Consider the following 72,089-nt stretch of genomic DNA (forward strand, 5'->3'; position numbering starts at 1 on the left):
CGGCGTCTTCCGCATACAACTGCGGCTGCGCGAGTATCCAGACGGGATTCACATGCATCACATGGTCGACAGAGCGGTCATGTGATCAGTGATGCTCCTGTTGGTCACCTGACAGGTAACGCGCCTAAGCGTCTACTTGCTGTCATGGTAACCCCAGGTCCTGCAAAGATAGTATATTGTCCCGTTTGGTACTCTTTGTTTAATGCTATTTCAAATATGCGCAGCTAATATACAGACGCCGGTCCCCACGGACATAATGCCAGACAGGTGATATCAATTAAGAAAATGTGATTTTATTTATTTTATTTTATTAAGCAACGACGTAGGAACCAATCCCTTCAGGATGTCTAAAGAGACCCATATCAGAACTACGGTTCAGTATCCCACTGGGCATGCGTAAAGCGGAAATGTGTAACCCCACATACGAACACGAAGGAGACCCTTTCATAAAAACTCGGGGCTGTTCAAACAATGCGGCCCTATCAACCGATCGCTTTCAAGGGAATAGGTTCAAAATAGCATATAGGGTGAGATCCCGTGTACTTTACGTTATAAAGTGACCAAACCGTTACTCCCCATAAGTGAATACCCAGGGGATATATCGGCATGATATACCCAAGAATGATAGAGAGTAAATTGGACTGGGAATACTAAGGCCACAACCATCGCCCCCCTCTGTCAAAGAGAGACCACAGATGTCCGCCTTTGCCTGGTCTGGGTCCAACCGCTAAGTAAAAGACCCCTACCACGCCTATCCCCATTGTCTCCTGTAAATGTAACATAGTTTTATCATACTTTGTATGAGTATCACCCCATGCCAATGAACCTGAACAGAATCCGCATATATAGACCAGCTCCCCAGGTAAGTGATCAGGGATTAACACTTCTGCACGTCGCATATGTGGTCCACATCCGCCACGCATACCCAGTCAATGTAATCCAAACCTAACATACAATTAGTACGATAATGTAATAAACCTGCTGGATGGTTCCCAGGTCGCTGCTTCCAAAACACCTTGGTCCATCCTTTGCCCAAATCTCACATGGCAGCCTTATCTGTTAGTGATAAACAAAAAAAGAAAGTAAAATTTATTAATAATCTCGATACAATATCGGGTACTTCCACTTAATACATAAAAAAAAACTTATTTTCACATCCCCATTGGCGACTTAAAAGAGGGAGCCCACCTTGAACTCCCGATAGAGCCCCTTAGGCTCAATAGTGTCCAGTTCAAAGATCCATCTGAGTTCCAGTCGTTTTAATAGTCGTTCCCGATCACCACCTCTCTGTGGTGCGGGGACGCCATCAATGATCCTGAACCTCAGTTGCGCAACGCTGTGTTTACATCTATAAAAATGTTCCGGGACCGGGAGTTCACCTTCCAAATTTTCGGACGTATTCTCCATCCTGGTGAACAATTTCCGGATGGAGTACCTGTGCTGGTTAATCCTCAGCTTGCAGGCCTGTGTGGTCTCACCCACATAGATGAGACCACACGGGCACTGCAATGTATAGATCACATAATCAGAGGAACATGTGTAAAAACCCTTTATCTCGTATTTCTTTCCAGTATGTGGGTGAAAAAAAGTTTGTCCCTTCAATACATTATTGCAGTTGCAGCAACTGAGGCAAGGATAGCAACCTTTTCTGGAGATGCGCGATTTATCGGGCCTCTGCAGAAAAGAGTGTACCAACTGATCCCCCAGATTTTTTGACCTCCTGTAGGACATAGGCGGTGGTGTCTGGAACTCAACAATATCTGGGAAAGAGCGTGTCAGGATCTGCCAATTCCGTCTAAGCGTACCCGCTATTTGTTTGCTTAGAACCGAATGTGTGGACACAAAAGGTAATCTCCTATTTTCAATTTTTGTTCTGGTCATGGTCAACAGATGCGTCCGCGTCTGCTGCCTGACTTTGTCAAGATGTCTCTTGACCAATTTTTTGGGATATTGTCTGGCTGTAAACTTTGAGCTCATTACCTGCAATCTCTTATCTACATTTTCTTCCTCTGAAATGATACGTCTCACCCTAAGAAGTTGGCTGTATGGGAGAGAATTCAACATGTTTTTCGGATGGGCACTATCAAAGCGCAACATATTATTTCGATCCGTTGGTTTAACAAAGATGTCGGTTTGAAGACCTCTCTCAGTCACATAAACCAATGTGTCTAGAAATTGTATAGAGTGTGGCGAGTCCACTCTAGTAAACTTCAGTTGCGTGTGGACGCTATTGATATGGTCATGAAACTCCTGAAGGTCCACGTCCGTCCCTGTCCATATGAGGAAGATGTCGTCTATATACCTCATCCACCCGGACACAAATCGTAAAAGGGTGGATGGGTATATAGACGACTCCTCCACATATGTCATATAGATATTGGCATATGTCGGGGCCATATTAGACCCCATGGCGGTCCTACGCTTTTGGATGTAGAACCTGTCATCAAAACTGAAATAGTTACATGTCAATAAGATCTCCAACAGTGAACTAACAAATTCACATAGTTCCGCGGGATAGTCAGTGTGTCGTAAAGCCCACTGTACCGCCTCTAAGCCCCTTTCATGTTCGATGCAAGTGTATAGACTGGTGACGTCAAAGGACACCAGTCTATCACCCGCACCGAATTTTAGCTGTTGGACCCTATTGAGAAATTCAGTAGTGTCCCTCACATATGACTTTGCCCCTGTAGCGGAAGTCCTCAACAATTTGTCGATGAACACAGCTGCAGGGGCAAAGAACGAATCAATACCTGCCACTATGGGACGTCCAGGTGGATTACACAGGTCCTTATGTATCTTTGGCAAGACATACAGGGTGGGTGTAACCGGGTGTTTCTGTATCAGATAGCTATGGAGTTTTGAATCAATGATGTTATTGGCATAAGCATTATCTACCAGTATTTTTATCTTTTTCATCACTCCGAATTTCGGATCCCCATTGACCTTTCTATAGACTTCTGTGTCTTGTAGTTGTTTCTCTATTTCAGCAACATACTTAGTGGTATTCATCACTACAATTGCCCCTCCCTTGTCGGCTGCTTTGATCGTAAGCTCTTTTCGCCGACTAAGGGAGGTCAACGCAGCTTTTTCCTCCTTGGTCAGGTTGGATCTCACCCCATAATCAGTTTGTTGTCTCAATCTGGTGACATCCGCCCGGACCAAGGACATAAAGGTGTCTATTGCTTTATGATATACCGGGGGTTGAAAGTCACTCTTAATGTGTAACCCCAAATCAGTCAAGGTTAGGATACTGTGTTCAATATCATCAGAGACCTCTGGAGGTAATCCATCCCTAGGCCTCTGAATCTGACCATCGAAAAAAACTCTCAACTTAATTCGCCTAAAGAAATGTAACAAATCAATCTCATTTTGAAACCAGTCAACCATAGATGTAGGGCAAAAAGAAAGTCCCTTATTCAATACTCTTAGTTCCACATCAGTGAGATCATAAGAGGAAATATTTACCACCAATTGAGTCCCTGCAGCTGTGTTCATCGACAAATTGTTGAGGACTTCCGCTACAGGGGCAAAGTCATATGTGAGGGACACTACTGAATTTCTCAATAGGGTCCAACAGCTAAAATTCGGTGCGGGTGATAGACTGGTGTCCTTTGACGTCACCAGTCTATACACTTGCATCGAACATGAAAGGGGCTTAGAGGCGGTACAGTGGGCTTTACGACACACTGACTATCCCGCGGAACTATGTGAATTTGTTAGTTCACTGTTGGAGATCTTATTGACATGTAACTATTTCAGTTTTGATGACAGGTTCTACATCCAAAAGCGTAGGACCGCCATGGGGTCTAATATGGCCCCGACATATGCCAATATCTATATGACATATGTGGAGGAGTCGTCTATATACCCATCCACCCTTTTACGATTTGTGTCCGGGTGGATGAGGTATATAGACGACATCTTCCTCATATGGACAGGGACGGACGTGGACCTTCAGGAGTTTCATGACCATATCAATAGCGTCCACACGCAACTGAAGTTTACTAGAGTGGACTCGCCACACTCTATACAATTTCTAGACACATTGGTTTATGTGACTGAGAGAGGTCTTCAAACCGACATCTTTGTTAAACCAACGGATCGAAATAATATGTTGCGCTTTGATAGTGCCCATCCGAAAAACATGTTGAATTCTCTCCCATACAGCCAACTTCTTAGGGTGAGACGTATCATTTCAGAGGAAGAAAATGTAGATAAGAGATTGCAGGTAATGAGCTCAAAGTTTACAGCCAGACAATATCCCAAAAAATTGGTCAAGAGACATCTTGACAAAGTCAGGCAGCAGACGCGGACGCATCTGTTGACCATGACCAGAACAAAAATTGAAAATAGGAGATTACCTTTTGTGTCCACACATTCGGTTCTAAGCAAACAAATAGCGGGTACGCTTAGACGGAATTGGCAGATCCTGACACGCTCTTTCCCAGATATTGTTGAGTTCCAGACACCACCGCCTATGTCCTACAGGAGGTCAAAAAATCTGGGGGATCAGTTGGTACACTCTTTTCTGCAGAGGCCCGATAAATCGCGCATCTCCAGAAAAGGTTGCTATCCTTGCCTCAGTTGCTGCAACTGCAATAATGTATTGAAGGGACAAACTTTTTTTCACCCACATACTGGAAAGAAATACGAGATAAAGGGTTTTTACACATGTTCCTCTGATTATGTGATCTATACATTGCAGTGCCCGTGTGGTCTCATCTATGTGGGTGAGACCACACAGGCCTGCAAGCTGAGGATTAACCAGCACAGGTACTCCATCCGGAAATTGTTCACCAGGATGGAGAATACGTCCGAAAATTTGGAAGGTGAACTCCCGGTCCCGGAACATTTTTATAGATGTAAACACAGCGTTGCGCAACTGAGGTTCAGGATCATTGATGGCGTCCCCGCACCACAGAGAGGTGGTGATCGGGAACGACTATTAAAACGACTGGAACTCAGATGGATCTTTGAACTGGACACTATTGAGCCTAAGGGGCTCTATCGGGAGTTCAAGGTGGGCTCCCTCTTTTAAGTCGCCAATGGGGATGTGAAAATAAGTTTTTTTTATGTATTAAGTGGAAGTACCCGATATTGTATCGAGATTATTAATAAATTTTACTTTCTTTTTTTGTTTATCACTAACAGATAAGGCTGCCATGTGAGATTTGGGCAAAGGATGGACCAAGGTGTTTTGGAAGCAGCGACCTGGGAACCATCCAGCAGGTTTATTACATTATCGTACTAATTGTATGTTAGGTTTGGATTACATTGACTGGGTATGCGTGGCGGATGTGGACCACATATGCGACGTGCAGAAGTGTTAATCCCTGATCACTTACCTGGGGAGCTGGTCTATATATGCGGATTCTGTTCAGGTTCATTGGCATGGGGTGATACTCATACAAAGTATGATAAAACTATGTTACATTTACAGGAGACAATGGGGATAGGCGTGGTAGGGGTCTTTTACTTAGCGGTTGGACCCAGACCAGGCAAAGGCGGACATCTGTGGTCTCTCTTTGACAGAGGGGGGCGATGGTTGTGGCCTTAGTATTCCCAGTCCAATTTACTCTCTATCATTCTTGGGTATATCATGCCGATATATCCCCTGGGTATTCACTTATGGGGAGTAACGGTTTGGTCACTTTATAACGTAAAGTACACGGGATCTCACCCTATATGCTATTTTGAACCTATTCCCTTGAAAGCGATCGGTTGATAGGGCCGCATTGTTTGAACAGCCCCGAGTTTTTATGAAAGGGTCTCCTTCGTGTTCGTATGTGGGGTTACACATTTCCGCTTTACGCATGCCCAGTGGGATACTGAACCGTAGTTCTGATATGGGTCTCTTTAGACATCCTGAAGGGATTGGTTCCTACGTCGTTGCTTAATAAAATAAAATAAATAAAATCACATTTTCTTAATTGATATCACCTGTCTGGCATTATGTCCGTGGGGACCGGCGTCTGTATATTAGCTGCGCATATTTGAAATAGCATTAAACAAAGAGTACCAAACGGGACAATATACTATCTTTGCAGGACCTGGGGTTACCATGACAGCAAGTAGACGCTTAGGCGCGTTACCTGTCAGGTGACCAACAGGAGCATCACTGATCACATGACCGCTCTGTCGACCATGTGATGAATGTGAATCCCGTCTGGATACTCGCGCAGCCGCAGTTGTATGCGGAAGACGCCGAACACCATGGACACGCTACAGAATAGGAGCCTCCGCACTAACATCTGGTATGCCTTATATTATTATACACTGTGGTTGTTAATTTGAATTTGATTATGGATATTGGATTACATGATTGTCTATACCTGTGAGGGGACGGGCTTGTTGTTTGGAACACACCCACTAAGTAATTGATATGGATTTGTACCCTTATAAAATGTAGTGTGGGTCACTTGTAAACTTTTATGTAGCTTGATGAAGACTATATTGTCGAAACGTTGCTGCTGTATTTTTGGTGGAATAAAGAACACTGAATAAGGCCTCTTTCACACTTGCGTTGTTGGGATCCGGCATGCACTTCCGTTGCCGGAGGTGCCCTCCGGATCCGGAAAAACGCAAGTGTACTGAAAGCATTTGAAGACGGAACCATCTTCCAAATGCTTTCAGTGTTACTATGGCACTCAGGACGCTATTAAAGTCCTGGTTGCCATAGTAGGAGCGGGGAGCAGGGGAGCGGTATACTTACAGTCCGTGCGCGTCCCGGGGCGCTCCAGAATGACGTCAGAGCGCCCCATGCGCATGGATGACGTGATCCATGCGATCACATGATCCATGCGCTTGGGGCGCCCTGACGTCACTCTGGAGCGCCCGGGGAGCCGCACGGACGGTAAGTATGCTGCTCCCCAATACACTTTACCATGGCTGTCAGGACTTTAGCGTCCCGGCAGCCATGGTAACCACTCTGAAAAAGCTAAATGTCGGCTCCGGCAATGCGCCGAAACGACGTTTAGCTTAAGGCCGGATCCGGATCAATGCCTTCCAATGGGCATTAATTCCGGATCCGGCCTTGCGGCAAGTGTTCTGGATTTTTGGCCGGAGCAAAAAGCGCAGCATGCTGCGGTATTTTCTCCGGCCAACGAACGTTCCGTTCCGGAACTGAAGACATCCTGATGCATCCTGAACGGATTTCTCTCCATTCAGAATGCATTAGGATAAAACTGATCAGGATTCTTCCGGCATAGAGCCCCGACGACGGAACTCTATGCCGGAAGACAATAACGCAAGTGTGAAAGAGCCCTAAGGAAGCTTTTGGAGTGCCGTGACTATCTTCATTTCTACTTTTAACTTTGGGGGTCTCTGAGGCCGAGACCTGACGCCTTATAACATGGTTATAAGGGAAAATAATAGCATTCCTAATACAGAATGCATAGTACAATAGGGCTGGAGGGGTTAAAAAAAAATAAAATAATAATTTAACTCCCCTTAATCCACTTGCTCGCGCAGCCCGGCTTCTCTTCTGTCTTCTTTTTTGCTGTGTGCAGGAAAAGGACCTGTGGTGACGTCACTCCGGTCATCACATGGTCCGTCACATGATCTTTTACCATGGTGATGGATCATGTGATGACCGGAGTGACGTCACCACAGGTCCTTTTCCTGCACACAGCAAAAAAGAAGACAGAAGAGATGCCGGGCTGCGCGAGCAAGTGGATTAAGGTGAGTTTAATTATTTCTTCTTTTTTTTTTTTAACCCCTCCTGCCCTATTGTACTATGCATTCTGTATTCAGAATGCTATTATTTTCTCTTATAACCATGTTATAATTGAAAATAATCTAATCTATAGAACAGCGATCCCAAGCCCGAACTTCTGTGAAGAAGTTCGGGTTTGGGTACCAAACATGCGTGATTTTTCTTACGCGAGTGCAAAACGCATTACAATGTTTTGCACTCGCGTGGAAAAATCGCACATGTTCCCGCAACGCCCGTGTGCAAGAGGCCTAATTCATTACAATCTAGTTTCTTTACTTGTTTTATAATTGGTTCTAGATACTTTATTTTGTACCCTTTCTCAATGAATTTGCTGTTTAGCAGGTCAGTTTCTTCTTTAAAGTGTACGTCTCTGGTGCAATTTCTGCGAGCCCTGATGTACTGGCTGCAAGGAATATTAGTCAGCCAAGTTGATAAATGGCAACTGTCCAGGGGTATGAAGCTATTACTATCGGTGGGCTTATGATATGTCTTAGTTTGTAATTGGACGTTTTCAATAAAAATAGTGAGATCCCAAAAATTTATGTTTGCTCCAACAAGGTGTAAAATGCAGTAATTTTTATTTAAATCATTTAAAACTGGTTCAATAATGGTTCTCCTCCCTTCCAAATAAAAATATCATCGATAAAACGTTTCCAGAGGACCAGATTCGCACCAGTCTCACCATGTGGGTACACCGTAAGGTCCTCCCATCTACAGATTAGCGAAACTCGGTGCGAATCTGGTCCCCATCGCGGTCCCCCACGTCTGTAAATAAGTCATGTTCATATTTTAAATAATTATGTGTGAGGATAAAAGTGATGCAGTCCCCAATGAAATGTATCTGTTCCGCGGGCATGCATCCACCTTTTAAAAAAATAAAATTAAATTCCGTAGCCTCTCTACCTTTTGTGTTTTCAATTATAGTGTAAAGCGAGGTAACATCCAAAGTACCTAAAATATAGTCATCTTGCAATTCTCTTTTAAGAGTTGTAGAATGTGTTTGTTATCTTTTATATAAGCTGGTAGGTTTTCTACATGGTTTTGTGATAAAACCAACATATTTTGACAGATTAGAAGTTAAGCCATCTATCCCTGAAATGATGGGTCCACCGGGGGATTGATATTGCACTTATGGATTTTTGGTAGATAATAGAACATGGGTATCTTGGGGTTCTGGTTATTTATCTATAAAGCCTCATCTGTAGACAAGATTCCCTACGCTTTTCCTTTCTTTACTAATAGATTAAGTTTTTTTTTATATGATTCTGTGGGGTTGGTAAAGAGTTTTTTTTTATGTCTTATTATCATTAAGAAATCTTATTGATTCTTTATGGTATGCCTCCTGGTCCAAAATAACTATCCCCACCCCCCTCCTTTATCTGCTGGTCTAATCACAATGTCATGATTGACCTGCAGGGTTCTAATAGCTCTTTTCTCTCCATTTGACAAATTTATGTGTACCTTTCCTCTTATTAGGGTTAATTTTGCGTAGGTCCAGTATAACTAGGGTTTGGAAGGTTCTGAAAGAGTCCGAATATTCTCCAAAGGGGTTAAAGTGGGATTTCATTTTAAGCGTGGTATGATTAAGATTTTGCCCCTCTTTTTGTGTGGACATTATATTAATTACTTTATTTGGATGTTCTGTCTTAGTATCAGATAACCTTCCTTTTTTTGGCATTTTTGTAACAGCTTTCTTCATGAAGTATTTTTTAAGGGCTAGGTTGCGTAGGAATTTATTCATTCCTATAAAAGCATCAAAAGGGACAAAATTTGGATGTTGGGGCAAATTTTAAACCTTTTTTTTAATAAGTGAACCTCATCCTTTTTTAATATGTATTTACTGAGGTTGAAGATGCCCTGTCCCTTTATAATTTTACTCATGGTCTTTTTAGGGAGACCTTTTCCTCCTCTTCCTCAGTTTTTTTTCTTGTTGAGGGTTTTTGATGTGTATTTTTCTACTTCCCATTAATTACAATCAGTGCCGATTCTGCCCTAAGATAGGGCATGCTGCTTCTTTTTAACACATGGAAAAAAAGAGACAACTGCTGACTTCCACTGAAATGAATGAATGAATGAAAGATAGTTTACAGGCGTATTATGTATGAAAATACGCGCCAAAAAACTGAACTGACAGCTATATGGCAAAAAAACCTACAATGACTCCTCTAACCCGAGATGACAATATTTGTTTGAAAACCTTGATGCTGCTAGAACCAAGGTAATTACGTGGTAGCGATCTATCAGTGGCTTTAAAGAGCGTTTTCTTCCTTCTGGACGCTAGCCAGTTTGCATACTGTTTCCCAGGGAGCATTTTCTGTTATCCCTACCCTTTCCCGGGAGAAATGATAAAATCCCCCATCTGCCACTATATTATAATGAACCAGCTTGTACACTGAACGCATGTATACTTGCAGCTTAGCTGATCCTCACTAGTTTTGTGGCTACGTATGGCATATGCTATGGGAATTCTCCTGGTGCACAATCAGAACGAATTAATAGGCTGGCTGTTAGGGGTTGCTGAGAAGAAGATAGCTGCTTTCTTCCAAGAACAGTGCTATGTCCACAGGTAGACCCACGGTCAGTCTGGAACTCACAGCATCAATGGTCACAGTCACATTGACGTGTCTCATGGACCATTCAAGCTAATCAGAAACTGGTTTTAATAGAACTGAGCTGTAATACCAGAAACAGTCAGTGGCAGATTTTGCCCGGTTTGAGAAGAAGGCAGCCATGTTTTTCTAATTCTGTAATACAGATTAAAAAAACAAAACTGTAGTCAGGTATTCTTTTAACTACAGAAGCATCTGACAAAGAAACTTATACCCTCTTTAAATCTTTCTTTAACCACTTAAGTGGCTTAACTTTTTTCTCTAAGTTTTTCATTTTTGTTCCTTTTTTCTGGTGTTACATGGGGCTTTATTTTTGACATTTTTTATTTTAGCATTTTTTGTACGCTGAAAAAAAGTCTTTTCACTTTTTCTCCCCATCATATTTGGTAAAATTATATGCTCCCTTTTCTTAAGGCCTCTTTCACACAAAGGATACGGATTGGCTCAGGGTGCTTTCAGTGAAACGCGCACCATTTCGTAAGCAAGTTCAGTTTTGTCAGCATTTGCATTCAGTGTTTCAGTTTTTTCTGCATGGGTGCAATTAGTTGATGTGTTTTTCACGTGTGTGAAAAATTGAAGGTTTACAAACATCTCCTAGCAACCTTCAGTGAAAAACGCATTGCACTCGGACTGCATCCGGATTACAATGCGTTTTTCACTAAAGCCCCATTCACTTCTATCGGGCCAGTGCTGCGTCAAAAACGCAGAATATAGAACATGCTTTGATTCTCACGCAACGCAGAACTGATGCGTGAAAAAAAAAAAAACGCTCATGAACACAGACCCATTGAAATGAATGGGTCAGGATTCAGTGCGGGTGCTATGCGTTCACGCATCGCACCTGCGCGGAAAACTCGCTCATATGAAATGGGCCTGTCATTTTGATATAGTGGATGGGTTATGTTTGCCGGGGGAGGGGCTAGAAGCTGTGGCGTGGCTTATTTTTGTTTTAAATGTTATGCATTGTGTTCCCTCATAAGGCTGACATATTGGCCCCAGTTAAAGGGGGGCGAGGGGTTACAGCCCCAAGGCACATTGTACAGCATTGCTACAGAGCTGATCTGGGCCTGCTAAGTCCCAGCAGCTCATGGAGACATACAGGCCCCTGGGCGGTTGGCAAGAGGTTAACATGTGAGCCCATAAGCAATGTATGGAACTGTACAAGGCTTTGCCTTCAGGTGTAGGAGAGATTTTATGTTTACGCTGAATGTAAACCAGAAAAGCAATATGAATAAAACCAAATACTGTACATAATTCATATACATTTGAAACGAGCACCAACTAGGGCTGGGCGATTTTGCCAAGATAAAAAAAAAAAACCTGTAGTCTCTTCAGTTCCTGGTGCGGGCATCATGGACTGTAGAAACCCTGCACAGGGATTCTACAATCCATGATGCCCGCACCAGGAACTGAAGAGACTACACAGCCTGTGCGGATATAGCACTCCTGAAGGAAAAATTCTATGTGACAATTTAAAAAAAAAAATAGTCAGACACTAAAAGGGCAAATTAATTGAATTTGATTAATCACCCAGCCCCAACACCAACATAACCTGAGTCGGGGCAACAAGCCAAAATAGATACCATTCACTAGTATGAAAATATTTTATTTAAGGCAGTGACAGTTTCTTAATATTCCGTGCTACTGTTTCAGCAGTATTTGGGAGCATCTTCAGTCGTGACTGCTCATGAAGACAAATATTAAATAAATAGCAAGATGTCCTCTCTGGAGTCTCCGTCGCTCTGTTACAGGATCAGGTATAATATAGTTACTCAGAGATCATTTACTAAATAGTTTCTTGTATTTTCCATATACAGCACTAGTTATAATTACTAGCACGTCAGCTGATCCTTCTTCTGGTAAAACCTTCACTTCTTGTACTGAAGCTTCCTTGTACAGCCAGCTGTCGGACATATCAAGGACAGGTTAAAATGAAAGGTGGAATCTAATTGGTTTCAAAGGGCAACTAAGCCAGTTCTGCTTTACACCAGTTTGATAAATGACCCCAAAAGTTTTCCAGAGCGGTCTCAAGGTGTACAATAAAGCCACTATACATCCCGTGTATTCCATTTGTTTTTACATAATTATATCCAAGGCAGCGATGCTGATTTCTATTAAACTATTTGCTTCCTCACCGTATCACTAACACTTCCAATAATACATTGGGCATTGATCACCAATTACAAATTATGTTTTGCATTCTGCAAGGATATATTTAAATGCTATGGACACCTTTTCAAAATTAGGCAATTTTTTAAATAGTTGTCATAAAAAATTTCCTTCCATTTTACTTCGCCAGACTGTGTCCTTCACCTAGCTGCTGATTCGGACATAAATCTGTAACTGCTCTGCTTTCTGATATCTCCCTCTGGTTTCCCCCTTCCTCTCAGTATAAGGCCTGATGCACACGACAGTGTCCGTATTTTGGTGCAATCCCATTTTTCTCACTGCAACACTGGAAATGACTAGTCTGTGTGCTGTCCGTTTTTTTTTTTTTATGGACCCATAGAAATGAACGAGTCTGTGGCCTATCTGCAAAAATACAGATTGGGCATGGATGCATAATATTGTCATGTCGTGTGCATGAGGCACACTCTTACTAGGCCATGTGACATCACTTTCCTCCGTACCATTCAAGTGAATGGGGCAGAGCTGCAATATCAAGCACAGCTGCCATACAATGTACAGGGCTGATCCGCAGGGGTACCAGGAGTCAGACCCATGCCGAACAACAGAGAAACAGCAGAACACAGTCATAAAGATAGCTAATGCAGAATTGTGCATAAAGAATAAATGTAATTATTAAAACAGACATGTCAAGAAAGGTGACAAAGTCCTCTTTAAAGGGGTTCTCTGGGAATTAAGAAAATGAAAATACCTAAAATTACTTAATTATTAATATATTCCTAAATACCTTTCATTAGTGATAATAGCTCATTTTGTCTAGGGAGCAATCATTAGGAGAAATAAAATGGCTGTAGTCCTATTGGTACACACAAAGCCTGTCCTAATCCCACAGGAGGACAAGTTACTTCACTAAACCGAGTTTAAGAGCGGCCTCATCCACCTCTACTACTTGTCAGGGATTATAATCCTGAAAACAGTTTATAAAATCTTCAGCTTAATCTCTGTAGGAATGGAGTTCATGAGGAGACATGAAGTGCAGAGAGGATGGACATGACAGACTGTGGTAATGGAGACTGCATACAAGTGCTGCCACTTATTATCCACATCCCCACCTTCCTCTGTACGTTGTGTCTCCTCACGAACTCCATTCCTACAGAAATTTAGCTGAAGATTATATTAAACTGAATTATTAAAAACATTCAGGATCATAATCCCTGACAAGCAGAGCAGAGAGAAGGATGAGGCAGCTCTTTAGCTGAGCGTTGTGAAGTAACTTGTCCTCCTGTGTGATTAGGACAGATTTTGTGTGTACTAATAGGACGGCGGCCATTTTATTTCTCCTAATGAATGCTCCCTAGACAAAACAAGTCATTATGACTAATGAAGGGTATTTGGGAATATATTTATAATAAGGTAATATTTAAGTATTTTCAGTTATTTTAATAATTCCCAGAAAAACCCTTTAAGGCCCCATTCAAATATGACAGACAAGCTGTGGAAGCTTTAACGCTATATTTCTAACAAGCTTCTAATCTATAAAATGATGTGATAAACAATGCAGGGTTTGAAGAGCTAAAGTACAATAAAAAAAAAATAATAATGTGAATATGGTGCTAAATTATGTGACATGATTTAATAATGCTGTACCGGCAGTGACTGGGACTGTATAACATACCTTAACTGAGGACTTTCCAGGTTTACTCTAATTGTCATTATAATTCTCCCTGTATTTGTCATCACTGTGCTTTCTATGGATTGTTTCAGCTTGTCCAAGCCATAACCAAGAAGAGCAGACATATGTATAGCTGTATTATCGGAGTCAAATCTAATGCACACAAAAAGAGAAAATTTTTAAAACTTAGCTAAAACCATATACAATAAATTAAATAATTTGTGTGGGAAGTGGTAAAAGTCTCCGTACAGTATTAGAATTAGGGATGAGCAAATAGACTTCGCATGAAACATCCAAAGTCGATTCGCATAAAACTTTGTTCAAATACTGTACAGAGCAGTAAGTTATTTCTTCGTGAATTCTCACGAGACTTCGCGTAATAACTTCATAAATTAATTTGTACTTTAAAAAAACATTTCCCAAACTCTGGTTCGGTTCCAAGGTACCACTTAGAACCAAACCAGTGTTCGGGAAATGTTTTTTTAAAGTACAAATTAATTTATGAAGTTATTACGCGAAGTCTCGCGAGAATTCACAAAGTAGTAACTTCGGCTCATCGGAGCCAATACATTCTAATGGAACAAAATTTTATGCGAATTGACTTTGGATATTTAATCTGAAATCGATTCGCTAATCCCTAATTAGAATGTATGGGCTCTGATGAGCCGAAGTAAGTTATTCACGAACTCGCACGTGAGGTACTAGTCGGAACCGAAGCAGAGTTCGGTCTCGAGTTTTAAAGTGGTTTTCCACTTTAAAAAATCAACTACCAAAGTTATTCAACGAAGTCACGCACGACTTTGTGAATAATTTACTTCGGCTCATCGGAGCCCATACATACTAATACTGTACGGAGACAAATTATTCCGAAGGTTTGAACAAAGCGACCTCGGATTAAGCATCCGAAGCTCACTTCGCTGAATTCTATCAATTTTAATTTGACATACACTAAAACATTTTATAAAAAGAGAAAAAATAATTGCATATGATGTAGTGAGGAGCTGGAAAAAAATAATCCAAATCGAGTGGAATTGGGATAAAAACACAATTTTGCCACAGTTTTCAAAAAAAAAATTTTTATGCCATTCCATATGCGGTAAAATTGACCTGTTTCCTTCATTCCTCAGGTCAGTACGATTACAACGATACCACACTTGTATAGTTTTTCTTGTGTTTTAGTACTGAAAAAAACAGAACCTTGAATAAAATTTGTACTTATGTGTACGGAGCTGTGTGAGGGCTTTTTTTTACGGGGCGATCTTTTCAGTGACACCATGATCACTTTTTATAAAAAATAATTTTTTTTAGGGAGGGAAGTGACAAAAAATTGTAAATTGGCCATTTAGAACACCATTTGCCATATGGGATTAATATTGTTATATTGCTATAGTACGGTCATTTTCGGACACAGTAATGCCTATACTTTTTTTTTTGTTTGTTTATTTTGATTGGGTGAAGTGTGGTCTATTGAACTTTATATATTTTTATTTTTTATATCTTTAAAAACTTTTTAGTCACCCTAGGCGACTATAACTGCCAATCATTAGACTAACAGTTGTGTTTTGTGATGGGTATATCACACCACATTATACAGCATTTACTATACACATACAGTGCTGCCACCTGGTGGCCTGTATTGGTATATACCAGTGATGGGCATTGGAGCCTGTCTGAAGCTCTGAGACATCACAAGGATATTACAGCTTTCCTGGTCTCAGCCAAGGAATGATATTACAGGAGCGAATTGCATGCATTTGCCCCAGGTCTCTGCTGTTTAAAGCAGCAGAAACCCAGCGGCTATGGTGCCCGCTGCAAGGAGTTAATGTTCCCCCACCGATCCTGAGCAGGGAGGTTCCATGTTCCCATCCTGATAGAGCACCGTGGTGATCCATTTACTCTCTAAGGGACTGCTGCAAATAACTAAGAGCTGTACTCTGCCATTTTTAAAGTAGTTATTCTTTTTTTTTTTTTTTTTATAAACATTCAAGGTTAGAAAAAAATAACTATCCTGTGTGATCTTGGCATTACCATAAAAGGCAAATTCCAGACAGTCGTAGGGCTTTCAAACAGGTGATCTGCGGAGTGCTGGGTGCCAGACTTTCACGATTTGATACTGATGACTTATCACAAGAATTGGTCATCACTAATTCCTGGGCAACCCCTTTAATTTGTTTTCCTGATTTTTATTGTCAATTTATTTAGACAGTTCTTTTTTTATTTCTTCAATACCCATTTGCTAATCATCAACAACAGTTATTTACGCATGCTCTCAGATACAAGAACAGCTGTATATAAGCTCTATCCTTTAGATATGTCAACATCTAATCAGCGGGGGTCCGACACTTCTCGCTGCTTCCTGCGGCCCGGTGACGTCAAGACTATAGGTCACGCGGCCTGGGCGCAGCTCAGCCCCATTGAAGTAAATCACTAGCTTGTGGGAAGATGCGAGTGCCTCTGCCTTCTCAAACAGCTGATCGGCGGGGCTCCCGGCTGTCAGACTCCCACTGATCATCTATCCAAAAGGATAAATCATCAGTAAGAAAAAGGAGGAAAACCCCTTTAAGGATCACACCATCATGATGACCTCTATTTTTGAAGGAGCTATGGCAGGCAAGCCAGATCCCATTCAAAATGATCCCAACTCATCCCAATAGACTTATAATTAAGTCAGAGTGTAGGTGTTTTTTGTAACGCCAAGAGAAAAACTACAGACTACATACTTCTAGGTACCAGAAATACTGGAACCCCAGTGGAACAGAATGAAAAAGAATAATCTGAAAAGAGGCAACTTTTTTTGATACATAACAAAGAATTTTTTGATTTTTTATTTCATGTTCTTAGTGGCCAACAGTAAACTTACATTGGAACTAAATCAATTTTGTTATGCACCTCTATCATGGATTCCAGGAGCTTCTGAGGAACATTCAAGTTCTGCAGAACAGCAAGCACGCTTCTCTTCTGATTGTCAGCTTCTGGGTGGCTAATATCTCTTACATGAATTAATAAATCCTAATATGTAAAAAAACACAACACAGAAAAAGTTCTCATCTAAATGAAGGTTAAAGCGAACCTGTCGCATTGAATCCACATTGGTTATAGAGCAGGAGGAGCTGAGCAGACGGATATATAGTTTTATGGGAAAAGATTCTGTTAGCGATTGCTTTTCAATGGCTTCTGTTTCAAGATAACACAATGATTTAAGAAATTTGAGTTAGGCGTTTGAGTGCTAACCCTGCTACATCTGGTATGTATAACTTTTGTTTTATTCATCTAAACCTCTGGTCTTTCTATGCTTTGGAGTCAAGAAGGCTCTCTCTCTGTATGCATGTCAGCCACTGGACTAAACATAAAAAAGGAAAAATTACATTAAATTTGTTTCCCATGGAACTGTATATAATCAATCTACTCAGCTCTTTCTGTTCTACAACATGCACCACATGGTAGGTTCCCTTTAACATAGTCATTTATTAGAATTGTTAATAACTATTGTTAAAGTCTAAAGCTGGATTCCCTCCCCAAAAAAAAACAAAAAACAATATACTATAAAATTCAGATGTGTCTAGTTTTCATCAGGGGGAATTAATGAGCAAGGATTTTCACCAGGCTCTACAGTACAAGTCTATTGAAGCACCATTACATTTATCTTGTGTCCATTTGATGTCCATGGAAAAAACATCCATGTTTCATCAGTGAAGGATCAGTGTTTGGTCCATGTGTCACGGATACTGCTCAGCTGAAAATTAATTTCCAGAGAATCTCCTACCACTGGTCAGAGAAGAACAGACCAAACATGGATACCATCCATGTTGTGTCAGTGGTTTTTCACGAACCCATAGACTTGAATGGCCATGTTTGTACTGCATCATAGACCAAAGTAATTAGAGTCAGATTTTTTTCACTGAAAAACAACCGATATGTGAACAAACACATTAAAATCAATGAATACCTGTGCTGTCCGTGGAAAATACGCATAGGACACATCTGTGAAAAATTTAAATGTGAACACGGCCTTAAAGGGTTTATCCAACACTATAAAATGCCCCCTCATAGGCCGGGCACCTCACAATGAATATACTTTCCTGGCACACCTCTCCCTGCGCCGCTCCTGGTCCCCGCTACAGCTTCTCCCCATGTGCGGATGAAACCATCTGGGGGAGGGTGTACGGGAGCAGCCAATAGCAGGCGGGGACGAGCCTCCCTAGCATCGTGGGTGACACTAGGGAGGCCCGTCACCACCTGCCATTGGTTGCTCCTCCTCAACACCAGATGTTTTCATCCACGCACGGGAATCGGGGAGCCAGGTAAGTATACTCATTGTGAGGGGCCCGGCATATGGGGGAGCATTTTGTAGTCTTGGATAACCCCTTTAAGATGATAATACATAGAAGTATCGTCCAGAGTGTGGCCAATCATTTGTACAAACGATCCGACCAAGAACATGCCAGAAGAATCTGGCAGATCAAGGAAACAGCTTAAAAAATACAACTTTGTGGGCTTGCACAAAGTGGCAAATGAGCACACCAAACACTTACATTTTTTAGCCAAGGAATGGAAAAAATCTGACAACCTCACATATTTGTCAGACAGTAGTTTGCCATCCCCTATTGAGAACAATCATTGACCTATCATTTCAAAACATTTGTTGGCCAAAGTGGTCAAAATCGGTACTTTCTCAAGACCCTTCACATCCATGGTACTGGATGTACCTCAAACAGCTGATCGGTGGAGGTGCTAGGAGTCAGACCCTCACCGATCTGCTATTAATGACCTATCCTGACTATAGGTCATCAATACTGTACTCCTGGAAAACCCCCTTTAAAGGGTCTGTCCTCTTCATACATACCATTTTATTAAAAGGATCAATGATAAGGGGCAGCAAGTGGTCAGTAATCTGTGGGGAAATTCAGGAGCAAATGTACAATTCTCTTGCACCATCACCACAAAGAAAATGAAGCATATGCAGTTTCCACTGTAATGAGTTGATGTTTCGGATCTTTCCAGGGGAGAGACGCTTTTCGCAGCCTCTCTCCTCTGACTTATAGATTAGGACCCTGGGTGCTCCCACCTTAGTAACTCATAATAGTAATACTATAACATTCCAGGTGGCAGTAGTGCCCAACAATATCTAGAGTTACAAAGCATGCATGGTCTTGGAGAGCAACATGTAGCTCCTGAACTACTGGTTGTAGAACACGGGTCTGTGAGTATAAGACTTACTGAATGGACAACATCCTCCAGAGTGGCAGAGAAAGAGTCTATCAGATTGTGAGGAAGTTGAGAAAGAAATCCAATAGTGTCTACATAAATCACTGGCATACGACAGGGAAGTAGTCCACCGTGTGCGGTGACATCAAGCGTGGCAAAGAGCTGGTCACGTGGCTCTAAACTTGCATCTCCTGTAAGTGATTTTATCAGTGTTGTTTTTCCTGCACATAAAAAAAAAATTATATATATATATATATATCAATCAATCATCAAAGGATGAGGCAGCACTCCAAATAAAGTGAAAGAATGGTGGATATTTCTCGTGCATGGCATTGGGGGACACAGCACCATGGGTATATGCCCAGCTGCCACTAGGAGGCTGACACTAGAAACAAAAAAGTGTTGGCTCCGCCCAGGTGGGCTATACCCCTCTGCAAGAGCCGAGATACACCAGTCTAGTTCTAGTGTCCGTAGGAGGCAGACATGACCTGTTTTGCAGGTCATCCTGCTAATTTTATTTTTTATTTTATTCTATTTTTTTCTCCTTTTTTGTACAGGTTTCTTCCGGACGCAGGGGTGGCTCCATCATGTTCCACTTTAGTTGCCCCCCTGCGGGCGCGTACTCAGGTACCCGGCAGCCACCCAGTCCCCACTAATCTGCTTCCGCAGCGGAATTCCGGCGGACCCACGGCTCCCGTGTTGAGTCCGCCGAGGGGGTGGTTATTGCTGCGCCTGAAAACGTCGGAAGGTGAGTATGGCAGTATCCTGTAACTCACCCTCACCCCCACCCCCTCCACCCACCACAACCACCTCTTGTCCTGGCCCCCTTTTTAGTTTAGGGAGGCTGATGGCTCTTGGGGGCACTGCACGCTTGCCTGGGCATCCTTTTTGCGGGGGGAAAACTTCCTTGAGGCACCCTCGTTTCTAGGGCCTGGCCCTTTAAGACGGCCGATTCTGTTCTTTCGGCTCCTTCCCGTACCTGCGGGTTTCTTCCGGCTAACTCCTGGCCTTCGGGGCCCCCGCACTCCCAGAGAATCGGCGCTGCGTCCCCGCTTCTGCTGCTGCCTCCGGGCGTTACCGCGATCGCGGGCGTCCGTTTCCGGCAGCATTTTTCTACTCGAGGCCCCGGCTTTTCTCCAGCCTAGGCCGCAGGTCACGTGGGGCGGAGCTCCGTCTCCGCCTTCCCGGGCTTTTTTCTCCTCCCTCCCCTCTGTGGGCGGTGCCCTGGGAGCCGCGTTTTTTCCTACCAATCCAGCACCAGCGCGGGCTGCTGGGGGGGCGTGTCTTTCTCGACTACGGCTCCTGTCCTGCCTGCAGCTGTCGTATCTTGCTTCTCCTGCGCCTCGGCTCTCTGGACGTGCTTCTGTGGGACACAGCACCTTGGGTCTGGTAGGCAGCCTCTGGCTGACTCTTTTTTGCTTTGCAGGCTCCTCCATCGCCCTCATGTCTTCTTCTGGTCGGGCCCCCACTCCCCCTGCCGCCATTTCCACTCATTACGCCTGTTCCGTATGTAATAGGAAGTTCCCATGCGGTCAGTCTTCCTCTCTCTGCGTGCAGTGCCTTCCCCCCAGGCCCACCCAGTCCGCCCCTGCGGCCCCCTCTTTGTCGGTCCTTCCGGAATGGGCTGCTACCCTGTCCCAGGCCATAGGTAACCTTGCCAGCCTCTCCCAATCCCTAGCGCAGTCCCTGGACCGTCTGCCCGCTCAGATTGCGGCCGCCTCGGGCAGGGACCCCCCCGCCGGGGATGTCCGTTCCCGCTCTGGTACGAGGTCCGGCAAGCGACCTCGCACAGCCTCGGCTGGGTCCCATTCTTCCTCAGCTACCCCGGATCACTCCCCGGTTAGGTCTGAGTCGGGCGAAATTTCTTCTTCAGCCGCTTCCGCCGTTCCTGGGGACTCCTCCGCTTCTGATTCTGAATCAGAGCGGTGCTCGGCGATGTCTGCGGCCATTCAGGACCTCATCAAAGCCGTCCGTGACGCGCTCCATGTGCAGGACGTTCCCTCCTCCTCCTCCCTGGAGTCGGTGTCCTTCCGCCGGACTAGGCGTTCCACTGTGGTCTTCCCGAATCACGAGGATCTGGACGCACTTCTGGCTAAAGAGTGGCGTCATCCTGATCGGCGCCTTCATCTTACCAAGGCCTCTGACGTCCCCTATCCTTTTTCTGAGGAATCTGTCAATACTTGGACGGTTCCTCCTCAGGTAGACCCTCAGGTTGCTCGCCTGGCGAAGGCTACTACCCTTCCCCTGGCTGACGCGGCTTCCTTGTCGGATCCCAAAACGGGTCGACTCTTTGGCCAAGTCTGTTTTCATCGCAGCGGGTGCCGCCATCCGTCCTGCGTTTGCCGCCTCCTGGGTGGCTAAGGCCTGCGCTATCTGGGCAAAACAGCTTGTTCGCGCTTTACCCCCAGACTCTGATCAAGGGGAACTGGCAGTGCTTGCCTCTCAAATTTATCAGGCGTCCAAATTTCTTTGCGATGCCTCTATGGAATCGGCCCGCCGATCCGGCCGTGCGGCCGCTAACTCTGTGGCCATCCGCCGCACCATCTGGCTTCGTTCTTGGGCGGCAGATGCCGCCTCCAAGAAGGCTCTGATTTCCCTTCCCTTTCTCGGCGGGAAGCTCTTTGGGAAGCGTTTGGAGGAGCTCATCTCGGAGGCCACTGGCGGTAAGAGCTCTCTTCTTCCCCAGAATCAGCCTCGCCGCCGTCGCTTTCCTGGGTCGTCCTCTCGGGCGCAGTCCTTTCGGGCCCCCCCTGCCCGATCTGACAAGAAGGCCTCCAGGCCTTCCTTTAAGACCAAGTCCTCCTGGCATGCCAAGCCCAAACCTGCTCGCCCCCAGTCCACTAAACCTCCTTCCGCATGACTCTGTCAAGGTGGGAGGGCGTCTGCTCGCCTTTCAGGACGTCTGGCAAGCAAGTGTAGAAGACGCTTGGGTTCTGGAGGTAGTCTCCTCCGGATACAGGATCGAATTTTCCGATCTTCCGCCGGGTCGGTTCTTCCTGACGTCGCCCCCCAGGTCCCCCTCCGGGGCAGAAGATTTTTTTCAGGCCATTCGTTCCCTTCGCTCTCTAGGGGTCATCGTTCCGGTTCCAGAGTCAGAACGCTTTCGGGGGTTCTATTCGAATCTGTTCACGGTTCCCAAAAAGGACGGTTCGCTCCGTCCTATCCTGGACCTGAAGGCGCTGAACTGCTTTGTCCGGATCCGTCACTTTCGTATGGAATCCCTCCGGTCGGTGATCGCCTCCTTGGAGTCGGACGAGTTCCTGTCGTCCATAGACATTCAGGACGCCTATCTCCACGTCCCCATTGCCCTCTCCCACCAAAGGTTCCTTCGCTTCGCGGTAGGTTCTCTTCATTTCCAATTCGTAGCCCTGCCCTTCGGCCTGGCCTCTGCTCCGAGGGTCTTCACCAAGGTGTTGGCGCCTCTCATGGCCCTTCTTCGTGCCAGGGGGGTCGCCTTGATACCTTACCTGGACGATCTTCTGATTCGGGCCCCGTCGTTGGAGGACAACCTGTCCAGCCTGCACATCACCCTCTCAGCTCTTGCCCAGTTCGGGTGGCTCGTCAACCACTCCAAGTCCTCCCTCGTCCCATGCCAGAGGATGCCCTTCCTGGGCATGATTTTCGACACTCGCCTCTGGCGGGTGTTTCTCCCCCCAGAAAAGATTGCCTCCCTTCAGGCGGGGGTGACGCTTCTCCGCGGCCCGTCCACCCTGACTATCAGGACGTGTATGCGCGTCCTGGGGAGGATGGTGGCTTCCTTCGAAGCCATTCCCTATTCCCAATTCCACTCCCGGGACCTTCAGTTGTTTCTTCTATCCAGGTGGGACAAGTCCCAGGCAGGTCTCGATCGCCTGGTTCGTCTCCCTCTCCAGCTTCGCCAGGACCTTTCCTGGTGGCTTCTTCCTCGGACGGTGTCCCTGGGCCGTTCCTTTCTTCCCCCCAGCTGGCGGGTGGTCACGACGGACGCCAGCCTCTCGGGTTGGGGAGCTGTCCTCGACTCTCTCACAGTCCAGGGTCTTTGGTCTGTTCAGGAGTCCTCCCTGCAGATAAATGTACTCGAGCTCAGGGCAATTTTCCTGGCACTGTCTCACTGGACCCCACGTCTTCGCGGTCTCCCGGTCCGGGTTCAAACAGACAATTCCACCGCCGTGGCTTATCTGAACCACCAAGGGGGCACCAGGAGCGTGATGGCCTTGCAGGAAGCCTCCCATATCCTGCGCTGGGCGGAAAACCACGTTCCCGTCCTCTCCGCGGTGCACATTCCCGGGGTCGACAATTGGGCGGCAGACTTCCTCAGTCGTCAGCTAGTCGACCCGGGCGAATGGTCTCTTCACCCAGAGGTGTTCCTCCAACTTTGTCACCGATGGGGAACTCCGGACGTGGATCTTTTCGCGTCACGTCTCAACCACAGGATTCCGCGCTATGTCGCGCGGTCCACAGACCCTCAGGCTTTCGCGGTAGACCCCCTAGTTCTGCCTTGGTCTCAGTTCAACCTTCTGTACCTGTTTCCCCCCATTCCCCTCCTGCCCCGAGTGCTCAAGCGTCTCAAGGCAGCCCGGGTTTCGGCAATCCTGGTGGCTCCGGATTGGCCCCGCAGGGCGTGGTACGCAGATCTAGTGTTTCTGCTCGCCGACGCTCCGTGGCGACTTCCTCTGCGCCACGATCTCCTTTCTCAGGGTCCTCTGTACCACCCGAATTTACTTCAGCTTCGTTTGACGGCGTGGCCGTTGAGACCGCGGTCTTGAAGTCCCGTGGCCTCTCGGATTCTGTCATTCAGACGATGCTTCACGCTCGCAAACCCCAGTCAGCCCGTATTTACTACCGGACCTGGAGAGCGTATTTTGCCTGGTGCGAGTCTGGGCGCTTCCGCCCTCTTCATTTCTCCGTCCCTAACGTTCTGGCCTTCCTTCAGGCCGGTTTTGAGAAGGGTCTTCGCCTGGCTTCTCTCAGAGGACAGATTTCGGCCCTCTCAGTCCTTTTCCAACGTCCTGTGGCCTCGCGGGCTCAGGTTAGGACTTTCCTACAGGGTGTCGCTCGCCGAGCCCCCCCCTTTCGTTTTCCAGTGGAGCCGTGGGACCTGAATCTCGTCCTTGGCGCCCTTCAGTCTTCTCCCTTCGAGCCTTTGGCAGAGATATCTCTGTCGTTTGTCTCGTTCAAGGTGGCCTTCTTAGTGGCAGTCACCTCCATCCGCCGGGTTTCCGAACTGGCGGCGCTTTCTTGCCGTTCGCCTTTCCTGGTTTTCCATCAGGACAAGGTGGTGTTGCGTCCCGTTCCCTCTTTTCTTCCAAAGGTGGTCTCCTCGTTTCATATCAATGAAGAGATCGTCCTTCCCTCTTTCTGCCCTAATCCTTCTCACCCTAGGGAGAAATCCCTCCATTGCCTTGACGTTGTTCGGGCCCTTCGCCTGTACCTTCGCCTCACGGAACCTTTCCGTCGTTCGGATTCCCTTTTCGTGGTCCCGGCGGGTCCTCGTAGGGGTTTGCCTGCCTCCAAGGCCACCATCTCTCGCTGGGTTCGGTCGGCTGTCAAGGAGGCCTATATCGCAAAGGGCCGTGCTCCCCCTTCCAGGTTGACCGCTCATTCGACTAGGGCAGTTGGGGCTTCCTGGGCGGTGCGTCATCAGGCATCTGCTTCCCAGGTCTGCCGGGCCGCCACCTGGGCGTCAGTTCACACTTTCTCTAAGTTTTATCACATTCATTCTCTGGCTTCCGCTGACGCTAGCCTGGGGCGCAAGGTTCTGCAAGCAGCTGTGCTTTAGATTGGCGACATGGCGTTCTTCTTCCCTCCCTCAGGGACTGCTTTGGGACGTCCCATGGTGCTGTGTCCCCCAATGCCATGCACGAGAAAAATGGATTTTTTGTACTCACCGTAAAATCCTTTTCTCGTAGTAGGCATTGGGGGACACAGATCCCTCCCATTTTCTTACTGAGTTTCTTCTTGTTGTGGTCCCGGCGATTTGTGGTCGTTGGGTTTCCCCAGTTGAAGACTTGTTGGCGTTCAGTTTTCTGTTTGTTCAGGTGTATGGCGTTCCTACTGCTTTTGTACCGACTGGTGTATCTCGGCTCTTGCAGAGGGGTATAGCCCACCTGGGCGGAGCCAACACTTTTTTGTTTCTAGTGTCAGCCTCCTAGTGGCAGCTGGGCATATACCCATGGTGCTGTGTCCCCCAATGCCTACTACGAGAAAAGGATTTTACGGTGAGTACAAAAAATCCATTTTTATTCCCCTTGCAACGTTTCAACCGCTCAATGCGGTCTTTCTCAAGCATACAACATAGTGTCATAACAAGGTATATATACCCACAATGCATAGCATAAAACAAAGTGATAATAATCCAATTACAAATAAATAATCATATGTGGAATACAATAAACATTTCAAAATCGTGAGAATCATATTCATGGTGATTTGTATACTACAATACAACATATGGAAAATCAATAACCATAATATAAGCAGAACAGTGCATTAATTAGTGATAATAAGACACATTATTATAATGTGATATCACCTGTGTATATGTATAGAAAGTGATCATAATCAATAAAGTTTAAAAAGAACTCACGCGGCAGTGCAAGGACCTAAGCGCCAGAAGTCCGCGTCCTCACAATCAGACCGCGCATGCCCAGGATCCCAGCAACGCCACCCCACACAGACGTAGCCCAGCGACGTCAGCACATGACCTGCCAGACCATCACGTGACCCATCCGGGGGAGGTGTCGGGCCGCGTCACGCAGGCGGTGCACGGCGAGCGTCGTCAAGGCAACGACGCCGGCATTACCGGCGTAGTTGCCCCAGCAACTGCCAGCCAAACCACGCCGGCAGCGACACGCCCATGCTAGAATAAATGGGCCCGCGCAGCCAGATAAAAGGAGACAGGAGAGAAAACAAGTGGCATAGTAATCCTAAAATTAAGAAGAAGCGAACATAAGGGAGCATATACATACTCACACATGGCGACTATTATACTGTATAATAGTCGCCATGTGTGAGTATGTATATGCTCCCTTATGTTCGCTTCTTCTTAATTTTAGGATTACTATGCCACTTGTTTTCTCTCCTGTCTCCTTTTATCTGGCTGCGCGGGCCCATTTATTCTGTTTATTCACCCAGTGGTGACGCGACGTTTCGGCTACAACATGAAGCCTTTCTCAAGCTTTCTCGCTGGGTGAATAAACAGTTTTCTTTTTTCACTATACCGGAGTGCTGCTCGAATAATTTATATATATATATATATATATATATATATATATATATATATATTACAGACCAAAAGTTTGGACACACCTTCTCATTCAAAGAGTTTTCTTTATTTTCATGACTATGAAGGCATCAAAACTATGAATTAACACATGTGGAATTATATACATAACAAACAAGTGTGAAACAACTGAAAATATGTCATATTCTAGGTTCTTCAAAGTAGCCACCTTTTGCTTTGATTACTGCTTTGCACACTCTTGGCATTCTCTTGATGAGCTTCAAGAGGTAGTCCCCTGAAATGGTTTTCTACTTTGAAGAACCTAGAATATGACATATTTTCAGTTGTTTCACACTTGTTTGTTATGTATATAATTCCACATGTGTTAATTCATAGTTTTGATGCCTTCATAGTCATGAAAATAAAGAAAACTCTTCGAGCTCGAAAAAGGCTCTGACATGAGCTGAAACGTTGCCATCCACATGGGTGAATAAACACCACTATTTTTAGGCCTCATGCACACGACCGTTGTGTGCACCCGTGGCCGTTGTGCCGTTTTCAGTTTTTTTTCGCGGACCCATTGACTTTCAATGGGTCCGTGGAAAAATCGGAAAATGCACCGTTTTGCAGCCGCATCCGTGATCCGTGTTTCCTGGCCGTGAAAAAAATATGACCTGTCCTATTTTTTTCACGGCCAACGGTTCACGGACCCATTCAAGTCAATGGGTCCGTGAAAGAACACGGATGCACACAAGATTGGCATCCGTGTCCGTGATCCGTGGACGTAGGTTACTTTCATACAGGCGGATCCGTCTGCATAAAAGCATTTCCAGAGCTGAGTTTTCACTTCGTGAAAACTCAAATCCGACAGTATATTCTAACACAGAGGCGTTCCCATGGTGATGGGGACGCTTCAGGTTAGAATATACTAAAAGAACTGTGTACATGACTGCCCCCTGCTGCCTGGCAGCAGGGGGCAGCCCCCCCCTTCCCCTGTGGTTAACACATTGGTGGCCAGTGGGCCCCCCTCCCTCCCCTGTAGTTAACTCTTTGTTGTCCAGTGCGGCCGGCCCCCCCTCCCTCCCCTGTAGTTAACTACAGGGGAGGGAGGGGGGCCCCACTGGCCACCAACGAGTTAACTCTTTGTATTTGTAGAAGCATTATACTTACCGGCGAGCTGCGATGTCTCCGTGTCCGGCCGGGAGCTCCTCCTACTGGTAAGTGACAGGTCTGTGCGGCGCATTGCTTAATGATCTGTCACTTACCAGTAGGAGGAGCTCCCGGCCGGACACGGAGACATCGCAGCTCGCCGGTAAGTATAATGCTTCTACAAATTGCTAAGTAGCCATGGCAATCGGGACTGCAGCAGCGTCCTGGTTGCCATGGTTACCGATCGGAGCCCCAGCGATTAAACTGGGACTCCGATCGGTACTCTCCGCTGCCACCAATGATAGGGGGGGAGATTTTAATTAGGAGGGGGAGGAAGGGCCCACTGGCCACCAACGAGTTAACTACAGGGGAGGGAGGGGGGGGGGGGGGCCGGCCGCACTGGCCACCAATGAGTTAAAAACAGGGGGGGGGGGTGGTCTGCCCCCTGCTGCCGATCTAACTCATATCCGACAGTATATTCTAACATAGAGGCGTTCCCATGGTGATGGGGACGCTTCAAGTTAAAATATACCATCGGATTGGAGAAAACTCTGATCCTATGGTATATTAACTCCTGACTTTACATTGAAAGTCAATGGGGGACGGATCCGTTTGAAATTGCACCATATTGTGTCAACGTCAAACGGATCCGTCCCCATTGACTTGCATTGTAATTCAGAACGGATCCGTTTGGCTCCACACGGCCAGGCGGACACCAAAACGACTTTTTTTTCATGTCCGTGGATCCTCCAAAAATCAAGGAAGACCCACGGATGAAAAAACGGTCACGGATCACGGACCGTAAAAAAAAAAAACGTCGTGTGCATGAGGCCTTACTTGGAGTGCTGTCCGTTTTTCATCTTTATTATACGGGGTAAGCTGCTACATCCCTGGACCTAGCACCCACATTGTTTTTTCCAGTGCCGCCATTTGATATATACACTGCGTGCAGAATTATTAGGCAAATGAGTATTTTGACCACATCATCCTCTTTATGCATGTTGTCTTACTCCAAGCTGTATAGGCTCGAAAGCCTACTACCAATTAAGCATATTAGGTGATGTGCATCTCTGTAATGAGAAGGGGTGTGGTCTAATGACATCAACACCCTATATTAGGTGTGCATAATTATTAGGCAACTTCCTTTCCTTTGGCAAAATGGGTCAAAAGAAGGACTTGACAGGCTCAGAAAAGTCAAAAATAGTGAGATATCTTGCAGAGGGATGCAGCACTCTTAAAATTGCAAAGCTTCTGAAGCGTGATCATCGAACAATCAAGCGTTTCATTCAAAATAGTCAACAGGGTCGCAAGAAGCGTGTGGAAAAACCAAGGCGCAAAATAACTGCCCATGAACTGAGAAAAGTCAAGCGTGCAGCTGCCAAGATGCCACCAGTTTGGCCATATTTCAGAGCTGCAACATCAGTGGAGTGCCCAAAAGCACAAGGTGTGCAATACTCAGAGACATGGCCAAGGTAAGAAAGGCTGAAAGACGACCACCACTGAACAAGACACACAAGCTGAAACGTCAAGACTGATTTTTCTAAGGTTTTATGGACTGATGAAATGAGAGTGAGTCTTGATGGGCCAGATGGATGGGCCCATGGCTGGATTGGTAAAGGGCAGAGAGCTCCAGTCTGACTCAGACGCCAGCAAGGTGGAGGTGGAGTACTGGTTTGGGCTGGTATCATCAAAGATGAGCTTGTGGGGCCTTTTCGGGTTGAGGATGGAGTCAAGCTCAACTCCCAGTCCCACTGCCAGTTTCTGGAAGACACCTTCTTCAAGCAGTAGTACAGGAAGAAGTCTGCATCCTTCAAGAAAAACATGATTTTCATGCAGGACAATGCTCCATCACACGCGTCCAAGTACTCCACAGCGTGGCTGGCAAGAAAGGGTATAAGAGAAGAAAATCTAATGACATGGCCTCCTTGTTCACCTGATCTGAACCCCATTGAGAACCTGTGGTCCATCATCAAATGTGAGATTTACAAGGAGGGAAAACAGTACACCTCTCTGAACAGTGTCTGGGAGGCTGTGGTTGCTGCTGCACGCAATGTTGATGGTAAACAGATCAAAACACTGACAGAATCCATGGATGGCAGGCTTTTGAGTGTCCTTGCAAAGAAAGGTGGCTATATTGGTCACTGATTTGTTTTGTTTTTGAATGTCAGAAATGTATATTTGTGAATGTTGAGATGTTATATTGGTTTCACTGGTAAAAATAAATAATTGAAATGGGTATATATTTGTTTTTTGTTAAGTTGCCTAATAATTATGCACAGTAATAGTCACCTGCACACACAGATATCCCCCTAAAATAGCTAAAACTAAAAACAAACTAAAAACTACTTCCAAAAATATTCAGCTTTGATATTAATGAGTTTTTTGGGTTCATTGAGAACATGGTTGTTCAATAATAAAATTAATCCTCAAAAATACAACTTGCCTAATAATTCTGCACTCCCTGTGTGTGTGTGTGTGTGTGTGTGTGTGTGTGTGTGTGTGTGTGTGTGTGTGTGTGTGTGTGTGTGTGTATATATATATATATCACATCATCACACTTCACGTGTACTAAACCGGTGGCTCATGCCAGTGCAGGACAGAACAATTACTATACAAACCAGAGTTGGTGTAGCCCATTACAGAAATAATTGGAAACTCTCGTCGCCTACGCTGGGTCCTCAGCATTTTTCTCTTATTCTTCACCTTCTCCAAAGCTTTCTTAATCTTTAGTTCTCTTTCTTTTAAAAGCCTTTGCTGAACCTCCATGAAGGTTTCACCTTAATAGAAATAAGAAAAATATCACTTTAAAGAAACACAACCACAGAAATTCACAAAGAACCGATTCATTCTTATGGGAATCTTGATGCTAGTCTCATGGGAATGAATAGAGAAAGTGACTTCCTGTCCACACATAAGATGCTGCGTCAGGACTCATGCATACGACTGTACCGACTCGGTTCCTGTACGCATCCATACTTTTGTTCCGTAGCCCGGCAAAAAAGAGGTCCTATTCTTGTGCGCAATTGCAGACAAGATTAGGCATTTCTATCATAGGGCTGGCCGTTCTGTTGTGCAAAATGTGGAACGTACACGCAGGGGCGGGCTGGGCCGGGGGGCAGGGAGGCAATTGCCCCCCAGGCCACCCTAAATAAACGGCCGCTGGGCCGCCCGTCTTAAAAAAAAATTATTATTATTATTTTTTTTTTATTCTTCAGGGCCACACCGCCGATCATCACCACAGGCGGCGCGGCCCTGGATGTCATTGCGGCCGTGTTGTGTGCTGTGGGGCAGGGGAGGGAGAGGCGTGTCCCTCCCCTGTTCTTCTGATAGGCCGCAGGCACTAATGCCTGCAGACTATCAGAGGCCGGCTCAGGCAGTGCGATGACGTCATTATCATCGCGACGGCTGAGCCCGGCAGCACACAGCAGGGACACAGGCCAGAAGAGGCTTGCATCGCTGCTGATGGAGGTAAGTATTAGTGTTTTTTTTTTTTTTCTTCTTTGCGAGGGGCTGGCACTATGGGGGGGGGATCTGCCACTATAGTGGGGGCTTGCACTATAGGGGGGGCTGGCACTATGGGGGGGGGGGATCTGGCACTTTGGGGGAGCTAGCACTATGGGGGGGCACTATAGGGGGATCTGGCACTATGGGGGGGGGATCTGGCACTATGGGGGGGGGGATCTGGCACTATGGGGGGGGGGGATCTGGCACTATGGGGGGGGGGGATCTGGCACTATGGGGGGGGATCTGGCACTATGGGGGGGGGGGGGATCTGGCACTATGGGGGGGGGGATCTGGCACTATGGGGGGGGGGGGATCTGGCACTATGGGGGGGGGGGGATCTGGCACTATGGGGGGGGGGATCTGGCACTATGGGGGGGGATCTGGCACCATGGGGGGGGGGGATCTGGCACTATAGGGGATCTGGCACTATGGGGGGGAGATCTGGCACTATGGGGATCTGGAATTATTAGGGGGGCTTGCACTATAGGGGGGGGCTGGCACTATGGGGGGGGATCTGGCACTATGGGGGGGGATCTGGCACTATGGGGGGGGATCTGGCACTATGGGGGGGATCTGGCACTATGGGGGGGGATTTGGCACTATGGGTGGGATCTGGCACTATGCGGGGGCACTATGGGGGAGCTGGCACTATGGGGGGGCTGACACTATGGGGGAGGAGCTGGCACTATGGGGGGCTTGGCACTATGGGGGAGGAGCTGGCACTATGGGGGGGCTTGGCACTATAGGGGGAGGAGCTGGCACTATGGGGGGGCTTGGCACTATAGGGGGAGCTGGCACTATGGGGGGGGGATCTGGCACTATGGGGGGATTTGGCACTATGGGGGGGATCTGGCACTTTGGGGGGGGCACTATAGGCGGAGCTGGCACTATAGGGGGGCTGGCACTATGGGGAGGAGCTGGCACTATGGGGGGGCTGGCACTATAAGGGGGCTGGCACACTATAAGGGGGATGGCACTATGGGGGGAGCTGGCACTATGGGGGGAGCTGGCACTATGGGGGGATTTCTTGCTGGCACAATATGGGGGGCACCATGGGGGACAGGAGCACTATGGGGGTTTCTGGGGGCTCTAAAGGGGCTTTTTTTTTTATTATTGGCACATTCTGGGGGGCACTATAGGGGAGAGCAGCACTATGGGGCATCTGGTGTTACTATAGGGGCATTATTTGGGGGCACTATGGGGAAGTGGGGGCTCTAAAGGGGCCTTTTGTATTGGAACATTATGAGGGGCACTATGGCATTTGGTAGCACTAAGGGGGCATTTTTTACTGGCACATTATGGCAGGCACTATAGGGGAGAGCGGCACTATGGGACATTATTTGGGGGCACTATGGGGGAGTGGAGCACTATTGGGGCATATGGTGGCACTAAGAAGGGGAATTTTTTTACTGGCACATTGTGGGGGAGAGGAGCACTATAGGGGCATCTGCTGGGGGTACTAAGGGGCATTTTTTTTTACTGCCATATTATGGGGGACACTATGGGGAAGGGGGAGAGGAGCAGTATGAGTGCATTTACTGGGGCACTATATAGGGGTATTTTATACTGGCATACATTATGAGGACATTAGCTCAACTGCGGGCACTAAGCAGGGGTATTTCATGTACTGTCATATTATAGGAAAAATTAGTACTACTAGGGGGTATTATGGGGAGCTTTACTACTACTGGGGTACTATGAGGAACATGATTACTAGGGCACTATAGGGGCATTATTACTACTAAGTGTGCTCTGGCAGAGAATTATTTCTATTGGTGGGATTTTGGGGAGCACTGTTACTTTGGGGGCACCCTGGCACAGTATCAGCTTAGCACAATTATTTTTGGGGGACATTATCTTTATACTATTAGTGTCTGGGTTCAGTTATTTTTTAGAGCACTGTGTGCCAATAATTGTTTAAGGGGGCACTATCTGTGTGGTAGTAGTATTTCCAGGGGGACTGTTTCTGCAGTATAGTATTAGGGGTGGCAGGAAACTAATGTCTGTTTGTCAATCTCTGCAGAGACGGGAGATGGCTGAAGAATCATCATGGCGGTCTGGTCTGAATGGAGAAGATGAGGAAAGAGAACGTCTACAACAAAGGTGACATCACTGGATGTAAGAGGTATGGGGCGCTATGTAGGAGAGGAGATGCTCCGGCTCCTCCTCCTGCCATTTGCAGAAGGAGGATTCAGAGCTGGGTGAGGATGACGAAAGGGGGCAGCAGGCCACGGGCAGGTGGCAGATGGTGGGGGGAACCACAGGCCTTGAGCAGGATCAGGGGAGGGAGGAGAGCGGAGGAGCTTCCTGGCTGTAGCTTGTTATATAAGCAGGCAGTGCAGCCAGGACAGGTCTCCTCCTCTCCGTATGATGTGTAGACAGGCCTCAACTATAGAATGTCAGCTGTACAGTGTGTGTTGGGAGTGGCCTATTAAATGTAGGAGGGGCTTTTAATAATGGGCGGGGCTAAAAATGGGCCACTTGACTGGATTTGCCCCCCAGGACTAAGGCTGCCAGCCCTCCCCTGCGTACACGGACGGTATCTGTTTTGTGGACCGCAAAAATGGATACAGTCGCCTGAATGAGCCAAAGAATACATATTGAGGAAGTATGTCTTAAAATGGTTTCATTAATCCTTTCTGGACAAAGCCTATTTTCCGTTTTTTGCTCGCCTGCCTTCCAAGAGCCATATTTTTTGTACTGGAATATGGGAAAAAATTCTATGGGTGTGAAACTGAAAAAAAATAAAAAAATATAATACAAATTTGCAATTCCACAAACTTTTTTAGGTTTTGCTTTTACAGAAATCTCTCTCGAAATATCAAGGTGACCAAAAGAAAGCAAATTGGCATTTTTTTTTTTTTTCATTACAGCATTCACTGCATAGGAAAACATTTATGTATTTTAGTAGTTTGGATGCAGCGATGCCTGTTATTTTTATTGCTTTCTGGTTGGGAAAAAGGGGGGGGGGGTTCTCCCCTAAGCCCATCAAATCTCACCCGTCCCACTGGCTGGTGAATAGGGTTGGAGAGGTGGCCGGATTAAACTAAACAGTCAAGCTCATTGTGTTACGCTATTTCCATAACGCCTATAGAAGTGAATAGAAATTATAGAAACAGTGTAGCACAGTCAGCTCAGTCGTTTCTGTAACTTCAGCCACCCTCACAGACTGGAGATAGGTGTAGCTCAAAGAGGTGGGACCCTCATCTATATACCAGTACTGTGCATATGCCATAAATCTCTACTTTGAGAATTTCTAAATTAAAATTTTAAGAATCCATTCAACTATTACAGCAGAATAAGACAAGACGCTTAAAATGAATAATTTCCACACAAAAAAAAGCCTGGATATGATCATTTAGTTTATTAATTTGTCCCATTTTAGATTAACGTGATTTTACAAGTGTTTACAGTGATGGCATATTCCTAAAACATACCCCCATGGTCTGACTGGCCGTTTCGGCAGCCTTTTCACATCTCAATATGCAGAGGCCATGGATGAGCAGTGATGCCATAAAACTAGGAGCCATCCATCCAGAGGTTTGTGGGGACTCTAACTTTGAAATGTCATTCCCATTGAAAAAAAAACTCCATCTGTTAAAGGATTTTCCAAATATTTTTTTTTATGAAGCCGGGAGCCTGAGAAAATAATAAAAGCCCTTATACTAAAAAAATTCTAGATGAGCAAATCGATTCGCATGAATCGATTAGTTCATCAAACAGAGTTCTTCAGCAGCCAGGGGCTGTCCCTGCCGAAAAAGAGGCTGTCCCCTTATTGTTGAGTGACAGGGCCAGACATAGAACACCTGCGCTGCTACTCCGAGTAACAGGGCAAGGGCAGGGGCTCTACTGCCGATACTGGAGCAGCGACTGTGCATGTGCCCCTACACTTTCGCGTAGCAACAGCAGAGCCTCAGAGTTTGAGCCGCTACTCGGAGCAACTGCGCAGGCGCGATTGTCATGGCTGGGTGGGATGTGCGGCCCTGTCAATCAAGTGGCAAGGGGGAGCCTCTTGAGCAGCAGGGAACGCCCCTCATACAATCAATTTACTCATATCTCATAATAAAACGCTTTATATAGCGCCAACATATTACGCAGCACTTTCCAATTCAAAGGGTGCAGGTAGAAACCAAATTAGACGTCAAAGTTACACACCGATACACCATTCAAACACTAAGAGTGAGGGCTCTGCTCGCAAAAGCTTACACTCTAGTAGGAAAAAGAGGTAGCACAAAAGGTAAAAATTGCTTGTACTTAAACTCACCTTCCCACCCCCCTCCAATTCAGCACCACTGCTCCTTCCTCTTTCCAGGGCTGCAGTTATGACATTGTTTTGGCTGCAGCAGTGACATCATACTGCTGCAGCCAATCACTAGCCCCTGCGCTCTCATGCCATACATCCCTGAGGATAGTGACTGGCTGCAGCAGTGTACGGGACATTATCTCTGCAGCCAAAAAAATATGTCACTGGCTGCAGCCAGGGGAACAGGAAGGAGTGGTAGCGCTGGATTGGAAGGGGCTGAGAAGGTAAGTCATTTTTAAAGCTTCCATCAGTTTCCCTTCATACAAAAATGTCTTCGACAACCTCTAATCTCGTTGGAGATCCAGAAATACCCATTTATTCAAGTGATGTGCTCATCATACTGTATTGTATATGATCTGCTGAACTTTAATACGTGCAGTATGATCACATTCCCTTTAAAGTGAGCATGCACATTACCTGATCCCATGATATATCGAGATCCACCACCTTGCTGGTCCATATGAGCCGTTTCATTTTTAAGTTTTGACCTGTGGATTGACAGGAAGCTTGTTCAGATTGGGAGCAGCAGGGGATCGCTGAGGTACGGATTGCGTCTTATTTATTTATTTTGCAGCATTTTGAGATTTTGGTAAGAAACATTTAACTGCCAGGCAACCCCTTTAATTACAAGATAACTAAGAGATCACCATAGCAAACCACTGAAGAGGAAAATTAAAGGAAACATTTGAAGGGACTCCCCTTTATAGACAAAATGTGAGATTTAAAAACTAACCATCAGAAATCATATGGCATTGGCAGAATAGGAAGAAATAAAAGGAGGATATATTTGGCATCTCCATACCTCAGCAGAGGAAGCTCAGCTAGTGAAATCTGTAATTTGGCTTCTTTTGTGCGTGCATTGTAGCGGAAAATACTTAGGACCACACTATATCTGTCAAAAACTTTCACTCCCCAGGCTGCTTCCAGCTCTTTCTGTTTTGGAAGTACAATAAAAGGAAACATTGTCAAAATCTATACATTTACCATAAATTTACAGTAAAGGCTTTTTAACAGACAACCCACAGATCTATATAAGCCCTCTACTGTACCTCCATAAGCTTCCAATATCATGGGGGCATGTCTTTTCTGCGGCAGCTCTCTCTGCAACTGTCACAGTAGATACAGTTGAAGGATGCAACTGAGCATGTGCGTCCACCTCAGCCATGTTATTGAGGTGGACAGGGAAATAAGGAAAAGAACAAGCAGCAGGTGGCGCTATACAGGCAGATAAGTGGCTATACTAAACTTTTAAATACATGCAATTACAAAAAGCATTCAGATCGAGGTGCCGATTTGAAAAATTTTGAATATTTTCCACAGTACAAGCCCATTAAAGTATCTGACGTATGCCATAGGACTCAGTAGTTATGGAGGTATTTTTCTTCTAGGGGAGAAATACCTCCTTACACACAGGGGTCTGTACACCTCCAAACCAAGAAGCTGCGCAGGCTCCATGCGCAAAGGTCTGCCACTTGTATGAGCCCTTACAGTAAGCGCCCCACCCCAATACAATAAAACTGTTTAATGAACCCCTTAATACAATATCTAATTAAAAGGGCCTTGTTCTAGAAGGGAGAATGGAAATTAGGAATCTGTAGCAGCAGCCTCCAGGGAAAACATGAGAGTGTGAGAGGTCTCAGAAGTGACAGCTAATCTTTAAGGGGGATGCTCCTGGTTCTTCAAACTGGACAACATTTTTAAACAATCCTTCCGTTTTCTCATACAAGACAATATCACCTTCCCTGTGCCAGCTGCACCAAGGATGGGGTTGGTGTCAATGAAACATCTGTGTACATGTTTTGTAATGATCATACTACTCAATATTACCTCACTCAATGAAGAAAGTCTTTCAACATTCAAGAAAACTGCTGTGAGCTGAGCAAATCCTTTAACGGTTTCTGTAAGAGACGGTTTATGTAATAAATATATCATGAAATGAACATTTAGTAATGACATCCTGTGGATATGCCAGAATAACGTAAGCTGGGAATGCCCCTTTAAAGGCTCCTGATATTGGCTATTTATCCTCAGGACAGGCCATTAATATCTGATCAGTGAGGGTCAAACACACCGCAGCTGCACCGATCAGCCGTTCCCCACAGCCTCTGGGGCTGGAACGTGAAGCACAGGCGCTGTTCAAAGTGACAGGTTACTGCAGTTTAGCTTCCATTCACTTCAATGGGATCGGAGCTGTAGTATCTCAGCATGGCCACTACACTTTGAATGGCGCTGTCTGCTTCCTGCTCCATTCAAGAGCTAGTTCCAGAGACGGAGGCCGCTAGGTACAGCTGATCGGATGGCATGTCGGACCCTCACTGATTTGATATCAATGACCAATCCTGAGGATAAGTCAACAGTATCAAGAGCCCGGAAAACCCCTTTAAGCTACTGCAAGATGACCATTTACAACTGTCAATCCCTGCTATGCATATCACTTGGGTAGGTACATGGTTTCTAACTTCTATTGGAGTGTAACTTGCCAAGTAGTGACCAGTGGTCTGACTGGTGGCACCCGCGCTGCTTCCAAAAACAAAAGATCCTGTGTGCCCCATTTGAATGGAGCAGTGATCATGCGTGCTGACTGACGCGCCATTCAAATCTGTGACTAGTGCTCCATTCAAAGGGTGTATACAGGGGCCCCCTTTCTAATGATTGGTGTCGACCCAGTGGTTCGATCTCCTATGATCATACATTTGTTACATAACCTGTGGATAAGTGATATTTTCCGCAGGCCATTAATTTATTTACAAATGGTCACATGGACCAATAATTGTCTCTTAGTTTACATGTGTTAATTCCATACTAGTGTAAAACATAACATTTATTTCCTCTATTAAAATATTCTATTGTCTACTAACGTTTAAAATTCTGGGCTGTGTCTGTGAGCTTTATTATTCTGATCGCTGGTATTGCACTATTGTGTCGCAGGGGCTAACTACGGGACGTGCATGCCTTCCTGCCTCACGGGCTGCCCCGCTTTGAACGGTTACTACCGCAGTGTACTAGCACTGTTATCTCACAGCGCACTGGAATTGGGGGATGCGTTCCCTCTTGTTAAGCCTCACTGTTCTATACTCTCTCCATCATCGCACTCTCAGAGGCACAAGCTGTCTAAAATACACACTAACACACTCTGCCCCCCGACATGTTTGGCCAAACACTTGGCGTCCTCAGGGGTACCGGGCATATATTTTCCGCAGGCCAACACCCTTAGGCTGGGTTCACACGGGCGTGACTGATTTGTTCAGGATGCGTCCCGGGTGTATTGTGGCAAACCCGCGCGAGTAGGTACGCAATTGCAGTCAGTTTTGACTGCGATTGCGTTCCGTAGTTCAGTTTTTATTGCGTGGGTGCAATGTGTTTTACACGTGCGTGATAAAAAAACTGAATGTGGTACCCAGACCCGAACTTCTTCACTGAAGTTCAGGTTTGGGTTCGGTGTTGTGTAGATGTAATTATTTTCCCTTATAACATGGTTATAAGGGAAAATAATAGCATTCTTTAATACAGAATGCTAAGTACAAGGTCAATTGAGGGTTAAAAAAATAAAAATATCTCCTGTTCTTTCTTCAGGACCTGTCAAAGGACCTGTGGTGACGTCACTGAGCTCATCACATGGTCCAATCACATGGTCCATCACCACTGTGATGGACCATGTGATGTGATGTCACCACGGGTCCTTTAGCCGGCAGCTCATGATTAAAGAAGTAAAAAGAGATCGGCTACTAAGCGATCAAGAGGAGGAAGTGAGTTAATTTTTTTTTTCTTTTTTAACCCTCAATTGACCTTCTACTAAGCATTCTGTATTAAAGAAAGCCAATTATTTTCCCTTATAACCATGTTATAAGGGAAAATAATACAGTGAATAGACTGTCATCTTAGCAACCATGCGTGAAAATTGCACCGCATCCGCACTTGCTTGCGATTTTCACGCAGCCCCATTCACTTCTATGGGGCTGTGATAAACGCACAATATAGAGCATGCTGCGATTTTCACGCAATGCAAAAGTGATGCGTGAAAATCACCGCTCATGTGCACAGCCCCATAGAAGTGAATGGGTCCGGATTCAGTGCGGGTTCATATGTGCCCGCATTGCTAAGAAAAATGATGTTTTAATATATTCAAATGAGCCTCTAGGAGCAATGGGGGCGTTGCAGTTAAGCCTCATGCACACGTCTGTGGAACACGGACCGTGAGATACCGGCCTGGATTCCTGCTGAGTGCAGGAGCGCACGGCGTCATTGGTTGCTATGACGCTGTGCGCTTCGTGCCGCCGCTGCTGTACAGTAATACACTTGTATAGATCATACCAATGTATTACTGTACATCAGCAGCGTCACAAAGCGCACAGCGTCATAGTAACCAATGACGCCGTGCGCTCCTGCACTCAGCAGGAATTTAGGCCGGTATCTCACGGTCCGTGTTCCACAGACGTGTGCATGAGGCGTTACACCTAGAGATTCAGATCTCTCTGTATTATGTATGTATACCTCTTCTCATATGTACAGCGCTATGGAATGAATGGCGCTTTAATAATAAATAATAATCATCATCGCTCTGCAACTAACACGCCCTCTCCACTTTGATTGACAGGGCCAGGCAGTGTAAACATCATCCTTATCAGAGCGTAGAAGGCGCGGCAGAGAGAGCAGAGCCTCTAGGTGTAACAGTAACGCCCCCATTGCTCCTAGAGGCTCATTTGCATATATTAAGTAATCATTTTTCTCAGCAATGCAGGCACATATGAACATGGGACGAACACAGATGCCTTCAGCTGCCAAGCGCACATGTAACAGGTCAGCCAGGTTCATAGGTACAAGTCTGCTGACAGATGCCCTTTAAGTCATCATTTAGCACACACATTTTTTTTAACCCTGTTCATACACCCTATTAAGTCATATGGATCTTATAGAAGGGGGTAATTTGGTTGGAACCTCCTGCTATAAAGAGCAGCTCCTCCGGAGGACTCAATCGTGCATTACATCATCACCAATTCATCTGCATGCATGTCCCGTAATAGCACATTACTCTTGCAGGAGTCTTAATGGGGTACATTCATGGCTGGCATCAGAATACCTGTCGTAAGTGGCAGAGCTATGCTGCTTCTCAAACTCCCATACAAGTGAATGGGAGCTGGGGAAATAGTGTAGCACGGCCCATTAGACAGCCCCGGGCCACTGCATATGACGGATATTCTGATCTCAATCATACATGACGTAAATGGATATACAGCTTTAAGTGCCATATTCAGTTGATAAAAGGTTGGACAATCTCTTCTGCTTACTGGACACTTAAAGGATTTCTCCGGGTTCAGGGCTGAACCCGGATATAAGCTATTCCTTACTACATTTGAGTGCAGCATTGAAGCATTTCCTTGCTCCCCCTTGTCACGTTGCATCGCAAGCCGGTGATGTACCAGGCTTCACATCACTATGCTAGGTGGAGACTCTTGCCTAGCAGTGAGCTCTGTGACGTCACCAGCACAGATGGGCGGTCTACAGCGAGGCGAGTACTATGCAAAGTAGCCACCCATCTGTGCCAGTGACATCACCAAGCTCACTGCTAGGCAGAAATCTCGGCCTAGCATAGTGATGTGAAGCCTGGTACGTCACATGCAGTAAACTAACAGAACTTGCGCAGTGCAATGCAGCGGATCAAGGGGGTGCATCGGAGCAAGTAAAGGCTCAGAAGCTCCACTCATATGTAGTAAAAGAATAAAGAATACCTTTTATCCAGGTTCAGCACTGAACCCGGAGAATCCCTTTAAATATGTGGATTACACAATACCTGTAAGAAAGTGAAAATTCCCTTTGCCGAAGATGAATTTACTATCGGGGGTTTTTGTAGACATGATTAAGTGATCCACAACCGTCCAGTTAGGAATGCTCTGGACGAGAGCAACAGCCTCAGCGACCTGCAAGTCAGCTAGGAGAAAGAAAGACACATCGTCATGGTCACAGCACAAAGCAGAGGTCCCCAGCCTTATACCGCTCCGGAGCCACGTTCACATGGGACAGTCAGTGTGGAAGCATAGTATAGAAGACAAACCAGGTTTATCACAGGGGCTCAGGCTAGAGGAGAAGGGTCCATTCACACTTCCGCAACTGTTCTGCAGTCCACAAATTACGAATCCGCAAAACACAGACACTGGCCATGTAAGTTCCGCATTTTGCGGACCGCACATGGCCGGCACTATAATAGAAATGCCATTTCTTGTCCGTGGCTGCGGACAAGAATAGGACATATTCTATTTTTTTGCGGGCCGCGGAATGGAAGTGCACACTGTGTGCTATCCGCATCATTTGCGGCCCCATTGAAAATGAAGGGTCTTCACTCGTTCCGCAAAATTGCGGAACGGATGCGGACCCATTTTGCGGATGTGTGAATGGAGCCTTAGTCTGGTGCAGGGATAGACACTTACTATAGGTTGGCTTACTTTGAGAATTGTACACAATATGTCACATCTTAGGCCACACCCCTTTCCAGAGAAGCTGCAGCTGCATCCCCCTCCTCTCCATAGAGTATAGATTGTGTTACACTAGACACAGTCTTTGGAGACTAGGAAAATGGGGTCTGCAGGACACAGGGAGACAAGGAAGATGCCACTTTCTCTACATAGATTTACATTTCTACAAGATACTAGACAAAGCTGCATGTTTTCACATATTTTATACAAAAAAAGGGGGAAACTGGCCTCATTCCGATGTGAACACACTCCAATGGGCTCATACATACTGTGATATAAAGATACAGAAGTAGAAAGTAATATTTTGTGTTAGGGTTGTTGCGATACCAAAATTTTGATTCGATTTCGATACCATAAAAAAGTACTGCGATACCATTCGAAAAAAAATAAAACACCAAAAAAGCCGCGTGCATTCCGCATTTTATGGAACGTCCGACCCATAATCGAACAGTCCGATCCTAGTTTTCGGGGGGACAAGTTGACAAAAAAATTTAGAATTGCACAGTTTTTATTTTTTCCCTGTTACAGCGTTCACCGCATAGGAGATATTTTTTATATTTTAATAGTTCGCACTTTTTTGGGCGTGGTGATATGGAATATATTTATTTATTAAAAATTCACTAATAAACTAGCACTCACCATCCAAATCACATCTAAAACCAATTTGATATGAAAGGTAGATTAAAAATTACTGTTTATTTCACACATAAAACCAAAAAAATAAATAAAAAAATATGTATAATTTTTTTTTTTCTTATAAAGTAGTTATACTCCCCAATTGCAATATTAAAATGTACAAATATTGTAATACATTTTAATATTGCAATTGGCATTACGGCATTACTCACGATTTAACTGCGGCAATACACAGACCGCAGGAGAGGTCTGGACGGTACATGCATACCCCTGATAATATAGTGAATTAGGAGGTATTGGTCTACCCTCACTGAAGGGGATTAATGTACTGCATTTTAGGAGGATTCCAGTTTTAATCCTATTTATATTTTATTCACATTTTGGAAGAATTATTGTATTGCATTGCAGCGGGACTTGTCATCCACGTGATTATTTGGAGGAATCCTGAATAGACATCAGTTTTTTATTCTGCAAATTACCATCCTTATCATTATAATCATATTATTGTATTTTTATTTTTTTGGTCTATCTTCATCTGTGCTATATTGTATACTAGTGTCAATTATTGCAATCCAATGATCCTCTGCGATTATCACTGGGGTGATGCTCCAGGTGGAGATAGTGCTCATCAGAGCAGTACGATCGTACCCCATATCAAGGGGGGAACACTGATATCCGCGTGGACCATCTACACAGGGATCCACAGAAGGATTTCCCTGAAATAGGTTATTAGTATTAGGCCTCATGCACACGACCGTTCCGTTTTTTGCAGCCCGCAAACCGCGGGTCCGCAAAAAACGGAAGCCCGCCCGTGTGCCTTCTGCAATTTACGGAATGGGCGGCCCATTGTAAAAATGCCTATTCTTGTCTGCAAAACGGACAATAGGACATGCTATATTTTTTTTGCGGGGCCTCGGAACGGAGCAACGGATGTGGACAGCACGCGGAGTGCTGTCCGCATCTTTTGCGGCCCCATTGAAGTGGATGGGTCCGCACCCGAGCCGCAAGAACTGCGGCTCGGATGCGGACCCTAAAAACGGTCGTGTGCATGGGGCCTTATTGAGATCACAGTCTGGTGTTTTGTAAAGACTGCATAGCCTCTTATTTTATATATTTTTTATTCTAACAAATAGGGTTTTTTATTCTAATAAATGTGTCTAAACTCCATTTGACTTCCTGATAATTGAGTGCCCTCCCAATTTTCATTTTCATTCGTTCTATACAGAACAATTCAGGCCACAAACTATCAATTAAAGGGGTTGTCCGGGTTCAGAGCTGAACCCGCACATACCTCCATTTTCACCCAGACAGCCCCCCTGACTGGAGCAGTTCATGCGCCAATGCTCTCCTTTGCCCTACGCTAAATCGCGCAGGGCAAAGGAATTTTCTGGAGTTCCGGTGACGAACCGGGCTCTCCATGGGGCTGCCAGGAAGCCCGGTGACGTCACCGGCACTGATGGGCGGGCTTTAGCACTGCCCTAGCCAGTAAAACAGCTAGGCAAGCGCTAAAGCACGCCCATCAGAGCCGGTGACATCACCAAACACACTGCCGGGCAGAAGCTTCCGACCGGCAGTGTGTTAATGTAAACAAAAGAGCCCGTGCCCTGCGCGATCTAGCGCGGTGCAAGGGAGCGCATCGGAGCATGAACTGCTCCAATGCTCAAGTCAGGGGGGCTGCCTGGGTGAAAATAAGGGTAGTCTGGGTTCAGCTCTGAACCCGGACAACCCCTTTAAAGCTTTGGGCAGTGGTGGGTAGAGACTTAGGGGAGAGCTTATCATGGTCTATGTGCCAGTTTTCTGTCCTAAAGAAATTTTAAATCTTGGCACACACGATTTTTGCGCTCACATTGGCCTAGATTTCAGTCTGTGGCACACAGACAGGTAAACGTTGCACCAAATTTATTAAGAGGCATCCTACTGCTAAGGACCTTTGACCAGGACCGGTGTACAAAACTAGTTTTAATAAATCTGGCCTCTAGTATGCCAATTTCAGCAAGTATTCATGGTAGTTTAAGATCTCTGCTTGCTGTCATTTAATAGGAACCTTCATAGTTTCCGTTCAGGGTGGACATCTGTGCTGATCATGTGAAGATGGCACCAGTTTGTGCCTCCTTACCATACACAGAATACTCTCTGGTTATAAGACAGGCAGAAAATCATCCTCTTCAAATAGATTCCCATTGAATGCAAGCAGAGATACTGAAAACTGGAGCTGAAACAAAGATATGAAGTGGCAATTCCCATGTCATAGCAATGGCATGTGCCTAGGTTATGCCATCTGACTGTGTCAGCTCTGCACCCCCCTTCAGTCTTACACCTGGTGAGGGTCCCAGAGGTTGGGCCACAACAATCATAAAGTGAGGGCATATCCTTTCCATGTGACATCAATTTGGAAGGTGGAAATGCCGCGCAGTCACATTACTTTTCATTATACAGTGTTCGTCACTAAATCTAGAATTGTTGTTCCAAGTTATGATGGGGGATGACGTTGGAGCCCGAGAGCGACATGTCAGATACGAGCACTGCCACTCCATTGATCTCTATGGGAGTCCTGGAGCGCTGTACTTGTCTGTCTCCAGAACTCAGGTTCAGATTAAGGCTCCATTCACACGTCCGCGGACCCATTCATTCTCGATGGGGACAGAATGGATGCGGAGAGCACACTATGTGCTATCCGCATTTCCGGAGCGCGGCCCCAATCTTCGGGTCCGCAGGTCCGGATAAAAATAGAGCATGTCCTATTCTTGTCTGCAATTGCGGACAAGAATAGGCATTTCTATGGGGTGCCGGCCGAGTGTATTGCGGATCCGCAATGCACTACGGAAGTGTAAATGGACCCTTATGAAGTGACGTGTGCATGCTTAACCTACTGCTCCGTTCATTTTGGGGGGGCTCTGAGGGGTACAGGGCCCTGTCTGCATGACTGTAGAAGTCCCAGCAGTAGGACCTCCACTGATGCAACTTATTCTCTATCTTAACAACCAGAATACCCCTTTAAGGCCTCATGCACACAACCATATTATGCATCTATGTGCTTTCCGCATTTTTTGCAGATTGCACGCAGACCCATTTATTTATATGGGTCCACAAAAACAAAAATGAACCGTACACGGATGTCATCCGTTCTGCAAAAGGATAAAACATGGACCCAATGAAGTGAATGGTTCAGCAAAATAAAATAAAAAAATGAAAGCAAAACAGGCATACTAAAAGGAATGACAGAATGGAATGCCCATAGACTTTGACAGGGGAAGAGAATGCCCACATAGACTATTATGAAGCCAAACGGGAATGCCCATAGAGTATAATGGGAAGCAAAGTATCAGATTATTTATAGGCAAATCTGAAAAAAATATCAACTTATCCTTTACCACAGATCTTCCCCGTGTATAGTAACATCTTTTACAATTTAAATAACTTTGGATTTTTCCTGTTTTCTATGGAATGACAGGTGAATAGCACAATGGAATGCCCGTAGAGTATAATGGGAAGAAAGATGGGCCGTGGAGATGAGAACCATATGACACATCAAATAAATCATTAGCAGGCATACTCTCCAAGCACAGTAGCATTGATCTAAATTAAGATTAGGTCGGATTATCATTATTTTCTATGGAACGACAAGTGTGAATGACACAATGGAATGCCCATAGACTATAATGGGAAGTAAAATATGATTTTATTCGTAGGTTAATCTGTGGTTTTTAGCAATATTATGCCCATAGAATATAATGGGAAGTAAAACGTGACTTGGTGTCTGAACCATTCAACATATCAAATAAATCTTTAGCAGACATGGGCTGTTTCACACGAGCGAGTCCATTGCGGGAATCATGCTCCGCTCTGGACTTGCAGGAGCGCACGGCATTATCATGATTTATAATGCTATGTGTCTCTGCATGGCCTTTTTTCCACAGAATCATAGTGACATAAAGCTGTCAGTATGATCCTGTAGAAATAAGGTCAAGCAGAGGCACATAGCATTATAAATCCTGATAACGCCGTGCGCTCCTGTAAGTCCAGAGCGGAGGATCACACTCACACATGGAGCGTGATTCCCGCAATGGACTCGCTCGTGTGAAACAGCCCATACTCTTCAAATTCAGTGGGATTATTTAAAATTGAGATTAAGTGGGATTATCATTGGTTTCTATGAAATAACAAGCGGTATGACACAATGGAGTGCCCATAGACTATAATGGGAAGGAAAATATGAGCTCATTTGCAGGTAAATCTGTGTTATGTAGGACATTACCCTTTACCGCAAGTGTTCCCTGGGTAGAGTAGCACATTATAAATTTAAAACTATGTGCTACTCTACCCAGGGAACACTTGCGGTAAAGGTTAATGTCCTACATAACACAGATTTACCTGCAAATGAGCTCATAGTTTACTTCCTATTATAGTCTATGGGCATTCCATTGTGTCATTCCTCTTGTCATTTCATAGAAACCAATAATAATCCCAATTTACCTGCAAATGAGCTCATATTTTACTTCCCATTATAGTCTATAGGCATTCCATTGTGTCATTCACCCTCGTCATTCTGCAGAAAACTTAATTCCACTTAATCTGAACATTAAATAATCCCACTGAACTTGGAGAGCAAGCCTGCTAAATAATTATCAGATATGTCAAATGCTTTTGTCTCTAATTCAAATATGACATTTCCATTATTCTCTATGGGCGTTCCTTTTAGTGTGCCCCGGAGCGCAATGTGCACAGGAGCAGGCATTACCGGTGGTGCAGTGCTGCTTCTTTGCGCCCCACTTTACTTCAGGGTGCACTATGAGAATCTTTTGAGTCCCTTGAAGGGGCGTGGCACAAGAGGATAAGAGATCCTCGACGTCATCGTCATCCTCTCCGTAGTCCATGTCCTCGTCATTGGAGGTCCAGCCTCCGCTCTCGCCTCCATGCCAGCCCCCCGGTCTCTTGGCACCGCAGAGAGGTGTGCTACTCCACAGGGACCGCGGGCGTACACGGCGGAGCTCGCTGAGGGCAAGCAGGGGGCGTCTGCGAGGCTGGGGCCAGAGGGCGACATTGCGGCAATGACACCGGACCAGCGCGCTCAGCGCCCGCGGAAGCAGCATGGCTGTGGTGTGTCGGGTCACATGACCCCAGGGAAACGTCAACTTAGCAGGCTGTGGGCGTGTCTGACAGTAAACCCCTCCCCTTCCCCTGCAGGCCGGTCACGTGACAGTGACGTCACGTCTCTTCTCCTAGTGCAGCATGCAGCGGGTCACCCCTGACGGGCTGGAGGTTAGAGGGTGTTGAGGATGACAGCCAGGGGGTCTCCCAGCCGCTTCCTGCAGAGCGTGCTGCAAAATGGCGTGGGGAGATACGTGTGCCAGCTCAAGAGGCTCACCCTGATCTTCAGTAAGGACGCGCAGCCCTCCCGGGGAGCCAGGTACACGCACCTCACTGATAGGATCACCACTTGCTGCCATTGACTGGAAACGTTTCTGTTGACATTCATTGAAAACCAGTCCTGATCATGTGCCCTTTTGCCCTGACAGAATTTGCCCGTAGGCTGTGGGCATATGAATGTCATCAAGGAGCAACCTGACTCCAGCCCCTATTCTATGAGCCAGAATGAAGACATTTGTCATTAGTGTACGCCAGTCTAAACTTTTGGCGCATACCACACTTGCAAAAAAAGTGTGACTTTTTGCTGGCCTTGCGCCCCGCTTGCCATTTTTCAAAAAAAGTGAATGGTGTGGGGCAAGGAGTGGTTGGCCCAGGTATTATCATTCACAGCAGGCGTAGATGAAATGTACACCAGCCCAGGGCCGGATTAAGAGCATCATGGGCCTGGTGCTGAGGATTTTGCTGGGCCTTTTTATGGAACTGCACTCAGTGTCTTAATTACATATATATTTTATCGATACCATTAAAGTATTTTGTTCCTGCAACTACCCCTTCATTTGGCGTCTATCTTGGCAACATGGAGGGGGACCACGGGAGGGGGACCCTGAGGGTGGGGGCACCCTCAGGGCACTATAGTGTCAGGAAAACCGCTTTGTTTTCCTGACACTATAGTGATCATTTAACATGACTACGAAGATTACTGTTTTCTAGCTGCTGTGGACTGTGGACAACAGCAGCTAGAAACAGTAATTTTCATAGAGCTGTGTTATGATTTATGGACACAGCACTCAGCACGCTTAGCCAGTCAGATAGAAGGCTGGCTAAGCATGCTGAGAGCTGTGTCTAAATAACATAACACATTAAAGGGATTCTGTCACCAGGTTTGACCCCTGTCAGCTAAAAATATGCTGATGTTCAGGGCGTCTGCACGATTCCTAATGTGGGCTTATAAATGTCATCTGTGGGCTTATTTAGCTAAAAAACAGCTTTTACTAACCTGTCAGTCAAACAAATAAGGTGCCCAAGGGGATGTTAATGGATGCAAGGTGCCGGCCGCACCCGCCGCCGTTCGTGCCCAGCGCCGCCTTTCCGGACTTCTGCGCCGCCTCCTAATCCTCTGTGCCGCCTCTCGCTCTCCCTCCCTCCCCCCTCTTCCTGCTGTAAGATCTCGCGCATACAGGGGTTGAGCGAAGTGCCGGCGCATGTGCACTTCGCTGTAAGAAGCCAAATGGAGAAGTCTGCACGGGCGCATCAGGCAGAGCCCTGTGCGCAAGCGCGAGATCTTACAGCAGAAGGAGGGGGGAGGGAGGGAGGGAGAGCGAGAGGCGGCACAGAGGATTAGGAGGCGGTGCAGAAGTCCAGAAAGGCGGCGCTGGGCACGAACGGCGGTGGGTGCGGCGGGCATCTTGCACCCATTAACATCCCCTTGGGCACCTTATTTGTTTGACTGACAGGTTAGTAAAAGCTGTTTTTTAGCTAAATAAGCCCACAGATGACATTTATAAGCCCACATTAGGAATTGTGAAGACGCCCTGAACATCAGCATATTTTTAGCTGACAGGGGTCAAACCTGGTGACAGAATCCCTTTAAAGAAATTACTGTTTCTAGCTGCTGTGGACTGTGGACTGTGGACTAGCAGCTAGAAACAGTAATTTCTTTATGTGTTATGTTATAGAGACTGAGCTCTCAGCATGCTTAGCCAGTCAGTAATTTTCATAGTGCTGTTATGATTTATGGACACCGCTCTCAGCATGCTTAGCCAGCCTTCTATCTGGCTGTGCTTCTTGAGAGTCACAGTCCACAGGCTCAGAAACAGCCTGTGGACTGTGACTCTCAAGAAGCACAGCCAGATAGAAGGCTGGCTAAGCATGCTGAGAGCTGTGTCCATAAATCCTAACAGCACTATGATTGCCCTCCCTTCCAACTGGATGAGTTTATCTGATACCTGCCCTGCTCCAGAAGCTCCTGCTGTCTCACGGGCTGGTGTGGCTGAGCGCTGTGGGCCATGTGCTGGTCGAAACTGCTGAGTAGGTTGTACACAGCGCAGCGTGCAGGAGGGATAACCGCGGGCGCACTGAGGTCATATCCGGCGGGCCGGCATTACAGGAACTGCACCAGCTGCTCTGACGTCCTGCCGCCGGATATCCTGTGACGTATATCCGGCGGCAGGACGTCAGAGCAGCTGGTGCTGTTCCTGTAATGCCGCGGCCCGCCGGATATGACCTCAGTAGTGATAGGAAGTTCGGATCTTTCAGATGAATCGGTTCATTTGAATCAGCTCATTCAAATGAACCGATTCATGAATCGGATCTTCGGTTCACTTGCTGAGTCACTGACTGCTGAGCTGACTCGCAAGTGAACCGAAGACTCTAGGTGCCGGTGCGCATGCGCAGATGCTATCCATTCGATTCACTTGCTGCTGCTGACTCAGTCGGCTCTTCAGCTCTCTAATGAGTGAGTCCGGATCAGGAAGAGTGATTGATTATAGTGATAGTGAAGGGAAGCTGAGGCTGACGCCGGACAGGAGGACTCAGGACAGGAGTCAGGAGCGGTCACTGCGGTGTGCATTGTTGTCTGCTGTGCATTGTTACCCACAGTGACAACAGTCTGACACTGACAGTAGTACAACGGACCAAGTGAAGTGAAATGTGAATGCACAGGGAAAACTATGTGCTGAACTGATAACAGTATTACAGTAACACAGTCACTGGCTGATAATAAAATAGTCCCCACAGTCCCCACTTAACGGAATCCATAAAGGAGATGTGAACCCACCCTTAGTTATATAGCTACTGAATGAGATGCCTTTAACATTTATATCTCCTGAGAAGCCAATTTGATCCTAAAGGGTTAATTCAACCTGTAATCTAAACTCTGTGTCATCTGTCACTTCTCTTATCTCTCTGCTCCTGTCAAAGGCGTACATACAAATCACTGGGCCCCATAGCAAGAATCTAAATTGGGCCCCCATTCCCATTTTATAGCCCCTCCCACTACCCATTCCAGGCCTCTCTCTTTGTTCCATGAACTATGTTCGCTGCTGTTTTATAATTTATGCCATCAGGGCCGGATTGGGATTACAAAACAGGCCTGGCACACAAACGAGGTATAATAGATGCAGATGTATATTATATACAGCAGTGTACAGTTATGTGAGGTACGCGGTATAATAGATACAGTGTGTACAGATGTATAGTGTATACAGCAGTGTACTGATATGTGAGGAACGTGGTATAATATATGCAGTGTGTTCAGGTATATAGTATATACAGCAGTGTACTGATATATGAGGTATAAATTACAGCTCGTACCTCACATATCAATCCAATACTGTATATACAATATACCTGTACACACCATCTATTATACCTCGTACCTAACATATCAGTACACTGCTGTATATACAATATATCTATACACACTGCATATATTATACCTTGTACCTCACATATCAGTACACTGCAATATATATTATATATCTGTACATATTGCATCTATAATACTGTTTAATATATGGAGTGTGTGTGTGTATGTGTGTGTGTGTATATACATATAGATGTGAGGCATACAAGGTATAATACTGTAGATGCAGTGTTTATAGAAATATGTGGTCAGTTATGCATTATAGTCACTGTGTGTGTGAAGTACATGAGGTAGTGGTCACTGTACCTGTCTGAAGTATTATACATGAGTGAGCATGGAGTAAAAACAGGGCATCGAGGGGGGGGGGGGTAAATGATGAGAAGTGGAGGACCTCCTCTTACCATTCCACTCCAGTCTGTATGGATCAATGCAGAGCTGATTGTGAACTTCTAATACTTGCTGTTAGGGGTTGAAGGACCTGTGATGATGTCATCAAAGGTCCTGGCAGATGTACCTTTCAAACCTAGGAACTACAGCATTTTTGGTGCTGTTCCTTTGCTAGATTCTGCAGGACCTGTGATGTTGAAGATGATGTCATCACAGGTCCTGGCAGATGCACTGTTCTAACCTGGGAACTACACTTTACACTGTGCAATTCCCTTACAGGACCTGTGAAGTGCTTGCCTCGCCTCAGCTCTGATTGGTTGGTGGGCGGGGAGGGGAGGGGCTGGCAGAAGCAGCTTCCACTCTAGGATCATATTACTCTCCTCCCGAGTCCCGCCCTCAGGCTCCCTGCTGCCAGCGTGAGGTGAGCGTCTCTGCATTGTCTGTGTGCTATGTGACGCTGCGCTGTGTACAACAGAGGACTTTTAACCCTCCGACGGCCTTTTGGCTGGCAGATGGGCCTATTTTATGGTAGGGGCCTGGAGCTGCAGCTCCATCAGCCCCTACGTTAATCCGGCCCTGCACCAGCCCCCCCGTGGGCGTAGACCACACAGCAGACAGAACACGCTCATTCTAGTCAGTGGGTCCATGAAAACCGCAGAGGAGGTCTTCTATGTGGGGTTTGTTTTTTAATGCTCTATTGCATTGAAAATTGATACAGAGTTTGCAAAAAAAAATGAAAAAAGTTTGGATTGTTTGCAGATGTAAAAAAAAAACTGGATAAACCACATTGGGCAAAAAACGCGGAAATGCATCCTGCAATTAGACCTTTGTGGATGTTTGCGTCTGTAAAGAGGTCACTGACGTATCAATAAGCCCTTAGATGTAAAAAATGTAAATGTGGACGTAGCCTTAAAATGGGTATTGCAGGGTCTTGATAGTGGTGACTAGAGATGAGTAAAGTTTTGAAGAAAATTTGATTCGGCTTCGCCAGACTTTGACATTCGATTCGTAATGCGTTACTTTATCACAAATCGCTTTCCATTGTATGGGAATGGTGATCGTGCCGCCCCGGTTTATTTTACCCCTCAGATGCTGCGTTCAACACTCATTGTGGCATCTGTGACTTACATTCAGCCTTTCAGGGGTTAAAAAAATACTACTACTCACCTCATCCACTTGCTCACGGAGAGGTTGTCCGTTCCCGTCTTGATTGAAGAAAACCTACCAAAGGACCTGCAGCGAGCGTGAAGATCACGTGGTGAGGTCATCAGGCTCGCTGCAGGTCCTTTGGCGGGTTCTCTTCAGTCAAGATGGGAGCGGATGTGGCCTCTCCGTGAGCAAGTGGATGAGTTTTTATTTATTTTTATTTTTTTCAACCACCATTTTAGGAAAATTGATTCGTTACCACAAAGTGCGTGGAACTGCTGCTTTGTGACAAATCACATTTTTCCTGAAACTCAGATTGGAGTCCACTTCGGATACTTCGATACGCTCAACGCTATTGATGACCTATCCTCAGAGCAGAGGGGGTCTGACTCTCCACCTGACCAGCCGCGGCCTGTTCAGTCATTGTGTAGCGGCAGTGTCGGGTAATTACAAATGTTCATCCCATTCACTTGAATGGGAGAGGAAGCTGTACGGATGAACATGTGTGTCCGCCGGATCTCCCGTGCCGACCGCTCTCCTCTGAACTGAACGTAACACAGGAAATGACTATCGGATTGTGTCTTTGTGTATTATGAGTACAGTACAATAGATCCATGATCAGGTATAAACTGACTGCATCATAAAACACTATGACGTGCTGCGTTTAGGGAGCGCAGTCAGCCTGGGAGATCCAGCAAACAGGCAATCATGTTCATGATGGTCAATAGTGTCGCAATGTGACATGCTGCGACTGGTACAACAGTCGCAAAAATATCCATCCGAGTGTTGCCTATCACATTGTGACACTGTTCACCATCGTTGTACAAAAAGTCCTGCTACTTTTCTGCGACAAATGTCGCTGTGCAGCTGTACCCTTCTTTGTCATGCAACTTATGTGGCCATGTAGCCGGACCCTTAGGCCAGACACACATGAGCGAGTTGAATGCGATGAACTCGCAGCTTGTGTCCGTGAGAGGTCCCGTTCTGACTTCCGCTGCTCTGACAAGGTCTCCCAGCTTTATACTGATTTATAATGCTGCGTAACCCTGGAATCTATTGTATTACACTAACAGTATTATGTCAGTGTAAGGCCGCATGCACACAACCGTTGTGTGTTTTGCTGTCCGCAAACCATGGATCTGCAAAACACAGATGACGTCCTTGTACGTTCCGCAATTTGCGAAACGGCACGGACAGCCATTAATATAACTGGCTATTCTTGTCCGCTAAACGCGGACAAGAATAGGACAGGTTGTATTTTATTTTTTTGCGGACCACGGAACGGAGCCACGGATGCGGACAGCACTCGGAGTGCTGTCCGCATCTTTTGCGGCCCCATTGAAGTGAATAGGTCCGCATCTGAGCCACCAAAATGGCAACTCAGATGCAGACCAAAACAACGGCCGTGTGCATGAGGCCTAAATCAGTAGATTTCAGGCCCCTTGCAGACGAGCGTGAGTGGATTAGATCCGGATGCGTTCAGTGAAAAATGCACAATTTCACAAACAAGTTCATTCAGTTTTGTATGCGATCTTGTTCAGTTGTTCAGTTTTTATCGCAGCCAGAAGGTATACAAACAACACCTCTTAGGGCTCATTCAGGCGGCCGTATGCTGTCCGCAAAAAAAAACCAGATTGCATTCTGTCCTTTTTTTTTTTTTTACTGATCCATAGACTATAATAGGGCCACGTCCTGATTTTCACTGGCAAGTATAGGACATGTTTAATTTTTTTGCTGAGCCGTGCAATGGAAGAAAAGGGTCCCATAGAACTGAATGGGACAACATCTAATCCGCAAAAGAATGGATCCGCATTTTTGCGGACAGCATACGGCCGTCTGAACGAGCCCTTAGCAACCATCCATGAAAAACACATGGCATCCACACTTGCTTGCGAATGCGATGCAATTTTCACGCAGCCCCATTCACTTCTACGGGGCCTGCGTTGCGTGAAAAACGCAAAATATAGAACATGCTGCGATATTCACGCAACGCACAAGTGATGTGTGAAAAACAACGCTCATGTACACAGACCCATTGAAATGAATGGGTCCGGATTCAGTGCGGGTGCAATGCATTCACATCACTCATTGCACCCGTGCGGAATACTCGCTTGTGTGAAAGGGGCCTAAGGGTTACACCGCATTATAAGTCAGTATAAGGGCTCATGCACACAAACGTATTTTCTTTCCCTGTCCGTTCCTTTTTTTATTTATTTTGCGGACCGTATACGGAACCATTCATTTCAATGGGTCTTCAAAAAATGGAAGTTACTACTTGTGCATAACGGACAAGGATAGGACTGTTCTATTAGGGGCCAGCTGTTACGTTCCACAAAATACGGAATGTACATGGACGTCATGGTCGAGTGCATGAGCCCTAATGCTGTGCGATCTTGTCAGAGGAGCGGAGATCAGAACAGGACCACACGCTGCGAGTCTCTCGCATTCAGCTCGCTGGTGTGCCTCTGATGGCATGCAGGTAAACACTGACGAAAACACAGCGCTCGCATAAACATTGCGGCCCCTACAAACACTTGGTCAACACGGGTGGTGGGTCTCAGACCTCCACCAATCTGGTATTGTGAAACCAGACAGCCAGGGCTGTGGCGTCCATAAACCGAAATTCTGACTCCAACTCTTACTCCTACGTTTTATCACATAAATGATATAACCCGTAATCTAGCAGTAACAACCTTACTTTAGTAAAATGTTACCCTCAGTGGCTTTCCTTATTCCATGACTCCATAGCCCTGCAGACAACCGCTTTAGGTGTATTATGTGCGTATTGTCTACAGATGGGCTTTTTGGAACCTTCCTCTGGGATTGACTGTGACCTAACTGTCCATTCATTTCTTTTCAGGGAGTACATTGAAGAGAAGGCAGTTGACTTTGCCAAGCAGAATCCTGGGATTGTTGTGTACATCAGTCCCAAGCCGTGCAGAGTCCCCAAACTGGTGGCGGAGTATTGTAAGTACCTGTACTCTGCATTCAGATCACTGGAGCATGGAGGAGTACCTCTGCCTCCATTGTCGTATGGTATCTAGAGAGAACCAGCAAGTCCTAAATGGACATATTAATGGCCTTGTATTTCATGCCAGCTTTAGCTTCGACTCGACTTGCATGTCTTCTGTGGCTACTTTCCTGATGGCTGCCGCCACATGCTGAAAAGGTGCAGCGTTCCGCATGCATCATGGTGAAATCTTGACACTGACACTGTATTTGATGCTTGTGACTCCTAAGCTGACCCTTGATGTTTTACAGAGACCCTCAAAACTGTGCTTGCCTATGCTGGATACAGTAAGCATGAGAGGACATTCACATGACCGTAGGGATTTTGCGGTCTGCAAAACGCAGATCCCAAAAATACTGATGACATCTGTGTGACGTCCATGTTGTATCTGTGTTTTTTTTTTTTTTTTTTGCAGACCCATTAACTTCAATGGGTCCATGGTTCGCATTTTTGGCCAAGAATAGGACACGTTCTATCTTTTTCAGAACTGACAAGCGAATATGGAAAGCACATGGAAGACATCCATTTGCTTTCCACATCCGTACGTCCGTTCCACAAAAGATAGAACCTTTTCTTGTTGGGGTTTGGTTGCAGATTCAGACTACGGACCCATTTAAGTTTATGGGTCCTCAAAAAATGGATGCAACACGGACGTTATCAGTATTTTACGGATCTGTGTTTTGCGGACAGCAGACTCGGTCGTGTGAATGCCCTGTGATTAAGCCATCAGGGCAAACTGCAGTAGGCTTTAATTCAGAGGATTCTTTCCTGTGAAAAAAGTGGTCAGAGGACGACGTCTTCTGGTGAGCTCCTAGATGCTGTATATCGGACACCCTAGTGATGGCTGAGGAAATGGGATTGTATTGGATCAGCCAAAAGAGGGGAACTTATCCCTGATTAAAGTTTATAACAAATCAATGTGAATACCCTAAAATTAGGGTATATTTCATCGATTTAATTAAATGTTTCTGTGCGTCGTTAAAAGATATTGACAGTATTCCCCATAACAGTGACCTCTACAGTACCCCGCCCCCTTAACAGTGAACTCCACAGCCCCTCACCCCTTAACACTAACCTCCTCTCAGTGCCCCGCCACTTTAAAATGGGACCTCCACAGCAGCCCATCCCCTTAACTTTGACCTTCACAGCAGCCCACCCCTTTAACTGAGTTTCACAGCACCCTACTCCCTTGACAGTGACCTCCACAGTAGCCCGCTGCCTTAACAAGGACCTCCACAGCAAATGCCCCTTTAATAGTGACCCCTGCCCCCTTAACAGTGACCTCGACAGCAGGGCTTGACAAATTTCTTTGGAATCTAGGAGCCAGCTAAAAAAGTTAGGAGCCAGGCGGAGCCGTGTCATAAAGCCCCCAGTAGGTGCCCCCATAGTGCTTCCCCCCCACTTCTCCATAGAGCCCCCCCAATAATGCTGTATACCATGTTACATATACCGCCGCTCTGTCCCCGGACCCTATTGACTATAATGGGGACAGGGGTGGAGCTCCGGCGCAGCATGGCAGTTCGCGGTGAGAGGCCGTCGGACTAAAAAGTTGGACATGCAGTACTTTTACCATGCACTGCCGTGCTGCGCCAGAGCTCTGCCCCCATTATAGTCAATGGGGTCAGAGCTGCGGTCCGGCGAAACAGCGGAAGGACGGATCCGACAGGGTGAACCGCCTGCCAGATCCATCCTGCCGCAAGTGTGAAAGTAGCCTTAGTTCTATAGCTACTGAATGAGACAGGAGAAGGGATGCCTTTAACATATAGATCTCCTTGAGAAGCCAATTTGATCCTAAAGGGTTAATTCACACTGTAATCTAAACTGTGTCCTGTAACTTTTATCTCTGCTCCTGTCCCTTAATCTGATCACTGCTGCAAAAGCATCAGCAGACAGCCTCAGTGTAACCTGTTCTAAGAGTCTGACTGACTTCTTTTTAACTCAAAGAATCGAATGAGTCACTAACTAATCGGATCTTTAGATTCTTTTAACCTGTGACTCATTCGATTCTTTCTTACTTAGACTCCCTGTACTTGTGTGAGTGACTCGGACTCAGAGCTGCTAGTGCTTGCCTTGCCTGAGCTCTGATTGGTTGGTGGGAGGGGAGGGGCTGGCAGAAGCAGCTTCCACTCTAGGATCAGATTACACTCCTCCCGAGCCCCTCCCCTCCCTGCTGCCAGCGTCTCGCTCTCTGTGTGCTGTGCCTCACTGACTGAGGAGCTGTTTCAAACGGTGCTGCCTCCGGACAGAACGGCAGCTCCTCACCCATCGCCCGGGCACCTTTGAAAACGGGCTGACAAATACCCAAGCGCCAGGACTAAATTCCTGGTCGCCATGGCGACCTGGCGCCTGGGATTTGTCGAGCCCTGTCGACAGTGTCCGCCCCTTTAACAGTGACCTCCACAGCGCCCTGCCTCTTTAATGCTAGGGCTACACGACGACATGTGTCGCGCAACATTTTGTCTCAACAATTTCTATAATGATAGGCTATGGTGTCGCAATGCGACATGTGACATACTGCAATGCGAAAGTTGCAAAAAATCCATCCAACACCATAGACTATCATTATGAAAATTGTCGCCCGACATTGGTGCGACATCAATGTCACGCGACACATGTAGAAGTGTAGTTGTGCCCTATGTTTTGTGCGATTTATTGTTGTCGTGTAGCCCTAGCCTAAGGCCCCTTGCAGACGAGCGTGTCCGGATTAGGTCCGAATGCGTTCAGTGAAAAATGCGTGATTTCGCAGGCAAAGTCATTCAGTTTTGCCTGCAATCTCGTTCAGTTTTTATCGCACGGGTGCAATGCGATTTTAATGCGTTTTGCACGTGCGTGATATACTGAATGTATACAAACAACATCTCTGAGCAAGCATACGTGAAAAACGCATCACATCCATACTTGCCTGCGGATGCGATTTTTCACGCAGCTCCATTCATTTCTACGGGGCCAGCGTTGCGCGAAAATCACAGAATATAGAACATGCTGCGATTTTCACGCAACGCAAGAGTGATGCGTGAAAACCAACGCACATGTACACAGCCCCATTGAAATGAATGGGTGCGGGTGCAATGCCTTTGCATCACCCATTGCACCCGCGCGGAATACTCGCTCGTGTGAAAGGGGCCTAAAGCTGACCTACAGAAGTGAAGAAAAATGGCTGGGTTGTTATGGAAGCCTGGAGTAAAACTGTGTATGTGGAGACTAAGGGCCTGCAAGCTTCTATTGGCTGATAAGGGACATGTGACCGTGTGTATGGCAGTTGGGATATGAAGAGAAACACTTGCAGGCTTGTATTGGCTAATGCAGATCATTTTTGGGGAATATCTCAGGAACGGTACATCCTAGAGAGCTCAGACCCCACAAGATTTCTTTCCAGGTAACAAGTGATGGGTATACCAAGTTTCGTGGAAATCGATGGTTGCGTTTTTGAGTGATCGCGGAACATACATACACACATATATATGTCCTTCTTTATATTTTGCTGCTAGGTGAGAATAAGGTGCCACACAAAATGAATACATTTCACTGCATTTTTGTCTTTTGTCTCCAGTGAATGGAAGCATCAGAGAAGAAGCCATTAACAGCAAGACTGCTGAGGAAATAGCACAACTCATACAGAAAATGGCCAGCCAATCTGGTCTGGATATCATCCGGATACGCAAACCCTGCCACACAGACAACCCGAGCATTCAGGGACAGTGGCACCCTTTTACCAACATGCCAACCTCTATCAGTCTTCAGTCTTTTGGTGCCGCCAGCCAACAGACGGACTCTCCATGACAGGCTGATTGTCAGAATAGCAGATGACTTGTGGAAGGTGGCCTGGAACCTCATGCCAGAATACGAGGAGGATTCATTTACTTCACATCAGTGAACTGCCTTGTATTGGGCCTGGAATATGTTTGAATTAAATTGCTTTTCATAAATGTTTCTATGTTTTTTTTTTTTCAATATTAATTTTCTAATCCTAAATGTATTAAAAAAAAAAATTAATGTAAAAGGAAACTATCCATTAGTATGTAGAGGGCTAGGTATCTCTTATAACTGTGCGCACAACGGTATGTCCATACCAATACCAAATGGTAGTGGGCACTGCCTGTGTATATCTAAGGAGTGCTCATCAATATACAAAAGCCACCTATTAAATGCACAAAGAAAAAGCATGCGCAGATAAAGCACACGAAAAGCATGTGAAAGTATAAAATCTTGTGCACAAAAAGTAGCAAAAGAGTTAAAAGCAATTAAAATAGCGCAAAAAATCAGAAGAGTAACTGATTGTGACCTTAAATAAGGCCTCGGATCTCTACAAAAACCCAGCTCCAAATGGAACACCTATAAGACTGCATCAACCAAACACGATCCTAAAATACCCTAAGAATGAGTATCAGAAATGAGTCCTATTTAAATATAATGAGTAAGTAGGGGTTGTCCGGCCGTTAATGTTGATGACCTATTGTCAGGATAGGTCATCAATATCTGATTGGTGGGAGTCCAACACCTGGCATCCATGCCAATCAGCTGTTTGAAGTGGAGGCTGTGCTCCTTGCGAGCGCTGCTTCCTCGTTATTACACTGCACTTCGTCTCGGAAGTGCAACATAATACAAGTACTCGCTCCATTCACTTGAATGCTTGTAATTACACTATGCCGCTGCTCCACAGGAGACAAGAAGTAGTAATGATAATGAAGCGGTGCTTGCATGGAACACCGCCTCCTCGTCTCACAGCTGATTGGTGAGGGTCCCGGGTGTCGTACCCCCACCAATCAGACATTGATGACCTATCCTGACAATACGTCATCAATATTAACGGCTGGACAACTCCTTTTAAAGGGTGTAACGGACTGTTTCAGCAGACAAGGGGTTAAAATCCGTTTAGGCGATGTGCCCCTTTCTGAGAGACAGGCACAGCTACTGCAGAACACCAAACTCCCGAACTGGATACAAAATAGCACTCCAAACTGGAACCTCACGAATAGCTGCTAGCAGACGAACAGGAATCAGCTTACACTCCTGGCAATCAGTCTCTGACAGCATACAGTGGATCCCCCCAATAACGAGACAAGGCTCCGTGTTGAGGGTCAAGCAGTGGTCTGAGGTGCTGGCACACCCAGCCTGGTTTTTATTACAGTTGTTTGCAAATACAGGTCCGCCCACAGGGAGGTATAAAACAACCAAGCCCATCTGGTGTACACGCCCCTAGGGGACCAGAATGAAGACTGTAACATAGGACAGATATGCAGCACTGTAGGATACACAGAGACAATACATCCCCACAATGCATCATGGTTTCCTCCTCTCTGCCCTGGAGACACCCGAGGCGTAATCCAATTATCTCTCAAGACAAAGAGAAATCACCAATACACATGTGGATATAACCGGACAGACATCACCATTTAAACACACAATGGGACAATGGCACAATAGAAACACACCCAGCATATTCCTCCCAAGCTGACAAGTTACACTTATTATAAATTGTTACAACTTTGTGAGTTTACATTGGCCATACATATAACTTACATCAATTTAAACAGTATAACTTGGGGACAAACCTATCCAAAATTCACTTGAATAGGTTCAGGGTTTTAAAAGTTAGTATGGGCCATAATCCTGAGGCAAGAGGCTGATAAACAGGCCTCTCCAAAACCCAGTGGCGAGGTTGGTTTCGCCACAAAGGGGTTCTCCAGGAATTAAGAAAATTAAAATACTTAAATATTACTTTATTATAAATATATTACCAAATACCTTTCATTAGTGATAATGGCTTATTTTGTCTAGGGAGCAATCATTAGGAGAAATAAAATGGCCACCATCCTATTAGTACACACAAAACCTGTCCTAATCACACAGCTGGACAAGTTACTTCACAACACTGAGCTAAATAGCTGCCTCATCCTCCTCTCTGCTCTGCTTTTCAGGGATTATGCTCCTCAATACAGCTGAATCTCCGTAGGAATAGAGTTCATGAGGAGACATGAAGTACAGAGAGGAGGTGAGGATGTGGCTGATGAGCAGCAGCACTTATATGCAGTCTCCATTACCAAAGTCTGTCCTGTCCATCCTCCTCTCTGTACTTCATGTCTCCTCCTGAACTCCATTCCTACGGAGATTCAGCTGTATTCAGGACCATAATACCTGACAGGAGGAGGATTAGGCAGTTATTTATCTAAGAGTTGTGAGGTAAATGTCCTCGTGTGTCATTAGTACAGGTTTTGTGTGTACTAATAGGATGGCGGCCATTTTATTTCTAATGATTGCTCCCTAGACAAAATGAGCCATTATTACTAATGAAAGGTATTTGGAAATATATTTATAATGAAGTCATATACAAGTATTTTCATTTTTTTTAATTCCCGGAGAACCTCTTTAACCACTTAAGGACCACAGGTTTATAGCCCCCTAAAGACCAGGCCCTTTTTTACAATTCTGCACTACACTACTTTCACCGTTTATTGCTCGGTCATGCAACTTACCACCCAAATGAATTTTACCTCCTTTTCTTCTCACTAATAGAGCTTTCATTTGGTGGTATTTCATTGCTGCTGACATTTTTACTTTTTTTGTTATTAATCGAAATTTAACGATTTTTTTGCAAAAAAATGACATTTTTCACTTTCAGTTGTAAAATTTTGCAAAAAAAACGAGATCCATATAGAAATTTTGTTCGAAATTTATAGTTCTACATGTCTTTGATAAAAAAAAAATGTTTGGGTAAAAAAAAAATGGTTTGGGTAAAAGTTATAGCGTTTACAAACTATGGTACAAAAATGTGAATTTCCGCTTTTTGAAGCAGCTCTGACTTTCTGAGCACCTGTCATGTTTCCTGAGGTTCTACAATGCCCAGACAGTACAAACACCCCACAAATGACCCCATTTCGGAAAGTACACACCCTAAGGTATTCGCTGATGGGCATAGTGAGTTCATAGAACTTTTTATTTTTTGTCACAAGTTAGCGGAAAATGATGATTTTTTTTTTTTTTTTCTTACAAAGTCTCATATTCCACTAACTTGTGACAAAAAATAAAAACTTCTATGAACTCACTATGCCCATCACGAAATACCTTGGGGTCTCTTCTTTCCAAAATGGGGTCACTTGTGGGGTAGTTATACTGCCCTGGCATTCTAGGGGCCCAAATGTGTGGTAAGGAGTTTGAAATCAAATTCTGTAAAAAATGAACTGTGAAATCCGAAAGGTGCTCTTTGGAATATGGGCCCCTTTGCCCACCTAGGCTGCAAAAAGTGTCACACATCTGGTATCCCCGTACTCAGGAGAAGTTGAGGAATGTGTTTTGGGGTGTCTTTTTACATATACCCATGCTGGGTGAGATAAATATCTTGGTCAAATGCCAACTTTGTATAAAAAAAATGGGAAAAGTTGTCTTTTGCCAAGATATTTCTCTCACCCAGCATGGGTATATGTAAAATGACACCACAAAACACATTCCCCAACTTCTCCTGAGTACGGCGATACCAGATGTGTGACACTTTTTTGCAGCCTAGGTGGGCAAAGGGGCCCATATTCCAAAGAGCACCTTTCGGATTTCACAGGTCATTTTTTACAGAATTTGATTTCAAACTCCTTACCACACATTCGGGCCCCTAGAATGCCAGGGCAGTATAACTACCCCACAAGTGACCCCATTTTGGAAAGAAGACACCCCAAGGTATTCCGTGAGGGGCATGGCAAGTTCCTAGAATTTTTTATTTTTTGTCACAAGTTAGTGGAAAATGATGATTATTTTATTTTTTATTTTTTTCATACAAAGTCTCATATTCCACTAACTTGTGACAAAAAATAAAAACTTCCATGAACTCACTATGCCCATCAGCGAATACCTTGGGGTCTCTTCTTTCCAAAATGGGGTCACTTGTGGGGTAGTTATACTGCCCTGGCATTCTAGGGGCCCGAATGTGTGGTAAGGAGTTTGAAATCAAATTCTGTAAAAAATGACCTGTGAAATCCGAAAGGTGCTCTTTGGAATATGGGCCTCTTTGCCCACCTAGGCTGCAAAAAAGTGTCACACATCTGGTATCGCCGTACTCAGGAGAAGTTGAGGAATGTGTTTTGGGGTGTCTTTTTACATATACCCATGCTGGGTGAGATAAATATCTTGGTCAAATGCCAACTTTGTATAAAAAAATGGGAAAAGTTGTCTTTTGCCAAGATATTTCTCTCACCCAGCAGGGGTATATGTAAAATGACACCCCAAAACACATTCCCCACCTTCTCCTGAGTACGGGGATACCAGATGTGTGACACTTTTTTGCAGCCTAGGTGGGCAAAGGGGCCCATATTCCAAAGAGCACCTTTCGGATTTCACAGGTCATTTTTTACAGAATTTGATTTCAAACTCCTTACCACACATTTGGGCCCCTAGAATGCCAGGGCAGTATAACTACCCCACAAGTGACCCCATTTTGGAAAGAAGAGACCCCAAGGTATTCGTTGATGGGCATATTGAGTTCATGGAAGTTTTTATTTTTTGTCACAAGTTAGTGGAATATGAGACTTTGTATGAAAAAAAAAAAAAAAAAGAAAATCAGCATTTTCCACTAACTTGGGACAAAAAATAAAAAATTCTAGGAACTCGCCATGCCCCTCACGGAATACCTTAGGGTGTCTTCTTTCCAAAATGGGGTCACTTGTGGGGTAGTTATACTGCCCTGGCATTTTCCAGGGGCCCTAATGTGTGGTAAGTAGGTAAATGACCTGTGAAATCCTAAAGGTGCTCTTTGGAATATGGGCCCCTTTGCCCACCTAGGCTGCAAAAAAGTGTCACACATGTGGTATCGCCGTATTCAGGAGAAGTTGGGGAATGTGTTTTGGGGTGTCATTTTACATATACCCTTGCTGGGTGAGAGAAATATCTTGGCAAAAGACAACTTTTCCCATTTTTTTATACAAAGTTGGCATTTGACCAAGATATTTCTCTCACCCAGCATGGGTATATGTAAAATGACACCCCAAAACACATTCCCCAACTTCTCCTGAGTACGGCGATACCAGATGTGTGACACTTTTTTGAAGCCTAGATGCGCAAAGGTGCCCAAATTCCTTTTAAGAGGGCATTTTTAGACATATGGATACCAGACTTCTTCTCACGCTTTGGGGCCCCTAGAATGCCAGGGCAGTATAAATACCCCACATGTGACCCCATTTTGGAAAGAAGACACCCCAAGGTATTCAATGAGGGGCATGGCGAGTTCATAGAAATTATTTTTTTTTGGCACAAGTTAGCGGAAATTGATATTTTTATTTTTTTTCTCACAAAGTCTCCCGTTCCGCTAACTTGGGACAAAAATTTCAATCTTTCATGGACTCAATATGCCCCTCACGGAATACCTGGGGGTGTCTTCTTTCCGAAATGGGGTCACATGTGGGGTATTTATACTGCCCTGGCATTCTAGGGGCCCTAAAGCGTGAGAAGAAGTCTGGAATATAAATGTCTAAAAATTTTTACGCATTTGGTTTCCGTGAGGGGTATGGTGAGTTCATGTGAGATTTTATTTTTTGACACAAGTTAGTGGAATATGAGACTTTGTAAGAAAAAAATAATAATAATTCCGCTAACTTGGGCCAAAAAAATGTCTGAATGGAGCCTTACAGGGGGGTGATCAATGACAGGGGGGGTGATCAATGACAGGGGGGGTGATCAGGGAGTCTATATGGGGTGATAACCACAGTCATTGATCACGCCCGTGTAAGGCTTCATTCAGACGTCCGTATGCGTTTTGCGGATCCGATCCATCTATCAGTGCATCCGTAAAAATCATGCGGACATCTGAATGGAGCTTTACAGGGGGGTAATCAATGACAGGGGGGTGATCAGGGAGTCTATATGGGGTGATCACCACAGTCATTGATCACGCCCCTGTAAGGCTTCATTCAGACGTCCGGATGCGTTTTGCGGATCCGATCCATCTATCAGTGCATCCGTAAAAATCATGCGGACATCTGAATGGAGCTTTACAGGGGGGTAATCAATGACAGGGGGGTGATCAGGGAGTCTATATGGGGTGATCACCACAGTCATTGATCATGCCCCTGTAAGGCTTCATTCAGACGTCCGGATGCGTTTTGCGGATCCGATCCATCTATCAGTGGATCCGTAAAAATCATGCGGACGTCTGAATGGAGCTTTACAGGGGGGTAATCAATGACAGGGGGGTGATCAGGGAGTCTATATGGGGTGATCACCACAGTCATTGATCACGCCCCTGTAAGGCTTCATTCAGACGTCCGGATGCGTTTTGCGGATCCAATCCATCTATCAGTGGATCCGTAAAAATCATGCGGACGTCTGAATGGAGCTTTACAGGGGGGTAATCAATGACAGGGGGGTGATCAGGGAGTCTATATGGGGTGATCACCACAGTCATTGATCACGCCCCTGTAAGGCTTCATTCAGACGTCTGGATGCGTTTTGCGGATCCGATCCATCTATCAGTGCATCCGTAAAAATCATATGGACATCTGAATGCAGCCTTACAGGGGGGTGATCAATGACAGGGGGGTGATCAGGGAGTCTATATGGGGTGATCACCACAGTCATTGATCACGCCCCTGTATGGCTTCATTCAGACGTCCGGATGCGTTTTGCGGATCCGATCCATCTATCAGTGCATCCGTAAAAATCATGCGGACATCTGAATGGAGCTTTACAGGGGGGTGATCAGGGAGTCTATATGGGGTGATCACCACAGTCATTGATCATGCCCCTGTAAGGCTTCATTCAGACGTCCGGATGCGTTTTGCGGATCCGATCCATCTATCAGTGCATCCGTAAAAATCATGCGGACATCTGAATGGAGCTTTACAGGGGGGTGATCAGGGAGTCTATATGGGGTGATCACCACAGTCATTGATCATGCCCCTGTAAGGCTTCATTCAGACGTCCGGATGCGTTTTGCCGATCCGATCCATCTATCAGTGGATCCGTAAAAATCATGCGGACATCTGAATGGAGCTTTACAGGGGGTTGATCAATGACAGGGGGGTAATCAATGACAGGGGGGTGATCAGGGAGTCTATATGGGGTGATCACCACAGTCATTGATCACGCCCCTGTAAGGCTTCATTCAGACGTCCGGATGCGTTTTGCAGATCCGATCCATCTATCAGTGGATCCGTAAAAATCATGCGGACGTCTGAATGGAGCTTTACAGGGGGGTAATCAATGACAGGGGGGTAATCAATGACAGGGGGGTGATCAGGGAGTCTATATGGGGTGATCAGGGGCTAATAAGGGGTTAATAAGTGACGGGGGGGGGGGGTGTAGTGTAGTGGTGCTTGGTGCTACTTTACTGAGCTACCTGTGTCCTCTGGTGGTCGATCCAAACAAAGGGGACCACCAGAGGACCAGGTAGCAGGTATATTAGACGCTGTTATCAAAACAGCGTCTAATATACCTGTTAGGGGTTAAAAAAAACACATCTCCAGCCTGCCAGCGAACGATCGCCGCTGGCAGGCTGGAGATCAACTCTCTTACCTTCCGTTCCTGTGAGCGCGCGCGCCTGTGTGCGCGCGTTCACAGGAAATCTCGGCTCACGCGAGATGACGCCTATTGGCGTTAGTGGGACCTGGGAGCGCCGCAGAAATGACGCCTTTCGGCGTTAGCGTGACGGTAAGTGGTTAAGCTACTTATTATCTTTAAAATAAGACTCATTACTGATGGCGTTCCTTCCTGACAATTACCTGCTCGTCAGTGAAGGAGACTGATGTATTTACATGCAGCAATCCCCTCCACAGTATGGAGAGGAGAGATCGCTAATGCCATCGCTCTTCCCTTTACAGAATCTTTGTTTGTCGGCAGCAGAGTGTTTAGATAGTGTCATCTGCTGCCGGCAAAAGAGCGGAACGCTTGTTAATCAGGTAATTGGTGGCACCATAACAGAGGCAGATTATTGCTAACGAGCATCCGTACAAATGCTTGTTAGCGATAATCTGCCTAAACATCAGGCAGTGTAAGGGGGCCTTTAACCCCTTAAGGACTCAGCCCTATTTCACCTTAAGGACTTGGCCATTTTTTGCAAATCTGACAGTGTCACTTTAAGTGCTGATAACTTTAAAACGCTTTGCCTTATCAAGGCCATTCTGAGATTATTTTTTCGTTACATATTGTACTTCACGACAGTGGTAAAATTAAGTAAAAAAAAAATCTTATTTATAAAAAAAAATACCAAACTAAAGTTTCAATTTCTCTACTTCTATAATACATAGTAATACCTCCAAAAATAGTTATTACTTTACATTCCCCATATGTCTACTTGATGTTTGGATCATTTTGGGAATGATATTTTATTTTTTGGGGATGTTACAAGGCTTAGAAGTTTAGAAGCAAATCCTGAAATTTTCAAAAACCCAATTTTTAGGGACCAGTTCAGATCTGAAATCACTTTGCGAGGCTTACATAATAGAAACCACCCAAAAATGACCCCATTCTATAAACTATTGCAATTTTTTTATAACCTTGGACCTCACAGTGCTTGTCAACGTTTTGAACTTTACAATTACTGACTGGTGGTCACTATGGACCTATTTACGTTCTTGGATCAAGTACTGTTTTTTCTTTTAATACTTCACCTTTTTTTTATTATTTTAATATATACTGACCTTTTACTCTTATTTAATCTTATTGCTATACTAAAGACATGTTTAAAACTCTCAGTGGTGCGGACTTGCTCTATATTCTTAGCTTTTAGTATTATATATTTATAATTATAGTCTTATACCACAGTTGCTGCTACCTTCTTAATGTATGAGACTTTTTATTTGAATCCCTCCTGTTCATATAACCTGACTGTTAGGGTCTATTCACACGTCCGTTTTTTCTTTCCTGATCTGTTCCGTTTTTTGCTGAACAGATCTGGACCAGATCTGGACCCATTCATTTTCAATGGGTCCTGGAAAAAAACGGACAGCTCAATGTCTGATTTTTTTCAGGACCCATTGAAAATGAATGGGTCCAGATCTGGTCCAGATCTGTTCAGCAAAAAACGGAACAGATCAGGAAAGAAAAAACGGACGTGTGAATAGACCCTTAAGGGGGGGACAAGGGGAGGGGGGGGAGGAGAGGGGAGACTAAGGGATTGTCCTGTTGTTTAGTACACTCTCTAGGAAGGCGACAGATTGGAGGAGCGTCACGATCTGTTGTTTGTTATCGTACCCCTAATATAATGGGATCTGTATTGAACTTATTCCCTGGTAGTGGCAACTATTGCTTTTTCTATTAATGCATTCCTCCTCTCGCCTCCTATCCATCTCTCTCCATAGCCTATATTCCCCTTACAGCCTCTGCCTTCTATAGGAATTGTTGCTGGCTGCTCATATATTTGAGCCTAGTCCCTATGGTTCGCTGCTACTGTGGTTATTTCTTCGTTTGTACTGGTGTTAGAGCTTATTCCACATAACACTGCCTAAAACCTAGCACTCACACACCCTGCATCCCGACATGTTTCGCTGTAAAACAGCGTCTTCAGGGGATGATGCAGGTGTGAGTGTTGGGGGCGGAGTCCATCCTTTGAAGGTTCGTTTTGGGTCACATGTTCTTAACCTCCAATCATTTATTGATACATCGTGTCTGTTTGTTTCATTTATTCACACCCTATTTGTTGATTGGCCCCAGTCCGTCATGTGCTGATGACTCACGGTTGTACGTCATATCCCTGGGATCATTCGCGCATGCGCCCGGATTTGGTCATTCTCCACTGCATTATCGCGAGGTTTTCATTATGATCGTGCATGCGCGAGGACTTATACATTTTCGTCATTAGATTTTACTCTCAGATTCGCGCATGCCTGCGGACTTTAACATTGAATTGTCCACATCTATACTATCGCGGTATTACTAGCTCACATCTCATACATGCGTGTATGCTTAGTATCGGAGCTTTCATTGGCGCAGGCGCGGACTCTTTGCTGGATTCCCCTCACCTTTCATAATTTTTTGTGGTCCTTCATAATTCTCACTGGTACTTTATTCTATTTCTATTCAGCACGTATCTATAGCTATATAATAATATCCACATTATTACATGATTTTATTTATCCGATACTAAGCATACACGCATGTATGAGATGTGAGCTAGTAATACCGCGATAGTATAGATGTGGACAATTCAATGTTAAAGTCCGCAGGCATGCGCGAATCTGAGAGTAAAATCTAATGACGAAAATGTATAAGTCCTCGCGCATGCACGAACATAATGAAAACCTCGCGATAATGCAGTGGAGAATAACCAAATCCGGGCGCATGCGCGAATGATCCCAGGGATATGACGTACAACCGTGAGTCATCAGCACATGACGGACTGGGGCCAATCAACAAATAGGGTGTGAATAAATGAAACAAACAGACACGATGTATCAATAAATGATTGGAGGTTAAGAACATGTGACCCAAAACGAACCTTCAAAGGATGGACTCCGCCCCCAACACTCACACCTGCATCATCCCCTGAAGACGCTGTTTTACAGCGAAACATGTCGGGATGCAGGGTGTGTGAGTGCTAGGTTTTAGGCAGTGTTATGTGGAATAAGCTCTAACACCAGTACAAACGAAGAAATAACCACAGTAGCAGCGAACCATAGGGACTAGGCTCAAATATATGAGCAGCCAGCAACAATTCCTATAGAAGGCAGAGGCTGTAAGGGGAATATAGGCCATGGAGAGAGATGGATAGGAGGCGAGAGGAGGAATGCATTAATAGAAAAAGCAATAGTTGCCACTACCAGGGAATAAGTTCAATACAGATCCCATTATACACTGCTCAAAAAAATAAAGGGAACACAAAAATAACACATCCTAGATCTGAATTAATTAAATATTCTTCTGAAATACTTTGTTCTTTACATAGTTGAATGTGCTGACAACAAATTCACACAAAAAAAAAATATGGAAATCAAATTTTTTAACCCATGGCGGTCTGGATTTGGAGTCACCCTCAAAATTAAAGTGGAAAAACACACTACAGGCTAATCCAACTTTGATGTAATGTCCTTAAAACAAGTCAAAATGAGGCTCAGTAGTGTGCATGGCCTCCACGTGCCTGTATGACCTCCCTACAACGCCTGTGCATGCTCCTGATGAGGTGGCGGACGGTCTCCTGAGGGATCTCCTCCCAGACCTGGACTAAAGCATCTGCCAACTCCTGGACAGTCTGTGGTGCAACGTGACGTTGGTGGATAGAGCGAGACGTGATGTCCCAGATGTGCTCAATTAGATTCAGGTCTGGGGAACGGGCGGGCCAGTCCATAGCATCAATGCCTTCGTCTTGCAGGAACTGCTGACACACTCCAGCCACATGAGGTGTAGCATTGTCTTGCATAAGGAGGAACCCAGGGCCAACCGCACCAGCATATGGTCTCACAAGGGGTCTGAGGATCTCATCTCGATACCTAATGGCAGTCAGGCTACCTCTGGCGAGCACATGGAGGGCTGTGCGGCCCTCCAAAGAAATGCCACCCCACACCGTTACTGACCCAATGCCAAACCGGTCATGCTGGAGGATGTTGCAGGGAGCAGAACGTTCTCCACGGCGTCTCCAGACTCTGTCACGTCTGTCACATGTGCTCAGTGTGAACCTGCTTTCATCTGTGAAGAGCACAGGGCGCCAGTGCTGAATTTGCCAATCTTGGTGTTTTCTGGCAAATGACAAACGTCCTGCACGGTGTTGGGCTGTAAGCACAACCCCCACCTGTGGACGTCGGGCCCTCATATCACCCTCATGGAGTCTGTTTCTGACCGTTTGAGCAGACACATGCACATTTGTGGCCTGCTGGAGGTCATTTTGCAGGGCTCTGGCAGTGCTCCTCCTGTTCCTCCTTGCACAAAGGCGGAGGTAGCGGTCCTGCTGCTGGGTTGTTGCCCTCCTACGGCCTCCTCCACGTCTCCTGATGTACTGGCCTGTCTCCTGGTAGTGCCTCCATGCTCTGGACACTACGCTGACAGACACAGCAAACTTTCTTGCCACAGCTCGCATTGATGTGCCATCCTGGATAAGCTGCACTACCTGAGCCACTTGTGTGGGTTGTAGACTCCGTCTCATGCTACCACTAGAGTGAAAGCACCGCCAGCATTCAAAAGTGACCAAAACATCAGCCAGGAAGCATAGGAACTGAGAAGTGGTCTGTGATCACCACCTGCAGAACCACTCCTTTATTGGGGGTGTCTTGCTAATTGCCTATAATTTCCACCTGTTGTCTATCCCATTATAAGACTATAATTA

General features: G+C 45.6%; 2 protein-coding genes and 1 long non-coding RNA gene across 5 annotated transcripts; 2 read left to right on the forward strand and 1 right to left on the reverse strand.

The window, feature by feature from the left end:
- Positions 1-11,831: 11,831 nt before the first annotated feature.
- On the reverse strand, positions 11,832-47,781 carry GTPBP6 (GTP binding protein 6 (putative)). Of its 3 annotated transcripts, none has more exons than XM_040425162.1 (10): positions 47,326-47,781; positions 41,273-41,410; positions 37,312-37,382; positions 36,287-36,417; positions 35,902-35,972; positions 30,296-30,454; positions 19,340-19,518; positions 16,983-17,131; positions 14,126-14,275; positions 11,832-12,226 (listed from the first exon to the last, which is right to left on the reverse strand). In XM_040425162.1, exons 1-10 carry the CDS (start codon positions 47,675-47,677, stop codon positions 12,103-12,105), a joined length of 1,524 nt encoding a protein of 507 aa, XP_040281096.1. In that variant the 5' UTR covers positions 47,678-47,781; the 3' UTR covers positions 11,832-12,102. The 3 variants fall into 3 exon arrangements, with proteins under 3 accessions (XP_040281096.1, XP_040281095.1, XP_040281097.1); XM_040425161.1 differs by having other exon boundaries at positions 19,340-19,548; XM_040425163.1 differs by lacking the exon at positions 11,832-12,226 and having other exon boundaries at positions 17,012-17,131; positions 19,340-19,548.
- On the forward strand, positions 20,760-41,468 carry LOC120995759. The gene is made up of 4 exons (XR_005777662.1): positions 20,760-21,073; positions 22,250-22,257; positions 35,049-35,053; positions 41,458-41,468. It is a non-coding gene; the product is annotated as an uncharacterized LOC120995759 (long non-coding RNA).
- Positions 47,766-59,787, forward strand: MRPL43 (mitochondrial ribosomal protein L43). The gene is made up of 3 exons (XM_040425164.1): positions 47,766-47,994; positions 55,712-55,818; positions 59,412-59,787. The coding sequence occupies exons 1-3, from the start codon at positions 47,864-47,866 to the stop codon at positions 59,639-59,641; spliced, it is 468 nt and encodes a 155-aa protein (XP_040281098.1). The 5' UTR covers positions 47,766-47,863; the 3' UTR covers positions 59,642-59,787.
- Positions 59,788-72,089: the final 12,302 nt, after the last annotated feature.

The sequence above is a fragment of the Bufo bufo genome, chromosome 3 (assembly GCF_905171765.1).
Source record: "Bufo bufo chromosome 3, aBufBuf1.1, whole genome shotgun sequence".
Lineage (NCBI taxonomy): Eukaryota > Metazoa > Chordata > Amphibia > Anura > Bufonidae > Bufo > Bufo bufo.

What these genes read in the sequence shown, in the direction of transcription:
- GTPBP6 (XM_040425161.1), bottom strand. Translation starts at nt 47,677, where the DNA reads ATGCTGCTTCCGCGGGCGCTGAGCGCGCTGGTCCGGTGTCATTGCCGC. An exon ending in AATGGGCTACACCAACTCTG is followed by an intron (nt 19,549 to 30,295) that starts GTTTGTATAGTA and finishes TTTTATGTGCAG; the next exon opens with GAAAAACAACACTGATAAAA. An exon ending in AAAATTGATTTAGTTCCAAT is followed by an intron (nt 14,276 to 16,982) that starts GTAAGTTTACTG and finishes TGTGTGCATTAG; the next exon opens with ATTTGACTCCGATAATACAG.
- MRPL43 (XM_040425164.1), top strand. Translation starts at nt 47,864, where the DNA reads ATGACAGCCAGGGGGTCTCCCAGCCGCTTCCTGCAGAGCGTGCTGCAA. An exon ending in CAGCCCTCCCGGGGAGCCAG is followed by an intron (nt 47,995 to 55,711) that starts GTACACGCACCT and finishes ATTTCTTTTCAG; the next exon opens with GGAGTACATTGAAGAGAAGG. An exon ending in CAAACTGGTGGCGGAGTATT is followed by an intron (nt 55,819 to 59,411) that starts GTAAGTACCTGT and finishes TTTTGTCTCCAG; the next exon opens with TGAATGGAAGCATCAGAGAA.